The 67,685-nt window shown below is 41.2% G+C and overlaps 2 protein-coding genes across 3 annotated transcripts; both read right to left on the minus strand.

Annotated features, from left to right (window-relative positions):
* Window positions 1–27,485: 27,485 nt before the first annotated feature.
* On the minus strand, window positions 27,486–35,116 carry LOC308077596 (coiled-coil domain-containing protein 106-like; the record flags this gene model as incomplete). Its single annotated transcript, XM_080418342.1, has 5 exons — window positions 27,486–27,871; window positions 32,216–32,422; window positions 33,140–33,352; window positions 34,379–34,594; window positions 35,098–35,116. The coding sequence occupies 5 exons, from the start codon at window positions 35,114–35,116 to the stop codon at window positions 27,486–27,488; spliced, it is 1,041 nt and encodes a 346-aa protein (XP_080274468.1).
* A 6,880-nt stretch (window positions 35,117–41,996) lies between these two features.
* On the minus strand, window positions 41,997–54,196 carry anxa13 (annexin A13). 2 transcript variants are annotated; one of them, XM_080418110.1, is made up of 11 exons: window positions 54,047–54,196; window positions 50,468–50,543; window positions 49,803–49,897; window positions 47,329–47,496; window positions 45,875–45,908; window positions 44,702–44,781; window positions 43,753–43,821; window positions 43,433–43,534; window positions 43,235–43,310; window positions 42,668–42,780; window positions 41,997–42,153 (listed from the first exon to the last, which is right to left on the minus strand). In XM_080418110.1, the coding sequence occupies exons 1-11, from the start codon at window positions 54,059–54,061 to the stop codon at window positions 42,034–42,036; spliced, it is 948 nt and encodes a 315-aa protein (XP_080274236.1). In that variant the 5' UTR covers window positions 54,062–54,196; the 3' UTR covers window positions 41,997–42,033. The 2 variants fall into 2 exon arrangements, with proteins under 2 accessions (XP_080274236.1, XP_080274235.1); XM_080418109.1 differs by having other exon boundaries at window positions 47,329–47,499; window positions 54,047–54,195.
* Between the last annotated feature and the right edge of the window lie 13,489 nt (window positions 54,197–67,685).

The raw sequence follows: 67,685 nt of genomic DNA on the forward strand, positions 1-67,685 counted from the left end.
TAGCCTAGGTGTAGAATAGGGCTAAAGTGGTTAATGTATGTTTTATAATATAATAATTTATATCTGCAAAGTAACTAGTAACTAAAGTTTTCAAATACTTGTAGTGGAGTAAAAGTACAATATTTGGCTCTCAGATGTAGTGGAGTAGAAATATAAAGTATCGACAATTGGAAATGCTCCAGTAAAGTGAAAGTACCTCAAAATTGTACTTAAGTACAGTACTTGAGTAATGTACTTGTTACTTTACACCACTGATAAAACAAATATAATATACACTTGCTAAAAAAAACACTTCATATACTGTATGACCAGGCACAAGGGCACAAAGGATGGCTACAGTATCTCTTGATTATTTACATAAAAGCAGAATAACGCGATGGTATCAGCATCTGTGCATTTCAACGACAAAATGGCAGCAATCTTAAACAGCCAAAACAGATGAGCGCTGCTTTTGTTATGATCTATTAATCTCTAGTAAATAAAACTGCTATTGGCAAAAATAAACTACAGTATGTCTACAGTAAAATAATACTAGCAGGCTGAAGTTGATGTAATAATATTCATATTTACTGACCTTTGATGGTTAGTAGGACCGAAAAAAAAAGCAAACACAGAAAGGCTTCAGTACTCAGCCTAAAGCATGGCTTTGCACACATGCACACGCACGCACTTGCACACACACACACACACACACACACACACTTACTTGCATACTCACACACACCCCCCATGCTTATGAGCCACTCCCAGAACTTGCAAATAAGGCAAAACCAACATTGGCTTCCACTTTGTAAAAAAATAAAAGGCGGTAGCAATGAAAAGATGGGCAAAACTTTAAAGAAAGTATAAAACTAAATCCATTTCCACTGCCACTATAGTAGCATATCCAGTTTACAAAAAAAGTATCATCAATTGTCATCTTCATACTGTACAGTACCAGTGTGATATTGCGAGATAAATAAGCAACCAGGTCTATGAAAACAAGCCCAAAAGAAGCGACTATAGGCCACATGAACACTTTAAAGTTTAAACCTATATGCATCATCTATTTGAAAATACTTTTAGATGGGGGGTCCGTGGACAAATACATATTAATCTGGGGGTCCTTGACATGAATTATGTTTGAGAACCGCTGGTTTATAAACATTAGGCCTACATTAACCCTAAGCCCAAATAAGCAACTCCACTTTAGAAACAAGCCCCCCAAAAATGTGTTTACAAGCAGAAAAAAACAAGCCCAAAGTGGCTTATAATAAGCAGGACATGGCAACGCTGGCATACATACCCCTGCGGGAGATCGTCCGCATGCCTCAGTGTGAATTCTTCATTTCATCATCACAGGTGAAGCGAGGTCACAGGCAGCTTGGCTTCTTCAGCCATGAATTATTGATCAACAATAAGGAACACCCTTCTGTTGGAGCGTTGCAGACTATAGAGTTATAACTAAGGCTTAGGTTATACTGTATCAGTACAGTGTCGACAACGCCTATCAGACACACTATAGGATATCTAGTAGCACATAGAGTCCGATATGAGTCCCACACACTGTGATAAATAAGCCGGAGGATGACAGCATAACAACCAGGCACCACCGGCTGAGAGAGAGCGAGTCGGGTGTAAGTGTAACAAGCCATGACTTCACCGAGGTCCACTCCGAATCGTTTAGCGGTTTCCCCTTACAGTCAGTGGTGGAAAAAGTACACTCACATTGTTTTACTTAAGTAAAAGTATCAATACCGCAATGTAGACATTATACTCTGTTACAAGTAAAAGTCTGGAATTAAGAAATGTACTTGAGTAAAAGTACAAAAGTATTGGTATCAAAATGTACTTAAAGTACCAAAAATAGAAATAACTCATTATGCAGAATGTCCCATTTCAAAAATATAAAATGTATACAAATCTTTAGAAAATAGCAGATCTACAAGCTCACATTGCATGGTGAGCTTGTAGATCGGCCTCACACTGCGAGGCGTTGTCTGCCACTAACAACAGCTTCCGCAGACTTTCTTAAATGTTGTAGATAAAGTCGAATATGTATGTTGTGTCACTAAACTAATATCTATAACTACTACTGCATTGGTTCTAAAAGTGGGGTCCGGGGACCCCCAGGGGTCCTTGGGGGGTACAAGGGGGTCCCCAGATAAATGTGTTAATATAGTGTCACAATCATTTAAAAATGTGTGCAAATCTTTTAATATTATATATACCTGTGTATATATATAGATTTGTTTTATAGCCATTTGTTTTTTACTCAAATCCTTTCTTCTGGGGGTCCCTGGCACAACATATTTTTCAGATGAGGGTCCGCGGCCAAACACACATCCTCCTTGACTTGAAAAAGTTTGAGAAACACTGTTCTACTGTGCCTGCCTTCCTGATGGTTGACAATGGGAACTTGTATTTGCTGCGCAGTTCTTCTCAGAAGTGGAGTAATGGTTGGGCAGTGATGCATGCTGGGTAATGGAGGTGGAGTAATGGTGGGGCAGTGTGGAGTAAACAGTCAGGTCTGTACAAAACTGCTTCTCCAACTTTTCCGTGCGGCGGACCCCCATTTGAAACAGTTTTGTGCCAGGGACCCTAAGAAGAGAAGATTTGTGTAAAAAAAAATCAAAGATTTTCAAAAAATGTGAGCTTGTAGATCTGCTATTTTTGAATAGCCTGGGGGTCCCATATAAAGCAGTGGTTCTTAAACATCTTTTACATTTAAAGGACGCCCCATAACTCTCAGAGTAACAGACTCTGCAAGGCTCCATTTGGAACCCTCACAAAAGGAATATATATATAAAGCATCAGTTTGTTGATGTTGTTTTTCCAATGTGTTGATTGGCCTCAGAGTGATTTGCCCACAAACAGCTTGCTGTGTCACTGGAGCTGTTAACCCTTTAAGACCAGGAACGCATCTGTGGCATTTTAAGATTTCTTTGGGCTATTAAAAACTAGCTATTTTTGAATAGCCCAAATTATTAATAACTCAATTCCTTGCTTCTGGGGGTCCCTGGAACAAAATATTTTCAGATGGGGGTCAAATACATAATTTTGGGGGTCCTTGACATGAAAATAATTTGAGATCCACTGATATTATAGCAAGATACTTTTTTTTCTTAACTCTTTTTCTCAACTCTTAGGATTTAGAAGACATTTGTAGAATCCCCCCATGAAGCAAAGATTTGAGTTACAAATGATTGCTTTAAAAATATATATATTCAAAGATTTGCACACATTTTCCACCACTTTTCCAAAAAATAGCAGATCTACAAGCTCATAGCTCGGTGCCGCGCTATGAGCTTGTATATCTGATATTTTTAAATAGCCCAAAGAAATCTGAAAATGACACAGATGATGCATTCCCGGTCTGAATGGGTTAATTTGTGTTTCAGGCTAACAGATGGCACAACAGTTTGTGAGGACGACACTCAGAGGCATGTATCCATCACACAGAAACACTACCCTATGGGCTGACATTGTGAGGCTGCTGTCAACTTTATAGCAGCAAGGAAGGAGAACCTATTAGACTGATGTATATCATCTATTAGCGTTTCCAACTTATTCAACATTATGGAACTCGTGGCACTGTCGGTGAGTATTTTGTAAACTTTTTTCAGCCTCTTACCTCAACAGCTCTGGCAAATAAAATAAAATACATTAAAATATTCTCCCTGGGACCCAAACTTTTCCCTCATTGATGGAATGATTTTTTATTTTATTCATGAGATTCCTTTAAAAAATATATTTTTGAAGATATTTTGAAATAATAATTAAAACCTAACTAACACATTTAATTAGAAATGTAATTTAAAAACTACATTTGTTTGTTTAATTTAATTTAAATGTAGTTTAAGAAACAAAAACATAAAGGGATATTTACTTGTGACCCATACACATTGTTTATGATTTTACCGGCTGGCACTCCGCATCAAGGGTTGGATTGGTAAGTCCCTGTGACATACTAGCGTCATGTCCAGGGGATGTACTAGTACATCAAGCTGTCTCACGCTAAAGAAACAGGAGAGATAGGCCCTATGGGCCTCAGGGCTCGGCAATGCTTAATACATACACATTGCTTGGGAAACAGTGCTGTAGCAGAGACTCTCATCCACAGTTAATGTAGTGTGAAATCAGAGTAAGCAGATTAATCATGAACCCTAGTCAACAAACAACAAGATAAACACTAAACAGTCACAGAAGTAGTAACCCTAACCCTGTACAAAAATAACAATGTAGTGCGTCACAAAAATACCAGTAAACATTTGTTGTCGAGAAAGACAAATCTAAACAACAAAAAAACCTGTGAACAAGAAACTAAAATATATCTGCAGAGTAAAGTAGCATCTTTGGAAAAGGTGACAAGAAGCAATACCGGGAGGAGACACAAGTTACAGTTCACCAGGAGAGCCATCTGATTGGTCAGCACTCGACTTTCGCACCCAATACTGCTTTTAAATACCGTTTAGTGTAACCTGTCTCTGGACTTTATGGACTTTTGTGGCATTATATATTTAGCTTGTTGGCGTTTAGAGGCCATCTTTAGTTCACGTTCTTTACCAGTTAGCTGCCCGTTATCACAAACACATTATCCTCCATTTCCTCCTCAGCATTGGTTTAGTTTCACAGTGTAGACCCAATGACATGCAAGTATGTAGACTACTGAGCCTTGGCACAGCAGTACCGGTCCACAACCCCTGCCATCGCATACAGTATCTCTTAATCTCACATTACCTGCCAAAAACGGACATGTCCGTCTTTTAAAATACACCCGTTTACCGCCAAAGACGGACATGTCCGTCTTTTCAAAATAAAAGTAAAAAAAAAGAACCAGAGATATCGCTATCCAAAGATTTACTGCTCCATTCACTCCCTGGTTAACTTATTACTTAAAAATCCTTTATCTCGGCTCCTGTGTACTTTTTTTTTTTACCATGTATTTTTTGGTGAAACATGCTTTTTTTCAACTGGCTGCAATTATGGAACGGATTACCGCGATCGGATTATTTTTTTTCCACGATTCTACGAGACTCCTGTGTGTGTAATGAGAGGATGGTCATCACAGAAAATATTTTGTGACTACTTAAAATTAAAAAATGGTTAAAAAAGGTTAAAAAATCTTTTAAAATGCTGGCACTGGGTGGGAATAAAATACAAAAAACCCTGGCAAGGAATGTGTTAAGTGGAAGAAGAAAAACCGTGCAAAAAAAACTCCCCATCAAATGCCGGTTGTGGAAAAAGGGCCTCAATTCCTGCAAAGTATAAAAACTGCAGCTTTATTCAGGATCTCAGCCTCATGCACAGAGACTCATCAATCAGCTTATGAATGTGTTTTAGACTCTGATGTCTTTGTCCAAACACACTGAAAACACTGGCGAGTCATCAGGATTCCCCTATCCGCCCCTCGACGACCCCCCCCGCCCGGCCCCCAAAATGTTACCCCTGTCCCAGAGAGGGGATGTCGTCCGTTGCATGATCAATGCCTTACATTTAAAGTGGTGTTCCCTCAAGCATGCCCTGCAAGGCTTTGGGTTACCGCCACGGAGGCCGACCTCATTTCCTGGTCCGCTGCTTTAACAAATGGCTCCTGGAAGCTGAAGGGAGGACGCACTAGGTGGCCATAACAGGCTGTATGATTAGTGGGGGGGTAGGGGGTCCAGCTCACCTTGGGAGAGTGGACAGAGAGCTACTGTACTGTATAGCTGACCAGTTCGAGATCAGAGTGAAACTAAATGTTGGTATATGTCTACGAAACTTAAAACTTGTGTGCCAGTGTTGTGCACCTATCAGCAATTGCACGATGCATTATACTATGTTACACATTATTATGTGTTTTATGTTACATGTACATGACATGAAATATACTTGACTGATATTGTATACTTCGAGAAAGTTGGTTTAAGTTCTTTCAGTTATTAGTCGTTTCTGTTGTGTAAATCTCTTTAGTTTTTTTGTTTGTTTTGTAGTATTTTCCTCACCTTTGATAGTAGTTATTCAAATGTTAAAAGGGTACTGTAGGCACGATAAGCTATGGCTTCAGCCTACACCTTTTTGATCTATGTTTTCACTGATGAATGAAGGCATTGTATTAATTTGCTTTTGATGACCAAAATAAAACTACTACTACTATAACTACTACTACTACTACATTGTGTGGAACATAGCACGCAACGAAGAAAAGAAGAATATCAAGCCCTAAAAAGAGCACCCCCCTTCTTCCCCTTCATCCATAGAAGAAATAACTGACACTGTTCATCTGGAGTGAATGTGTAAGCAGTAGGTTGGATTTTGTGACAAGAAACCTACAATAGAAACAGTTCTGTTTCACTGCCAGCCTCTCTCTCATTCCACATATCAACCATTAGTCACAACACTGTGACAAATCTGATCTCTCTGACACACACTAGAATGCCGGGGCATTTTATAGTGATTTCAAAGTGGTGTTCCCTGAAGCATGTCCTGCAGGCTTGGGTTACCGGCCGCCACGGAAACTGTTGGTGATACCCCAGTTTTCCCCCAATCGGCTTCAAGGTGCCATTTTAACAAGTCGCTTCACGTTTTGGCCTTTAACTACTGAACCGTAGATCGTACAATCTAAATGTCCTCATCTCTCAAGTCATGTGATCAAGACGTGTCAAGATATTCCATTCCGATTGGCTACAATTGCCCCGCAAAACAAAGTTTGCAAGGTGGGCAGCCGTCCAACAAAGTTTGCGGGCAGGGCCTGTTTCGCAAAAAAAAGCTGCAAATCATTAACTGATCCCATCTACCCCAAATTGTAATCACACATTCAGGGGCCTCTAAACAACGTAGAGCCAAAAGCACCTTCACTTCAACACAAGGGCATGTCACAAATGCTACAAATGTGACAGTTTGTTACGGAAACGTGATCCTTCCTACCAAATTAGGCACAAATGTTCTCTTGAGTCATGTGACAATGACCATCAAACAGGTATTTTTCAGATACTTCATACCATTTGCCTGTAATATATCATGAATGCAATGTAATATATCCACATATATCATGAATGCAACATCCGATCATACCCGAATAGGAATTTCACGTTGCAGGGCTTTTACAGAGCGCACCTCCTTGCCTTGCCCCCAAATGTCAACTAGACCAATGAGCTTGATAGCGGACTTCAGGAGGTCTAGGAGAGATCACGCGACCCCATCTTCATAGATGGAGCTGCAGTGGAAAGGTTCACCGAGTTTAACCCTTTAAGACCTGGAACTGTGTCATTTTTTGATTTGAGCCAAAAAGCATTATTTTACACTTTGGCTATTCAAAAATAGCAGATATACAAGCTCATAGCGCGGCACCGAGTGCCGCGCTACAAGCTTGTAGATCTGCTATTTTTGAAAATTCTTGAAAATGTGTGCAAATCTTTGAATATGTATATTTTCAAAGCAAACATTTTTAACTCAAATCTTTGCTTCTGGGGGGTCCCTGGAACAACATATTTTGATGTGGGTCCGCGGCCAAATACATATCATTTTGGGGGTCCTTGACATGAAAAAGATTGAGCACCACTGATATAGAAATATACGTTTTTCAGAAAACTGTTGAGATTTATGTAGAATCGGCTTCAGGTCTCAATGGTTTAAGTTCCTCAGAGTACAAGTGGGACACACACACACACACCACGCATGTGAGGAAAAATAAATTGGGAGTAGCCCTTCGTATCCTCAGGCTGTATACTACAACAACAGCTCAGTTGAAAGCGTTCTGTCAGCATGTGTTTCTGCCTGGTACGGAAACTGCACTGCCTGAGAAAAGAAAAAACTACAGCGGCGGGTGGTGTCACTGTGGTCGGCAGAGCAAAAAAAGTACTCAAATGTTTTACTTAAGTAAAAGTATCAATACTGCAATGTAGAAATATACTCTGTTACAAGTAAAAGTCCAGAATTCAAAATTGACTTGAGTAAAAGTACAAAAGTATCGGTATCAAAATGTACTTAAAGTACCAAAAGTAGAAAGTACTCATTATGCACAATGTCCCTTTTCAATTTTTCAAATGTATAAAATGTAAAAAAATATTTTGAAAATAGAAGATCTACAAGCTCACAATGCATTGTGAGCTTGTAGATCGGCTATTTTCAAATGGCCGAAATGTATGTAGGGCTGAAGTGGTTAATGTATGTTTTATAATAATAATGAAAATCTACAAAGTAACTAGTAACTGAAGTTTTCAAATAATTATAGTGGAGTAAAAGTATAACATTTGCCTCTCAGATGTAATGGAGTAGAAGTAAAAGTACTGAAAATTGGATATACTCCAATAAAGTAAAAATACCTCACAATTGTACTCAAGTACAGTACTTGGGTAAATGTACTTAGTTACTTTACACCACTGCATAATGGGAGGCGAGCGTCCCTCGCTCCAGGAATACTACCATACATGGTCGTAGAGCTGGTGACTGTGTCAATATGCCGGCACTAAAAATAAATTCAAGAATCAATCAGTTTGACAAAACAACTATACTGAAGGTCGACCTTCATCTAAACATAGAAACTAAAAGAAACAGCATGTTATCTAATTGGTTAAGAGAGGATCGTTCTGTGTGTAGTCTGAGCTCCAGGCCAAACACATTGACAGAGGAAAGCGGATACACTGTATTGGCCTGAACTCAGACATGTGTATGTGAATGCTTTTGACCTCAGTTTGGTTGGGTTGTCTGTAGATATAGGGACACATTGGATACTACTAGTGACACAATGATCTGAAGGACAAGTGGCAAAGGTTGAATGAATGATGGGGCATTGATTGACACAGTAACTGTGTGTGTGTGTGTGTGTGTGTGTGTGTGTGTGTGTGTGTGTGTGTGTGTGTGTGTGTGTGTGTGAGAGAGAGAGAGAGAGAGATTGATCAATATTACCCCCCCTCACCTCTCGACATCCACATTATAGGGCTAATTCTGTTCTGAATGAGTTGACTTCCTAATCAACCTTGAAAACAAAGGAGCGACACACACATGCATTGATCAACACCAGGGAGTCTGATAGCACCATCATGCTCCTACACCACTAGACTATAGTCCACACAAAAGACCACCCTCGTCATCGCTGTGTATTTAGAACGATCGATGCACACAGGTCTTTGATAATAGACCAGTGGTTCTCAAACATTTTCGTGTCAAGGACCACCCAAAATGATGTGTTTTTGGCTGCCGACCGCCCATCTCAAACAATTTTTTTTGCCAGGGACCCCCAAAAGCAAAGATTTGAATTAAAAATCTTCGCTTTAAATACTATATTCAAAGTTTTGCGCACATTTTATAGATGTTTCAAAAATAGCAGATCTACAAGCGTGTGACGCACTAGAGCTTATATATCTGCTATTCTTGAATAGCCAAAGTATAAAATGTGGTTAAAAGGATTGTGACGCTCTAATACCGTAACTAATTGTGCTGGGGACCCCCTGGAACCCCCCCAGAACCATTGCTATAGACCAGGTGTCTTCAATGTTTTCAGGCCAAGGACCCCCTAGCTGAGCGAGAGATGAAGCAGGGACCCCCTCTATATTGTATACAATTGTGTTTCAGATTACTTTTTTTTGTTGTTCACTAGGTCTGCTCTTTTTTTCCTCTGTCTACACCTCTTTGCTAAAAATAGCCAATCTACAAGCTCACAACGCCTCGCGCTGCGAGGCGTTGTGAGCTTGTAGATCTGCTATTTTTGGCTAAAGTTCTGCTCAGAAAAGGTTAAGGGGGAAAAAAATCATATCACACAAAGATTTGGTGGACCCCCTGTAGTAACTCTGAGGACCCCCTAGGGGTCCCGGACCCCCTGTTGAAGACCCCTGCTTTGGACATCTACAGTAATTGCCACTCTGTCACTTCACTCTTATACATGCCATTTTGTACAAGTATAGTACTGCCAAAAAAGCAACTGGGACAAACAGTATAAGATTACTCCCATTGTTCCTTCCCTATACGCACCCCCTGGAAAAGTCCTATACCTTCGGGTCAAAGCAGAATGGCAGCACAATCAAGGCAAAAATCAGTGCTTACGTCAAAGAGTTGTATACGCCACGCTCTGATTCCACTGTGATGCACATCATTCATTGGACGGCTGCCCACCTTGCCTGAGACTGCAACCCCCCCCCCCCCCCCCACACCCACACACACACACACACACACACACACACACACACACACACACACACACACACACACACACACACACACCCCAACCCGTCTGCTCTGTCTGTCTGTGAAGGTTGATTGAATAAGGCTACTGATGATGAGGCCATTGTGTGGCCATAGAGGTAGTATACGTGGCGTGAATGCTTGACTGCTTGGTCCACTGGCCGCCGTCAATGACTGTCCGCCACCGCTGCTGCCATTGTGGCCGCGATGATGCAGCCACTGGGCCGTGACTGGCCCAGCTGTGTGGTGTAATGTAGCAGACTATCAGCTACTTAACCCATTGAGAACGGGAAATGCATCTGTGACATTTTTAGATTTATTTGGGCTATTCAAAAATAGCAGATCTACAAGCTCATAGCGCGGCACCGAGTGCCGCGTTACGAGCTTGTAGATCTGTTATTTTAAAAAAAGAAAGTCGTGAAAATGTGTGCAAATCTTTGAATATACATTTTTAACTAACATCTTTGCTTCTGGGGGTCCCTGGAAGAACATATTTTCAGATGGGGGTCCGTGGCCAAATACATATCATTTTGGGGGTCCTTGACATACGTTTTTTCAACAAAAATAAAACTGTTAGGATTTAGAAGACATTTGTAGAATCCCCCCGAAGCAAAGATTTAAGTTAAAAATGTTCGCTTTATTTAAACATATATATATATTCAAAGATTTGCTAAACTTTTCAGGATTTTTCCAAAAATAGCAGATCTACAAGCTCATAGTGCCGCGCTATGAGCTTGTAGATCTGCTATTTGTTGGATCTGGGATCTGCTATAGTTCCCGGTCTTAATGTGTTAAATGAGTACTGGGGATTTTATGGTTGATTAAAGTGTCAAAAAGGCATGGTGAGATGTCTCATATGACTGGCATCACGGCGCTCTTAGAATGATGATCCACATGATAGCCTCTATGCAAAGCATATCTATCATTTTTTACCGTCCCTAGCAGACCTTTAAAGGTATCATGACATTCATTTTCACTTTTTTTATTTTCAATGTTTTATTTGGGGTTTTATGACCTCAATTACACCCAAAAAAACTGAACTTAGAACATTCAGTGGATTTTCTGTGGTCTGGGGTTTTCTGAATAATTAGGCTGAAAAGTAATCTGAGCTTGGCCCTTCGACAGTGAGGTCACAGTCGATTAATCCCGCCCACTCTCCTCCTCGCCCCTCCCCTCCCCTATCCTTTCCTTTGGGGGGGGGCGGAGCAGAGGCGATGATTGACAGGCAAAATCCCTCACCAGCGACACCCGCAGGCAAAGATTTCTTTTTTCATTGCAGTTGAAAAGGCTTTAGAAATGTGAGAGAAAAACACCTGCCATGGATCACTGGAATGGAATTTTCACTTAAAACTTTTTGTACACTTTTGAAGGACCAGGACAAAGACTTTGAATGTGGTGTAAAAGTGAATGTCATTAAACCTTTAAAAATGGCCTTGTAGTGTACGTAGTGCTGAGGGCGAGAAATCAAATGACATAATTTGCATTCTCAAGCCACCTCACATTTGCCATGAGACGAGCGATTTCACTTTGCATGTTGTTGGTTATAATAACAAAGCCTGGGGGGGTGGAAGGAAGAGACATGTAAAGTGGTGTTTTGTATATTAACTTCAGAATAAATATGACATGAAAAACGTGTGATGAGGCACGCAAAGCTTGACAAGGAGCGCTATACAGAAAACTATTAAAAGCACAGCTTGTGTCGTGGCCTCGGCTTCCATGTTATGTTAATGAATACGATGTTAGGCTTTGTTTGATGTCATTCAGGACACTGCTACGTTGCATTTATGGCTGCCTTTGATGCACGGAAATTGCATTTTCATTTGCACTAGTATAACACATCTTAAGAGGCAAAGGGGTCATGATTATCATCGTGATGTTTGATCACAGTACCCTCGATCTCAGCTCTAAATAAATGTCACTTTAATGTGAAGAGGACATGACAAGCAACGTGTGGCGAATCCGTCCGTCCTATATGCATGTTGTTTCAACACGTGGATTTCGAGTCGTGTTTGTTAAACGGCACCAATTCAGTTCCAGCTGGTAAATCAGCTAATTCTGATTTGACATACTAGCTATAGCCACAGCCTGGCAATGTGCAGCACTGGAATTCATTCAAAGAACACATGGAATGTATTCTTCATTTTGCTCACATCATGCTAAGCTTTCTCAGAGCTATACTGTTGTAGGTTTGTTTGTTCAGTAAAGTTGACAGGTGCGGCTTGTGGATTCACACTTCCTGTCGAGCGAAATCAAACTCACCCAGACACCCATGTCATTTTTTAAATATACGTTTGCTTTGACGGTGCGTTCAACTAAAAGCATGTTAGGCAAATGAACCAGTGAGATGGAGGGGTTGGGGGGTTAAAACCTTATAAAAACTGTACATCCAAATGTGATGAGTCCATTACTTTTAGGGATATGCGGCCACTGAAAATGGCAGATATGTAATTTCGGAAAGAAAATTCAAAACCCCTCTTCACAGACTTCAGTACACGAGTACATGAGGGAGGAGAGGAGAGGAGAGGAGAGGAGAGGAGAGGAGAGGAGAGGAGAGGAGAGGAGAGGAGAGAGGAGAGATGGGGAGAGGATAGGAGAGGAGAGGAGAAGAGAGGAGAGGAGAGAGGAGAGATGGGGAGAGGAGAGGAAAGGAGAGGAGAGGAGAGGACATGCTTGAGAGCTCTGTGATGTGTGACTCACTGGGAAACCCGGCACTATGTAATTAACATCTGTTATCGTCACAATGATGAAGGTCAAAGTAAGAGAGAATACACAGAAAAGTTGATGCAGGTTCCCTCTAATAACACAGAGAGCTCACCACCAGGCCAAGAAACAAAATAACCACTTTTATTTTAACTATTTTTTTTTGTGCTGGAGGTTGTTCTGTTTTATTATATTATTATGTATTATTTTTTTATTTATTATTTTATTACTATTATTATTTTGTACTTTTTTATGTGACTTGTTAATTATAGTTTTTTTGTTAAAGATATATAAATATATAATATATACCAGAGAAACAAACGCACAGAGGAGTAGTGATGGTTTCAGATCATTAGTTAAAGGACAATTTCACCCATTTTCAACCTATCTTCATATAATTGGTCCTCACTAATTAATGCTCATTACAATAATGGTAACATTTTTGTCAACTCTGCCTGTGTCTCAGAGGGCTGTGTGTGGACAGTTCAGAAACCCGCCTCCCAGTGACATCAGCCGATGGGGAATCCAAGCAAACAGAAACTGCTAGGCTTTCTATTCCTGGAAAGTTAGCATGCTATGTAATGGAAGCAATTGTTCTCGTGTTAATTAAAAACACAATAAAACATTAGAAATCTTGCCTAAAAACCTGCCTATGGATGATGTCACTGGGAGGCGGGGTTTCTGGAGTGTCCACATGCAGCCCTGCTATGAGACACAGGCCGAGTAGGGAGGAAAAAAAAATCTATTATGAGCTATAGTGAGGACCAATTATATAAAGATTGAAAACGGGTGAAGTCGTCATTTAAGTCGCTCTGTGACGCGTCCACGTTATGATGACGCACGCCATGCATGGTAAAGCCTCAGCCTTCAGCTAAAAAAAACACTCTGTATGGAACACCGTTCCATACAGAGTGGGAGAGCTCAGTGGGCAGACAATGCAACAACGACTGTTATCACTGGACGCAGGTCCATTCCCCTTGGTTACGTTACGGCAAAAACCTCCCCCCACCATCTATCTGTGTTTCTTTGATAATATGACCACGATGATTGGCACTAAATGGCCAGCCGCCATTTTGTCCTCCCTCCCCTTTGCATGAATTTTCTGTGTCATTAACTTTCCAAGAGAGAGAAAGAGAGAGCAAGCTCACGTGGGCCCATGACTCATTCATTCAAATTGTGCAACCACTGCCCCTGCAGAAACACACATAATCGGAGAACCAAGAACCCAAGATCACGCTCCCGTCATGAATGTATACCGTGAAATGATCAGTTAAGCCATTACGATCGGGGAACGCATGTGTCATTTTCTTTGGCTATTCAAAAATAGCAGATCTACAAGCTCGTAGCGCTGCACTCGGTGCCGCGCTACGAGCTTGTATATCTGCTATTTTTTAACAGACAAAGTATAAAATAATGGTTAAAGTGGTTACACAGATGCGTTCCCGGTCTTAATGGGTTAATACTGTAATAATAAGTGCTACAGAGACGGCCTCGGAACCAGGCCAACAGAGTTAAATCCCAAGGATTTTTTGCGGCTTTGGATTTGCATCACATTCTGATTAAAAGCGAAAGATTCTTCAACACATTTTTCCTGCATACTGTCTTGTCTTGTCTTATTGCATTAGGTCCTCTAATCCCCCTGCAACTCCACCCCCTGCCTTCTGTTTTTTTTTACCCCTTCTATAACAAAGATGTGTGTCGTTTGTCGCACGTCACCCGCACGAGGAGCCAACGAGATGGATCCATGGATGGAAAGCCGTGGTTGCCAGATTGTGCGAGAGAAATAAGCAACCGGGTCTATGAAAACAAGTCCAAAAGAAGCGACTATATAATAGGCCACATGAGCACTTTATAAACCGATATGCATCGGCTATTTGAAAATAGACGATCTACAAGCATCGCGATGCAATGAGTTGTGAGCTTGTAGATCAGCTATTTTCCCCAAACTTAAATATTTTGAATATTCTTTGAACATTTTAACACCAATCTTGTATGGGGGTCACTGGCACAACATATTTTCATATTTACATATTCATTTGGGGGTCCTTGACGTGAACATGTTTGAGAACCACTGGTTTAAACAACATTAGGAAGCAAGCCCAAATAAGCAACTACACTATAGCAACAGGCCCAAAAACACTGCAACCCACAACTACCAATATTTGCCCAAAGTCGCTTATAATAAGCAGACATGGCAACACCATATGTCACATAAGCATCATCTTCTCACTCTTCTGTGTGACACATACTCTGCTAACAGTCTCATAATGTCCAATGACAAAGACAATTTAAGGAAACAACACTTATTCGCAGAAAGATCCCTATATGGGTGAATGCTTGGAATACAGAGATTGTCCTATAGCTACATCTCATAATTTTTGGAATGGGCCCCCATTGGACCCTATCACACCCGATCAAGTAGTTTCCACATTCAAGGTGCCCAAGGTCAACTCTGAACTTGGTAGATCTGCTTTTAACTTTTGTGGTCCTACCACATGGAATGACCTGCAGACTACATTGAAGTTAACCACTCTAGTACCCTCGAGTCGTTTTAGAACTCTGGTGACCAAACAGGTCACCACAATGTGTAATTGTTTTCAGAATTTTGTTTTAAGTTTCTCTTGGTTTCTATGTGTAACTTTTACATCTCACATGTATGCCTTTTATTTGTCCAATTCCTAGATGTAATTAATTTTTCAACAGTGATGTTGCTGAATTGCATTGAATTGTATTACTCGACAACACTGCAAATGAGTTTAACTACTAACCCTAACCCCGGCTGGGTCACCTGGGCGAGGGTGTATGTTGCGAGACCCGAAACACCCTATGACCCCAGGCTACAACACTGATGACACATCCCAGGTGCATCCATGTGATGTATTCTTTATAGCAAATGAGTTTAACTACACAGTGTAATTTCGAGAATAAAATAATCTTGAATGAATGAATACAATACTTAGAACAATTAGTACATATGGCTGCTTTTGAATGGATTATGTGTGCTATAGACTATAGTGATGAGACCCCATTATGTGCAGAATTCTACGCCCCTGGTCTACCCTACAATAACACACAGTTTCTGTTCCTCGCTTTGGTCTGTGTGTGTGTGATGAAAATTACAATGTTTCTCCAGCAAAGTGCTAATTACTATAGTACTGCAAGTAGGGATGGGACGATATGAAAATTACATGTCGCGATTATTGTGGCAAAAATATTTGGGAAATTATAGCGATAATCAAAATATGCTTACAACTTAACTCGTTAACTGCCAGAGTAATAGTGTAATAGTGTTACGCCACTGCCAGCGAAAACAAGCGATTTTATCAACCATTCCAAAATCATGGAATATTTTCTGTGAATGCTATCCGCACGGTGATCCCCTCATTACACACACACACAGGGGTCTCGTAGAATGGGGGGGGGGAATTATCCGATAGCGGTAATCCGTTCCATAGTTTTGGCAAGTTGAAAATAGCACGTTTTGCCAAAAATATATAGTTTAAAAAAAAATACACAGGAGCCGAGATAGAGCATTTTTAAGCAATAAATTAACCAGGGAGTGAATGGAGCAGCACATCTTTGGATGGCGCTATCTCTGGTTCTGTGTGAAAAAAATTACCCCTCCAAGGACCCCTGGGGGTCCCCGGAACCCCACTTTGAGAACCAACGACGTAGCATACACCACACATTGACAAATATTTGATATATGGCCTATTATCAAACCTGCAGCCATTTTATTTTTGCTCCATATGAAGCAGCGATGTCAGTGTGAGAACACCTAGGGGGGTAAAACAACCCTTCTGTGTCTCTGTGACCCTGAAAATAGAGGTCATTTGTAAGTCTACACGTTTCCCCCTCAGCGCAAAGATAATGGGGCCAAGAAGAAGGTGTTCCACAGAGATAAAGATCATTTCTACTATGGTTTACTGACCACTGTTGTAACGTTAAACCCAGTCATAGATGAATTCACAAATGCAGAACGTTTGAGACCCATTAAAACCAGGAAAGCATTTGTGACATTTTAGATTTTAGCTGTATATGTAGTGTGTGTGTCATGATTTTTCAAAAATAGCAGATCTACAAGCTCGTAGCGTGTCACTTTGTGCCGTGCTATGAGCTTGTAGATCTGCTATTTTTGAAAAATCTTGAAAATATGTGCAAATCTTTAAAAATATATATTTTAACCCATTAAGACCTGGAACGCATCTGTGTCACTTTTTGATTTGAGCTGAAAAGCATTATTTTACACTTTGGCTATTCAAAACTAGCAGATCTACAAGCTCGTAGCGCGGCACAGAGTGCCGCGCTACGAGCTTGTAGATCTGCTATTTTTGAAAAATCGTGATAATGTGTGCAAATCTTTGAATATATGTTTATTCAAAGCAAACATTTTAAACTGAAATCTGTGCTTCTGGGGGTCCCTGGAACAAAATATTTTGAGATGTGGGTCCGTGGCCAAATACATATAATTTTGGGGGTCCTTGACATGAAAATGTTTGAGCACCACTGATATAGCAAAACTATATCAGAAAACTAATGGGTTAAAGAAATAACAGTATTTCAAATATTAAATTGGCTATGTTGTTGTTTTTTAAGCAGGTGATGGCTAATATTATGGCATGTTCTATCGGCTCACATGCGGCAGCCATCGAAAGTAAAGCGTAGGCCTATACGTAATGAAAAACCATGACTTTTGTAACATGATGACTCATCTCACTGTCAGTGTTGCCATGTCTGCTTATTATAAGCGACTTTGGGCTTGTTTCTTTCTCTTAAGTTGCTTGTAAATATTGGTAGTTGGCGGGTTGTAGTTTTTTGGGGTTTGTTTTCAAAATGTATAGTTGTTTATTTGGGCTCGTTTCCTCCTAGACATTTTCATGTCAAGGAGGGCCCCCCAAATTGATATGTATTTGTCCGCAGACCCATCTGAAAATGTTTTGTGCCAGGGAACCAGATTTGAGTTAAAATGTTAGCAAACTATTCCAAATATTGCTTTTTTTCCCTCCAATATTGCAACTTTTGTTTGCTCACAACGTGTCGCAACGTTGTTATGACATCGCCTATTTTCAAACAGCCGATGTAATAGGCGTGCTCATGTGGGTCGCTTCTTTTGGGCTTGTTTTCACAGACCTGGTTGCTTATTTCGCTCGCAAAATCTGGCAACACTGTTTCACTGTCCACTCCCATCCCAGCCTCCAGCCTCACTATGTTGTATAAATGCAGTGTTTTGCCTTTGACCCGACTATATACAGAGAAGAAGGGCGTTGAGGAAGCGGGGGTGGGTTGTGGTGTGTTAGCATGTTGGGACTCCCGCAGAATACATTATGCCCCCTGGCCCCCGCCCCCTCTTCTTTTAAGCCTGGGAGACTATTACCCAGAAGCCCCTGTGAAGTTCTTATCAGTGGCAACCAGATGGAAAAACACGCCAGCTACGTCAAGACCTCAAGACTGGTTGACTGAGTGACATCGTGGCCAAAAGAGAGAGAGACTCTTTGCAGAGGTGATTTTCAGATTAGCATCTATTAAAAAAAAAACACAAGACATCTTGTTAATAATGCCTATAATTTGATTGACTAAATCACATTCTTATCTCTGGTCATATGGATTTGAGAGAGAGAATAATAAGAATAAATGTTATTTAGCAAGAGTGCATCACTCTGTGTCTGTGGAAGGTTTCAGTTTAGGCCTTAAGTGTCTGTTATTTTTTTTGTCTTTCCATTTCAATATACTGTACGTTTTTACTGTGTGCTTTTGCACACACCAGGCTGTCATGATCATGACATTTTACTTGACGATTAATTGTCGTACAAATAATTGCCAGTATCGATTTAATTGTGTGGCTTTTAGGCCTTGTAAACCAAAGTTGCACGGGGCAGATATGATTAAAAAGAAATACTGACAATGACCGATACCAAAAATCAAAAATAAATCATGTATAGGCTATTATGGCCAAAATACAACATAGTTTTATACTCAACCTATGTTACAAAATAGTGATGTGACGCGTTGTGAGCTTGTATATTTTTTTGAAAATGTTTCAAGAGTCAAGACGTATGAACCTTTCTCAACATGGAAACGATTGTGCAAAATAATTGCCATTATCTCATATAATTACGATTAGGTGATTGTATATTAATTGTGACAGGCCTAGGCCTCTTTGTTTACAGCCATGCCCCCCCCCCCCACAAAACAAACACACACACACACACACACACACACACACACACACACACACACACACACACACACACACACACACACACACACACACACACACACACACACACACACACACACACACACACACACACACACACACACACACACACACACACACACACACACACACAGACTGAACTGGCCACAGTAGCTCAGACTGTGCATCTAGGGATGTCTGGCAGAGGCCATGATGATGTGTCTGGCCCAGAACAACAATAAAACATGACAACAGAGACTATTACTGGATACAACAGTGTCCTCTAGTGACTTCTAGCTAACACAGAGAGCAGCAGACTGAAGAACATCCTGGTTGTTATCTACTGGTGTTGGGACCATTAAAGCGCAAAGCTTTCAGACACTTGGCAATAAAACTAACAAGAAAAAGGTAAATGGAGATGTTTTCAGTCCCTGTAGAACTGTGGATTATAGTTTGTCAGAATCATAATCATTTTTAGTATTATGCAAGGAATTTGTCTCAGTGAAGATGGTGCATTCCACTGAATAAGGACAGTATAGGAACATTTACAAATTATTTACACAAATTAAAAAAATAAGAGTAGCAAAGAATAGCAAAATAGTTTAGCACTGTTCAGTGATGAATATATATATATATGTTACAGGGAAATTGGTATTCCCGGGAAATTGAAAAAGGAGTGCTCGTTTTTAGGTGCGGGGCTTCGGCGTGAGGCGGGGCTTTTCGAGACAGGGTTTTTTACGCGAGGCGCTCCTCCTCGCGAGGAGGAGGAGGCGCAAGGCGGGGCTTTGATGCGAGGCGGCGAGAGGAGGAGGAGGAGGAGGCGTGGCTTTGATGCGAGGTGGACCTGGCTTTTGTTGTTCCCCCCCACATAGCAACCAGGAAGCTACGCTAGGGGAACGCTGAACACGCGTTCACACGCACACGTGATAATAGCTATTGTCCATGACGGAGGCGCGCCGACTCAGCAGAGCTTGAGGCCGAGGAGGCGCGCCCGAGCGCCTACAGGCGCGAGTGCCCACGCCGACCGGCCGATGGTCTGCTAGTCGAATCAGCGCCGTCCGAGTTGTAAACCGAATAGATCTTTTCATGGTTTACTATCCACGACACTATCGTACCAGTCGCAATCAAAGTGAATCGATAACAAAGGGGGAAGCGAGGGGCGAGGGGTGAAAACGAGCGCTCCTTTTTCAATTTCACTGGTTTTCCAATTTCCCTGTAACATATACACTCTCAACTGGCTCATCTAGTTCACTGTGAAATGGAATGACAAGGCAAGCCGTCAGCACCCCCCTCTACCCCTCCCCTCTACCCCTCCACTCTACCCCCACCCGTTCAGTGTTACCACGGGGGGATAATAGTCATTTGGACTGAGCTTGGTGCTTTCGAAATTGAAATGGCATCGCCTTGGCACTCTGACCTAGTTTTAGCTGTGAGCAGGGTTTATTTTAAGATTCCACATTTTAAAGTCTGCCAGCCAGGGGGGGGGGGGGGGCAAAATGAAAGGTGATGAAACAGAGCAGGGGGGATTGTGCTGAACACAATCAAAACTGTGCCATGTTTAGAAAATATCATGCAGAAAGCAATGAAATGAACAAAAAAAAATTACTGTAGCTGACCTAGAGCAAAAGTGTATACATTACAAAATCAATACGGAGAATACGTATTGGATTTTTAACCACTTTTTCCAACCTGGCGTCCCTATGTTGGGCATAAGTGAAAATGATCAAAACAATCGTTGATTTATTTATTTATTTTTTAGCTAAGCTCCTAACGCATCACATCATGAACGTATAAAATAGGGCTTACGTGGCTAAACTTGGGTAGAATAAACAGTATGTTATCCCATAGCCCTTAAAGGTTTCATGACGTTCAGTTTTACCAGACATTAAAAGTCTTTGTCATGGTCCTTCAAACGTGTATAGAAGGTTTTAACAAAAAAATCCACTCCATTGATCCATGGCAGGTGTTTTTCTCTCACATTTCTAAAGCCTGCAATGAAAAAAGAAATCTTTGCCTGCGGGTGAGGGATTTTGCCTGTCAATCATCGCCTCTGCTCCGCCCCCCCCCAAAGGAAAGGATAGGGGAGGGGAGGGGTGAGGAGGAGAGTGGGCGGGATTAATCGGCTGTGACCTCACTGTCGAAGGGCCAAGCTCAGATTTCTTTTCAGCCTAATTATTCAGAAAACCCCAGACCACAGAAAATCCACTGAATGTTCAAAGTTCAGATTTTTTTGGGTGTAATTGAGGTCATAAAACCCCCAAAAAAACATAACAAATTTAAAAAGTGAAAATGAATGTCATAGAACCTTTAAACTTATATTCTAATATTATATGTCATAGTAGGGGCAGGGTCTTGTTTCAAACAATAGGATACTAAGCTTATTCATTGTTACAGTCAAGTAGCATGGTCCATCCATACACGATATAATACCCATGAATAATGTGAATAACTGTGAGCCGCAACAATTAGTTGTGTTATTTAGGTCAAACGAAATTTTACCTCAGACAAAAGTCTGAGCTTGTTTGCTTAATTCTTTACAATGCTTGCAGTGGTTTATACAGGTCCAGTACAAAAACATAATGTGAGTCTAACAACAAAGCAGCGCTGAACCCAATTGAACTCAAATTATGCAACATGCACTCTCCCATCCCATGCACACATAAGAGGATGATTAGATATTGTTGCCATCTATTTTGTAAGAGCATCCAGATGCTCTTTTTGTTGTTGTCAGGATCAGATTCCCCCCAAAAAACCTCGATATAAGCGGCCATCATCAAGCACTTGATGGCTGGCTGCTGTGGCAACGATTTGTGGCACCTGCTTGCGGACAAAACGTCAAAACCACAGGAAAAGCAACCGCCACGGATACAAAATGGAGTCCGAGGCGAGTTCCGAGCTGAGCTGTGCCCGCCGACACCATTTGTGAGTCAGAGAGGAGAGGAGAGGAGGATGATGGTGGGAGGGGGACGGGGATGGGGGGGGGGTGCTTCAAGCTCGATTAGGCCCTCGTCCTGCTCTCTCCGTCTCCAGAGCTGAACTCATCATCGCCCCTGTCATTACCGCCACATTCACACAGCTGCCACTCCACAGTGTAAGCAGGTGGACACTCACACTACAGGCTCGCTGCAAGTTCTTTTTTGGCCCAGAATAGCCGGAAACGCACACATTGAATAGTAGTAGGCTATACAGCAGTGGTTCTCAACCTGTGGGTCGGGACCCCCCAGGGGGGTCCCCACATGATGTTGGGGGGGGGGGGGGGGGTCCCCAGAAGACAGTAAAGTGACAATGTAAGGACTTTTAAGATCTTTTTAAAACCTAGAAAATAGAAGAAAATACATGAAATAAGACCATTATTGCATCAAGAGTAATCAACAAACTATACTATAAAACTGGTCAAACATTGGCCAAATTGTCAAATAATATAAGAAAGAGGCAAGGCGTTGTGAGCTTGTAGATCGGCTATATCACAATATGTATCTGTGGAACCGAGTCAAACTAAATGTAATGCCTCAACTCCTACAATTCCAAGTGCTTGTCAGGGTGGGGGGGTCCCCAGTTCAAATATGATTATTTTTTGGGGTCCCCAGTTCAAATAAATATGATTTTTGGGGGTCCCCAGTTCAAATATGACTATTTTGGGGGGTCACAGACTGAAAAGGTTGAGAGAACCACTAGGCTACAGCACTGATGCCAGTTGTATATAGCTCATTTAATAAATGTTGCTATAATATCGTCTTCCACATCAGGAGGATTACACACAATGGAGAAAACCTTGTAGACACTGGTTATGGTGAGCAGCGTAGAAGTGACATGCATGATGCCTGAGGAGATGTCAAGAAGAGGGCGAGGGGACTGGCCACCTCCTGTTGTTCGATGGACCAGCATGCACCTGTCCCCTCTAGACCAGCATGCACCTGTCCCCTCTGGTCACACAGTGGACCAGCATGCACCTGTCCCTGGCCATCACACAGCAGCATGGCAGGAGGGACACCACAACTCAAAGCCTGCTCGCCTTCGCCCCCTGCTGGTGCTGATGACAATTGGCTCAGCCCACAAAGCAGCCCTGCAGCCATGCATCTGAAATCTGTGGGCCAGAATGTAAACTGGAAACTGAAATCAAATGGAAGATCTAACGAAACAAAACATTGACTGCCTGTTTTCCTTCCAAAGCAGCTCTCTAAAAAGGCTCATGAATGCAGGCTGGACAGGGTTTTAAAGGAGTAGTTCACCCAAAGAAAATCTTATTTTCTTATCAATTTAACACAACATGAAGCCTTGAATTCATGGATTTTTTTCTGGTTTTGTTGCATTAAGCCAATAATTTGATGACCGGCGGAGGAAACTCAATTGACCTGCATTTGAGTCTCCGGCGGTGAGGAACAGTTGTGCGTCAGTTATTACGTCAGTGGTATTATAGTCTCCTACGTTTCTTATGTGTAATTAAGGCCAAGAGGCTCTCATATACCTAAGCCGCCATCACCACATCTGGCTTTTGGGAGCGTAGATAGGGACAATGTCAAGTTGTTGTTGAAAGACAACGGAGAGGGACGAAAGAGGCAGATAAGAATATCAAGAGAGATGTAGAAGTACAAAGGCAAGTGACGCACGTCGCGCACCTTACGAAAGAGAGAGAGATGGGAGGGGGCTGTGAGCAGTGTTGCCATATTTTGCGAGAGAAATAAGCAACCTGGTTTATAAAAAACAAGCCCAAAAGAAGCAACCTAGACCAAGAGCCCTTTTAAACCTGTATGCATCGCCTATTTGAAAATAGCAGATCTACAAGCTCACAACGTGTCGCTGATATTTTCAAAAAAATCGTAGGGAAAAAAGGGACAAATGTGTGATGTTTTTGAAATATTTGAAATACACAAATCTTGTATGTTCGTCCCTGCCACAAAACATTTTCAGATGGGGGTCCGTTGACAAATAGTATATTCATTTGGGAGTCCTTGACATGAAAATGTTTGAGAACCACAGAATAATACAATAAAAAGAGTTGGAAACAAGCCCCAAAAACCGCAACCCACAACTACAGTAGGCTACCTATATTTACAAGCAACTTTACAGAAAAACGTACACTAAAAACATACAAAACGTACATTATAATTGACTTTACAAAGTGCTTATAATAAGCGGACATGGCAACACTGGCTGTGAGAGTGAGAGATAAGCAGCAGATACCTTAGAATTTGAATGGGAGTGACAGTGACAGAGTCCCATGAGAAGATAAAGCGGCCGGGGTGCAGAGCCCTCTGTAATGGCTTCACACAATGTCATTTGTCACTCTGTGTGAACAACAGACAAACAGCAGGGAACGCAATACCAACACTTAGCACCATGGCCCAGTACCAACACTTTGCACTGGCACTTACCTTGTCTGTCTCACCAAGCCTTCCCATCTGTCTACACAACAGCTGTATAGAGCATCGCAGTTCCCGCCCACTTCCTGGTTCCACTTCCTGGTTCCACTTCCTGGTTCCACTTCAAAAAACTCAATGCATTTTTCCCATTGACATTTCCAAAAATATTTATATCAATTAATTTAAGCCTAGAATCAAGCCATCCAGGGTCCTGGTGAATCATGACCATAAAACGTTTTTTTTCTGTGATTTTTTTTATTTTATATTTAATTATATGATATACTATATTTAATAAATATCCTTTGTTTTGCAGTTTTCAAAAAGTTTTTTTCACAGAATCAAACGTTTTATGGTCATGATTCACCAGGACCCTGGATGGCTTGATTCCAGGCTTAAATTAATTGATATAAATAATTTTGGAAATGTCAATGGGAAAAATGCATTGAGTATTTTGCAGTGGAACCCGGAAGGGGCGGGAACTGCGATGCTCTATAGCAGCACCACTCCCCTGGTCAGCAGACTGTCCAATAAGTTCATCAATTTCTAGTGAATGGAGATTTGGGGGATTTCTTGCGCACCTTTGTTGTGACATCATGGCAAGGTAACTACACAACCCTAACCTCTACAAAAGCGGTCTTGCCCTTTAAAACAAAACGTTTTTTTGTTAAAAGGTTGAATAACTATATTCTGATAGTAATCATTGCTATAGAGTGTTTTGTTCAGTAACAGGGGTCTACACTGTCTACACAGCACCCCTCCCAACTTTGTGTTTTGAGCATGAACTTCCTAGCAGTGCAGTGCATGCTGGGTAGACATGAAAACGTAAACAACACTTCTGTGAGTTTAGTTTTAAAACTCTATTCAATTGAATCACAGCAGTTAAATAAATAAAAAACATTTGGAACAGTTTAAATATTCTCAGAATACGAGTACAGTGAATTATTCAACAAAACCATTACCAACCAAAACATTACCAAACAATAATATTACAAATAAATACAATGCTATGTGTACATATATAAGGTGCCTAAACAACATAATTATAATAAAAACAGAATGAAACAATCCACCATTTTGAAACAAAGGACAAAAAATTCAGCTACTCTGTGACATAATTTGTAAACATCATTTAACATGTGAGCACTGCCACCTTGTGGGCACATATACTAACTACCTCTGTCCACCTTGCTCAAATAAATAAATTGTGTCATTTCCGGGACAAAAACAGCAGCTCCAATTAAATCTGTGAAATCTGCTAATAATAAAGATACCAAATAAATATTAATTCACATTCATGAGCACATTGGGATAAAGAAAAAAGGCAAACAAAGAAATATTACATAAAAATGAGATACCTGAAACCTTAGGGTCAGTTTAGGTGCCGGGTGGGGGGGGAGGCAAGTACAACAACTAGAGACATTGGGCCTCATTCACTAATACGTTGTGCGTATGAATGTCACTTTGCACCCAAAAAGACATGTGTTCGTGCCGCAGGCGTCGGATCTGTCCGTGTTACCTGTCCTGTCTGGGGGAATTGCTGGTGGCTTTGAGACAACACACTCTCACTAGTTGCTCTACGGCCTATGGTGATTTCTTGGGACAAATGTGACCCAAACGTCAAACGTTTGACCGGAAGGACGTACCATTCCGGTCATCTGGTGCCGTACCGGGGCACTTCCGAAATGGGAATGCAGAGGTGCCGTTCTCAAACCCAAGACGTAAAAGGGGTCAGCTAAAGACAGTTAAAACGACAGAGGTGCGCCGTCTAAAGCGGACTTGAGCCACGACAGGCACCGGCGACGGATGTCCCAAGAAGTCACCCGTTTGCCGTCTTGGGAGTGAGAATGCATTATATAAAATTTGAGAACATTAAAACAACATTAGGAAACAAGCTCACATAAGCAACTACACTTTAGAAACAAGCCCAACTACCAATATTTACAAGCGACTTAACAGAAAAAACAAGCCCAAAGTCGCTTATAATAAGCAGACATGGCAACACTGTCGGGTACAGAAAAATATGACTAATGTGAAAGCTGATTGTACCAAAATGTGAAACAATTTTTATCAAATATCTCTTAATTACTATGATGCTGATGTTCAATATTATTATTATCAACAATGCTAATGATACACCATGGAGTTAAATTATCATTTTTAAATATTGAATTAAAATTGTCACATTTTAATTGATTTTCTAAGTCTCTGGGGTCTATATGATTTTTGCCTATGCATGATCTGAGGCAGTTCTACGTGTGTTTGTAGAGTAAAGGTCCTTGCACCCCGGGAGAGTTTATTTCATGCGATTAATTAACATTAATTTAAAAGGGAATCGCCTACATGCCAACTGGCTTGGGAATCGATAGAATGCTGATTTGAACATTTAAATAATGAAAACTATCAAACTAGACAGTGTTGATCAAAGAACAATCAAGATTATCTTACAGCATTGCCTATTTCTCACATCAAATGTTTTCAGAAACATAATTTTGTTTATCTGTAAAATTAGATTGTAACACATCTGCCAGGGTGGGTAGTACAGCAGATCACTGCTGTAACTGCTTACAGCCAGTGTTGCCAAAAGAAAAAACAAGCTCAAAGTCGCTTATAATAAGCGGACATGGCAACACTGCATACAGCTGCGATAGTGTCTATAGCATAATGAATCTTAGCTCTGTGTGGAAGATTGATAGACAGGTTGATGTCATCATGAAAATGTTGGTTCAAAGTGGTTAAACCAAGCCCCCCCCCCCCCCCCTCCACATTTATAATTCTACTGCGCCATGCTTCTACCGTCTGAAACGCTAGTGCGCTCTGCTCTATTGGCTCCAACGTTGGAGCCAATCCCGAAAGAAGAGTGTACTTCCAGGGGCTTTATGCGCTTGTGAGCAACGTTCATTGAAATCAATAGGTGGGGTTGGGCCGTCCGTTCTTATAACTCTATGGGTTACAGGGCTTAAAAGGGTTACTACAACACCTTTTTCATTTTAGCTCGACGTTAAGCACAGATTCGTGTTTAGTGAATGAGTCCCACTGTGAATGGAAAGGCATAACTTTCTGTCCCCCCCAGTGTCCATTAAAAATGTGTCACATTAACCAAGTAAAATGCTTTCTCCACCGCCGCCGCCACCTAGCTGCTGCAGGTGAGAATGCAGCACCCTGGGCCTCTTCCCAGAGATGGGCAGCAGCTCTCCGTTGGATTTCATCTGGTCTATTTTCCTGGCCAGGTCCGCGTCGGTGTCAATGACCAGGGAGCACCTCTGAGCGTAGTTCACCAGAGTCTCGTCCCCCTGGCGGAACGTGCCCACCAAAGGGACCAGGTCCTTGCCGGCCAGGTGGAGCTCGGCGATAGACGCCGTGTTGGCGATGGTGTTGCGGTCGATGCCGTAGTGGCGGAAGGCCTCGCTCATGCTCTTCTTCTTGATGAAGGCCGAGAGGACTTGTTTGTAGCGATGGATGACGTACTGGACGCCGGTGGCTGAGTACAGATAGAAGGAAGGAAACGAAGGGTAAGAAAGACCGTAGACGCTTTTATAACCGCAATAGTAGCGCAAGGAAGAGCCGTCATTCATGCTGGCTTTGCTGACAGTGTAGCAGTGGTGGAAAAAAGTACTCAAATTCTTTACTTAAGTAAAAGTACCAATACTGCAATATAAAAATACTCTGTTACAAGTAAAAGTCCAGAATAAAAAATTTACTTGAGTAAAAGTACAAAAGTATTGGCATCAAAATGGTACTTAAAGTACCAAAAGTAAAAGTACTAAATATTTGAAAATAGCAGATCTACAAGCTCACAACGCGTCGCGATGCGACGCGTTGTGAGCTTGTAGATCGGCTATTTTCAAATAGCCAATGTATAAAATAGGTTTAAAGTGGTTAATGTATGTTTCATTATATCATAATTTATATCTGAAAAGTAACTAGTAACTCAAGTTTTCAAGTAATTGTAGTGGAGTAAAAGTACAATATTTGCCTGTGAGATGTAGTGAAGTAGAAGTAAAAGTATTGGAAATTGGAAATACTCAAGTTAAGTACAAATACCTCAAAATGTTACTTAATTACAGTACTTAAGTAAATGTACTTAGTTACTTTCCACCACTGCAGTGTAGGCTAATAGCTTGGACATTTGTTTTACGCAAAAAAACGGACTGAAAAGCAGTCACAGAAGGTCTGTTAGCTCGATCTCCGCTCTCTAGTAACACTTTACTTGAGGGGGCAAATTCATACAAAGTGATTAACGCTAAATTAAAAGCTAGGGTAAGCTATGTTGTTTAAAGAACTCACACAGGACAGAGAAGTGAAATTGGAAGTTATGACAAAGAAATGAGCCACAATTGGAACTGGAACAGCTGACAAATGGGCATTCTCTCCTGATTGGCTGAAATTGGCAACCCACATGAAATGTATTAAAGAGCTGGAGAGACAGGGAGACCCATGTTACTGAACAAACACATAGCAATGATTACTATCAGAATATAGTGCTTTAACCTTTTAACAAAAAACTTTTTGTTTTAACCAAAAAAATTCACTCACCCTTTCTTTAATGATGAATTAATGATGAACTCATACATAAAATATATAAATGATCATGAATTTATCATTAACTCATTATAAATTCCTGGAAGTCACTATGACTTAACCAAGTGAAATATATCATTTCCACTTCTATGCCTAGGATGAGTGCTCATAGGCGGCAAGGAGGGTGATGATTATTTCATCACTAATTAAGCATTAATTGAAGCGTGTACGAATTAGCCCCCCTCAAGTGAAGCACGCACACACACACACACACACACACACACACACACACACACACACACACACACACACACACACACACACACACACACACACACACACACACACACACACACACACACACACACACACACACACACACACACACACACACACACACACACACACACTTTGACGGGGTCGGATCGTGTTGTGAAAATAGCCACGTGTGCGATCAGAAATACTTGGGAGGACAAACTGACGAGAAGCAGGAAGCGGTTGGAGGCAGAAAGGTCTGTGACTCTACCTCCACTGTCAACTCAAACTTAGGTTACATGACATAATGACCCCTTATTCTATATCGGTGCATTCTATATAGAACAGCACAGTGGATAGATGGGACAACACCTCGCCTTGAACAGGCTGTGTAAAAGGAGCTGTGTAAAAGGAGCAGGATAACTGAAATGATTAAAAGGTGCAGTAAGTGATTTATTTTCTATGTTTATTTTAATAAATGTAAAAAATGCTGATACCAATCATTGCCATTGAGCAGAGGTCTTCAACAGGTCCGGGACCCCTAAGGGGTCCTCAGAGTTACTACAGGGGGTCTGCCAAATCTTTGTGTGATAGGGACTTTTTTTTTTACACTAACCACTTGAACCCTAGCGTCCCTATTCTGAGGGGAACATTAGCCGAAAATAGCAGATCTACAAGCTCACAGCGCTGTGAGCTTGTAGATCTGCTCTCTTCACTGAAGAAGAGGGAAAAAATAGCAGACCAAGTACAGAGCCACGTTTACAAAGTATTGCGGGTTTAAGAGGTTAAATGTCTGAAAACACACATTTAGCATGAATACAAGATATAGTGGGGGGCCCCTGCTTTATCTCTCGTTCAGCTAGGGCCTGTAAAAACGTTGAAGCCCCCTGCCCCCAGAGTGTTTGTTCAGTAACAGGGGCCTTCCTGTCTCTCCAGCTCTTTGGACTCTGCTGTCAGACATGTTATTTAAATGCTGTACAAGCGTGAACCTGGGACTCCTCGTCATTACATTTCCTGTCATTGTGATGTCATACTGAGATCAATTTGCATGAGGTAGACTGCATTTCTAGTTAAGCTAGCAGCTGCAGCCACAGTTTCTGGATGGGACTGAAGTAATGAAGTAATATGAAGTACATCCGGTCGTTGGAACTGAAAGTGTGCTGCTGTTGCTTTCAAATGGCCAAAAAGAGTGGCTGAAATTCACGCAAGTATGCCAATATGACCCGCATACAGCCTGCTGCCATATGGAGGTAGGTGTGAATCCAAGCAACCTTTAGTGAAACCCAACAACCTTTAGTGAAACCCAACAACCTTTAGTGAAACCCAACAACCTTTAGTGAAAGAAAATGTACAGTATGTCCCTGTACCAAATCGAAAAATTAAAATAAAAAGCATGAAAATAATCCCCCGCTGCCTTTAGCGAGGAATTCACTTTTTTATGCAGTCATTCTCATGCTTGACTCAATGCTATAAGGCCTCAGATCATTGAGGAAATCTGCCTTTTTCCCCCCCGATTTTGTTTTTGCTGCTCTACCCACATTGAAATGAAGTTGTGTCCCTCCACATGGGGATTTGTTGAATAATTGTATTGTCTTACTTATATGCTTTGACAATGCAAAGGGATTCATATGCTGTGACCAAACTATGCCCGTTATGCACATGTGTTCAACACAAGGTTTATGTCTGGGATTTATCAAACGAGAAATTTCAACCACATTGTCCGTCGTAAAACACGGCACTGAACAGTAAAGAACTTAGGTAGGTTAAAACAAAGCCATACAATGCAAACTAGAGGTGTGCATAGTTGAGCCGTGTGGCTATGTTTGAGCCTATGTTTGTTTTAGGCTTTTATACTATAGCACCCTTTGGTGGAGACACTTGTGGACAGTGACATACAGACAGAAAGCCTCATTACAAGAATGTTGCACAGCACTAGCACTTCACGCAGCTTAAAGGGATATTTCACTTACAAAAAAACTTTTGGTAATTGTATCGTCTAATCAGGCTTTTGTGAGCCCCCCAGACAATTTTTAAGTTGCTTGATTCAGTATTTAGATATTTGATATTCATTTTATCAGACACGCCCCCTTCCTATACAAACCCGTTATAACTTCAAATTCAATTTTTAACATGTTAGATTAATCAAAAACACCCGACCTTGGTTCTGCTGACTCACCCTGCCCTCCTAATACGTGAGGGGGCCGTGTTTTTTCGATAACTCTTTTCATTTATTTTTTATATTTTTTTTGGAAAATGAAAAAAAAATAATTCAATAAAAATATTAAATTAAATAAACGAAAAAAGTTATCGAAAAAACACGGCCCCCTCACGTATTAAGAGGGCAGGGTGAGTCAGCAGAACCAAGGACGGGTGTTTTTGATGAATCTAACATGTTAAAAATGGAGTTTGAAGTTATAATGGGTTTGTATAGGAAGGGGGCGTGTCTGATAAAATGAATATCAAATATCTAAATACTGAATCAAGCAACTTAAAAACGGTCTGGGGGGCTCACAAAAGCCTGAGTAGACGATAAAATGACCAAAAGTTTTTTGAAAGTGAAATATCCCTTTAACTACTGGAATTAGATTTATATTTTTTGGTCCATTTCCTTTATTCCTTTTTTTTCTTACTTTTAGACCATAGTAGTCGTTTCTGTAGTTTTGTTTCTTTTGCTGCTATTTTGCTTTATATATTTGTATGTATTTTTCTTTCTCTTCTTAATATAGCCATGCTCTCACATGCAATCCCTAATATGTTAATTGATCGATTGTTCCTGCAATGCTCCTTGTCCATTGTTTATGGACTGTGTTTGTCTGTCAGTCTCATACTTTCCCTGATGAAGACCACATGCTGGTCGAAACATGTTGGCTTTTGAACATTTTGTAGACATGTGCTCTGATCCTAGAAGCACAAATCTACGTTTTTAACTCAACTTTTATCTCCATTTGAGCACCTGGTTGATCTCTCTCTCTCTCTCTCTCTACTGTAATTAAAGCTTTTGACCCACTACCTGGATCATCATTGTGTGGTGTCTGTCGTTCCACTTTACCTCTCTTCCTGCTGTAGTCCTTCCCTTTCTTTGCTCTCCTCTTGTCCTTGTGGTGTCTCTTCCTCTTGTGTTCACTGGAGGCGGCGGACATCTCTGAGAAGCCGGACGCCTCGGAGTCACTGCCGTTGCTTACGGAGGAGCTGGAGGACGCTCTCTCTCTCTTACGAGACTTGGGCTCCGGGTGTGGAACCTTGGCGGCTTTAGGAGCTGTGTGTATGAAAAGAAACAAGAGAAAGATCATTAAACACATTAAAATTCTATATATTTTTTATTATAGTTATATATTTGGGCTGTTTGAAAACTTGATCTACAAGCTCACATTTTGAGCTTTTAGATCTGCTTCTTTTTATATATATTTAGCATATAGAGCTTAAGTGGTTAATGGCTCAAAGGTAAATGTAAGGCAAGGCAAGGTTTTATTTGTATAGGACATTTGAACAACAAGGCAATTCAATGTGCTTTACACAGCAATGTAATGTAATGTACTGTAACGTAATTTCCCTACTGTACCAGAGCACTAACACATGGATTAAAGCAAATTAAGTCCTAAAAATCTGCAAAGAATTGATTTGAAACAGCGTGAAAGGTGCCCCTATGTTTCATGAAATTCGGAAGTTGCAGTTTGAGGCTTTAACCTTTGCTTTTATGAAACTACTACTGAAGATTGGACGTGTATTCTATCGTATGTATTAGACCGTCGTGAGACAGGTTAGTTCTACCCTACTGATGATGTGTTGTTGCAATAGTAATCCCACTCAGTACGAGAGGAACCGCAGGTTCAGACATTTGGTGACGCGTTGTAAGCTTTTAGATGGCCTATTTTCGCTGTGTGACAGGATTTCATAGAAGATATGCTGACTTCTGTTGAATCCAAATGAACTGAAATCAGTCGTGGTGACAGAGAACTTTAATCCATGTACTAACCTTCAACCACGGGGGTGGGCTGTGCAAACGCGGGCATGGAGCGGTTGCTGGTGAGGTTCTCGATCTGACTGCGGAGGAACTTGCGGTCCTGCATCAGGTCGTCCACCTGCCTCTCCAGGGCGGCGATGCGCTCCTGCTTGCTCTCCAGCATGCACTGCAGCTTGGTGATGGTCAGGAGCACCCTGGGGGGCAGACCCTCTGAGGTAGAGGCAGCTGTGGGGAAGGACAGGGACACACAGGACAATATGAAAAGCTGTTAGTACATGAAGTCTGCATGAAGTCTGTTATTTTGTGGATGTTCAGGTGGGGTGGGAGCGGACAGTGTCAGGAGAGCTTTTGTTTTGTTTTATCAAGTTTGTTTTGTACATTATGCATGGATGTATTTGTTGCATTGTTTTGTCTATTGTACTTTCTGTATTTTTTGTCATAAGGACCCTCTCGAAAACGAGATGACACATCTCAAGGGGTTATCTTTCTAATAAAGGTACTTTTGACATATGGCTCATTTATTATTAGAATGACTGTGTCCTATGACAATTCAACTGTACGCTGTGTCATCCACGTATAAATTAGCCTTTACACTGTTGTTTCACAGGGGGATATTTTGTACATTTAGGCAACAATTCGTTATTGTGTTGCCAGATGTAAGGCTGTGCTCATGTGCGTGTGCTCGTGTGCGTGTGCGTGTGCGTGTGTGTGTGTGTGTGTGTGTGTGTGTTAGAGGTGCGCATAGGCACTGCCCTCACAATTCAATTCGATTACGATTCACCAGCTAACGATTCCATTTGATTACGATTAACCTTGTAATAATTCGACTCGATTCGACGATGCATCGCGATGCATCACACTTTTCTATTACTGCACAACATGGCAACTTTTTCATCAGTCAATACAAGCAGTCAGATATACTGAACAACATAAATCTGGCTGCTGCTCTGTGCAATTACTGTAGCAACATAAGATTTTTCAGATTTTTGAGATTTGTGTGTCCGCATCGCAATTAATCTATGAATCGATTATTTTTGATACCACTAGTGTGTGTGTGTGTGTGTGTATGTGTATGTGTATGTGTGTGTGCGCGCGCGCGCGTGCACGTATGTGTAATTGCCTTCATTGACCACTTAGCCCCTAGTCAACCGGTGTCCCCCTGGGCTCTATACTAATTCAACTAGTATTTCCCTCCCTTTGCCTCTTTTAGCCGATCTGATCGGCTAAAAGAGGTGCCATATGTGTTCTTACTGGACATGGCGCTGCTGGGCGTGTTGTCCTGCACCACGTCCGCCGTGTTCCCGCTCTGGAAGTTCTCCCACTTCATGATGCTGAGGTCGTCGTGCTCCTGCTTGAGCCAGGGCGGGGAGCTCACCCTCTCCTTCCTCCTCATGGAGCTGGAGTCTATCTCCACACAGGGGGAGTAGGCTGAGGGCTCCTGCTGCCACAACGACATCTCTCCAACACCTGGACACAATAATGGACACAGTTCAACCTATGTCTTAGGGCTGTGAATCGTCTGCTATCTCACGATTCCATTCCGATTCTTGGAGTCACGATTCCGATTTTTTCAAAACAAACGATTCTCGATTCAAAAAAGTTTTCTTCCAATGTCAATACACAAAAACACTGGGGGGAAAAAAGCCCTACTATATGTACAGGGGTCTTCAACAGGGGGTCCTCAGAGTTACTACAGGGGGGGGCACCAAATGTTTGTGTGATAGGAACTTTTTTTTTCGTTGAAGACCCCTGACCTACAGTATAACATTACCTACAGTAGCTCTGCTGGAGCCTTAATTATGCATATTAAAGCAAAATCTTTGGATCAGTGATTCTCAACCTTTTGCATTTCAAGGACCCCAGTGCTTCATTTGTAAATGATTAGGAGCTCATGAACTTGACTAAAAGTTGTGCCCCCACCAACCATTTTTCAAACAGAATAATAAAGCGTTTAAATTGTGGTGATTTACCAACGTAACTCGGTTTCATTTTACGATCCAAACGGTCCTTTTCCATTGCAGAAACGGACATTGAGGGGTAAATGAAGTGGAATTGATAATAAATAGCCAAAAAATAAAAACGTATTGTATTGTATGTGAATTATTTGAGGTGACGGAACGCCTTTTAGGGGCCCCGGAGCGCAGGAGGCAGGCCCCGGAGCAGAGCACAAATTAAGGCCTGAAGGACCCCCGATTTGATGTGGCCACGGACCGCCGGACCCCCATTTGATACCCTTTTGGGTTTTTTTACTACACCAACCCAGTTACTTGAGGGGGCAAATTCAGAACACGTAATTAACGCTTAAATTAATGATGAATTAATGATGAACCTCACCATTAACTAATGATGTACGGTAGTCATTATGACTTAACACATTAAGACCGGTGACGCATCTGTGTCATTTTAAGATTTCTTTGGCTATTCAAAAATAGCAGATAAACAAGCTCATAGCGCGGCACCGAGTGCCGCGGTACGAGCTTGTAGATCTGCTATTTTTGAAAAATCTTGAAAAAAAATGTTTTTTTTTCAAAAAACTATTAGGATTTAGAAAACATTTTTAAGAATCGCTTCAGTTATTAATGGGTTAACCAAGTGTAATATATCAGTAGATAAGGACGTTATTCCACACTTCTATGGCCGGGCAGGAGTAGAGAGGAGGGTGGGTCTCTGGTGGTCGTTAAGAGACCAGACCCTCCTCTCTACTCCTCCACTCATCCTGGCCATAGAAGTGGAACTGTGTGGAATAACATTCACTTGGTTATATGTTCACCTTTTAGTCCACTGGTTCTCAACCTTTATCAGGCTGTGACCACCCCAAAATAATCATATTTGAACTGGAAACCCCCCATCCTGATAAGCACTTGGAATTGTAGGAGTTGAGGCATTACATTTAGTTTGACTCGATTCCACAGATACATATTGTGAAAAATAGCTGATCTACAAGCGATTTAATTGCCTCTTTCTTATATTATTTGACAATTTGCCCAATATTTAACCAGTTTTCATAGAATAGTTTGTTGATTACTTTATCCCTGTTTTAGTTTATGGTGAGCAGCACTGAGAGGACCAGGAATGAATGATTTGCAGGAGTTCATCATTAATTCATCATTCATTAAGCAGAAACGCACAAAAAATTCAAATAGCACAGAATGAGTCTACCACGATGGAGCGATTTGGACAATGATGGGCGAAGAATGATATCACTCGTTAAAAAAAGATTCATGTTTAAAAATATGATATAGAAATGATATGAAAAAGCCCATTCGTTGATTTCAAAAGCACCCATTAGAATAGAAAAAAAGGCCCTAAATGTGGGGTACATAACTTAATATATCGCAAACATGACACCGGCACAAATTATACTTTTTTACAGCAGAAATCAGCACAAATCCAGCACTAAAGAACAACATTATTTTTGCCCATGCACTATGCCCATGTATTTAGATTAAACACTGCAAAGTAGTGACCAGTAGCTACATGAGTGAGTTGAGAAGACAGAAGAGTTGCAGTGGTGGAAGAAGTACTAGATATTTTACTTAAGTAAAAGTAGCAATACCACAATATAAAAATACTCTTGTTACATGTAAAAGGCCTGTGTTCAAAATGTTACTTGAGTTACTTGGAGTAGAAGTAAAAGTACTGAAAATTGAAAATACTCCAGTTAAGTAAAAAAAAATACCTCAAAATTGTACTTAAGTACAGTACTTGAATAAATGTACTTAGTTACTTTACACCACTGGTGAACAGTAGAAGCTACATGCGAGTTAAGGCGTTGGTTCTCAAAGGGGTCCTTGAGGGAGTTCCAGGGGGTCCCCAGCTAAATGATGGATACCAAATGGACCCGTTAGTGATTTCTACACTCTCTGAGTTAAATTAACATTGATTTTACAATATAATTTGGGGTCCCAGGGATAGAAATGCAGTTAAATGGGGGTCCATAGCCTAATGCATGTCAAACTGGGGGTCCTTGAAATGAAAATGGTTGAGAATCACTGCTAGAGCCATACAAATCTTCTCTTATATTGGGGGTCCCTGACATATCTTTTCAAATGGGGGTCCACGGGCTAATAAGTGTCAATTTGGGGGTCCTTGACATGAAAAAGTTTGAGAACCACTTAAGGAGACAGAGTTGTTGTTGTGATGAAAACCCTCTCCTCATCACAGCATCACTTGATGGTTTCCATGGTGACGCTGAGCTCGTGCTCATCACACACTGATGTGATGCAGACTATAGAGCAAGGTGCAGTGGAGCAATTAATTAACGCGCGGATTTTCTCATAGCCTTAAATAACATAACAAACCCAAACACTAAACTGACTGTTTGATAAGAAACACGAGTCAACACGACGCTGAACCATGAGGATATGCGACGTGCATTTAATAAAATAACCTTATTTAATCCCTTCTCGCAGCGGTAATAATAATGCCTGGCCAAGATGGCTGACAGTAAATCAGTAGCAACTGGCAGCAGAAATACACATTAAATGAATAAAAACGTACCTTAATTGTGTCCACGACCAGTCGGTGAAATGTATGCTGTTGTTCAGTCTTCAGTAGGAGGTAAACACTGCCTCATTTGTGGTAAAAATGGCTTTTCTTTCCACCTAAACATTCACCCTGAGAGGAAATGAAACGCTGCTGACAGACTAGTGACAACATGTATGTGTATTTCCCCCAAGACGCCGCCAGAGGCCGCTCGGACACCACCGGTGTGACGCGTTGTGTTGTTCTCTCTCTATTGGTTGGTCTCGGTGCAGAGGATGAAGGTAGGGCGGAACAAGTGAGTTTCCCAAACTGTGGGTCGGGAACACTTGCTGGAGGGGTCCCCACATGATTTTGGGGGGTGGTCCCCAGATGACAGTAAATTGACAATTTAAGGACTTTTAAATACCTTTTTAATTCCTAAGAAAAAAATAAAAAGAAATTTAAAAAAAAATAGCATTACTGCATCAAAAGTAATCAACAAACTATACTATAAAAACAGGTCAAACATTGGCCAAATTGTCAAATAATAAAAATGAGGCAACACTTTTGAAAATAGCAGATCTACAAGCTCACAACGCCTCGCATTGCGAGGCGTTGTGAGCTTGTAGATCGTCTATTTTCACAATATTTATCTGTGGAATCAGGGTGGGGTCCCCAGTTCAAATATGATTATTTTGGGGGGACGTGGCCTGAAAAGGTTGAGAACCACTGCCATAGAGCAGTGGTTCTCAACCTTTTCAGGCCGTGACCCCCAAAAAGAGTCATATTTGAACTGGGGACCCCCACCACGATAAGCACTTGGAATGTAGAAGTTGAGGCATTACATTTTTGGTCCCACAGATAATTGTGAAAATAGCCGATCTACAAGCTCACAACACCTCCACATTTTTTTTCCCCCTTTCTTATATTATTTATTTGGCCAATGTTTGACTAGTGTTTATAGTATAGTTTGTTGATTACTTTTGATGCAGTAATGGTCTTTTTTTATTTCATTTATTTATTTTTGGGGATAAAAAAAGTCCTTAAATTGTCACTTCACTCTCATCTGGGGACCCCCCCCCCCCCAAAAAAAAAAAAACATGTGGGGACCCTCCTTGGGGGTCCTAATCCACAGTTTGGGAACCACTGCCCTATGGTACTCTGACATCAATCAATCAATAATTAATTCATAGCTTGTCAGATCCAGCATAGTTTCCATACCCTGGCCGTATTTATTTCTCATTCACTTTGCAGTGCAATTCAAGAAGATAATTATTCAACAACAACAACAACAACAACAACAACAAACAAGAGACATATCTACATTTAACTTCATAGGATGCTTTATTTGCATTCAACACAGTTCTTTGGCTATACTGACTGAGGCAAATGTTGGTCCCAATGCTTTAATTCTAAAAAGGCCAAACTGACTGATATCCCAAGTTGCTGCTGCTATAATACTCTTAAATGGAGTTAATTTCAGTTGGCCAGCCTGTTACAAATGTTTACAATGGGGGGATATTTGTAGCATGTTAAAACACAGCTGCCATATTGGGGACACACACACACAAGGGGCTGTTAGTCACAGGAACAGATCTTTGTGCTAAATATATATAACTGCACTTTAAATATCAGCAGGCTGGTTCTCTGTACTGCTAACAAATATAAAATAATCAGTGGTGGAAAGTAACTAAGTACATTTACTTAAGTACTGTACTTAAGTACAATTTTGAGGATTTTTTACTTTACTGGAGTATTTCCAATTGTCAGTACTTTTACTTCTACTCCAGTACATCTCAAAGGCAATTATTGTACTTTATACTCCACTACAATTATTTGATAACTTTAGTAACTAGTTACTTTGCAGATATAAATGACTACATTATAAAACATACATTAACCACTTTAGCCCTATTTTAGGCTATTTGAAAATAGCCGATCTAATGCGACGCGTTGTGAGCTTGTAGATCTGCTATTTTCAAACATTTTAGTACCTTTACTTTTGGTACTTTTAGTACATTTTTATACCAATACTTTTGTACTTTTACTCAAGTAAATTTAAAGTTCCGGACTTTTAACGTGTAACAGAGTACTTTTACATTGCAGTGTTGATACTTTTACTTAAGTAAAACATTTGAGTACTTTTTCCACCACTGAAAATAATCCAAACAAAATGATATAGTCAATACTTTGTTAGTCTTTAAGTACAAAAATATAACATAGTGGACAAGTGAGGTGCATGTGGATTTGTCAAGGCATGTCTTTTGTCTTTGCAGGACAGGATGGTATATTCTAACATCAAGTCAATAACAAGAGATTCTTTAGATAAGTCACAAACACAACAATATGGTCTTCTTATGGAGAGGTGGTTGTGATTAAAATACAAAAAAAAAACTTCAAAACAACATTACATTTCCATCTTCCATAATACTATACCAAGTGGTATTCTGTCACATAACAGACTTTCAGCTTTCTCCACGTGCAATAAATACTTAGGCCAGTAGGAGCTACTTAGGCCAGTAGGAGCTATTGCATTTTATGTCACATTAAAGGTTAAAAATAAGTCAGTCACAGAGGTTGGAGCATGGAGGGTGGGAGATAGGCTACTGACCCTGAAAAATTCATTTCTAACACCAATTTTAGCTGACAGGATTTCCCCTGTCTCAAAACCATGTCCCTTTTCAATATACAGTACCCACATGTCTAGTCTTGGTTCAACATACAGTACATTAATGTTATGCTTTCCAGCAGATCATGGCCTTCCCTATACAGTAAACTTCACATACTGACATAATCTAGCCACAGCAGATTATGCTACTAATTTCTGAACTAAATAGTTGATCCCACCCCCTCAATTTAACTGGATCAGTGTGAGTACAGGAGGCTACCAAGAAAGGCGGTAAAATCAGAAAACTTGTTAACAAAATGGGTACATAACTTCAACAACAGCCAGCGGATGTGTATAAGCTGGTATGATGCCTGCGTGTCGCTTATGATCCTAAAACATTTTGTTAAAGCCATCCTGTTGCCCTTTAAACTGTGTGTCAGTATGTACTTGTTGTGTCTGCGTTAATGTCAGTCCTGAAAAATCTGTAGTACTTGGCAAACTAAAGTGGTTAAAAGTTATAGCTAAAAACTCAGTAAGAAATGGGGTAGCCCATTTTAATGCGCGACTGTGACCAACTACTGTAAACATACTGTACCCCATATACCTATAAAACAAGTCAAGCGCTGCTATAATACGCCTCATACATGATGTTACTGACAGACACAAGAGACTAATGCTGCGTTGCACACGGGCAGATACAAAGATACAGGCTGACATTCTTTTTTCAATGGAAGCCAGCGACATTTGTAGCCGTTACAAAAGATACAAAGCTACAAATTGAAGTTGAGTGGGGTTCAACTTCCAGATACACAACTACAACCGTAGCTCGACGAGATGCACGCTCGATGACGTCGACAACGACCGTGTTGAGCAACACGGATACAAAGCGACAGAGCGACAAATATGCTGTGTTTCTTTGTGTCTGCCCGTGTGAACGCAGCATCATGCCGCGTTCACACGGGCAGATAGCATGGGATCAATACCATCTTCGGGTTTCTGATCCTCAGTCACGTCATCAGGCGGCCGGAACACACGGCCGGAACCAAAGGTACCGGTATCACCTAAAATAATTCCCCGCGATCAAGGGCATCATAATTTTAGGGCCTACCCAATAAACCCTTGATGCGGCGTAGTTTAGCTTATAGGAATAGTTTGTTTGGTATATCCATCCTTTCTTCCAACCCTTAGCGACTGGCGAGACAAAACGCGATTTATACTCGATTTAGCATTTAAATGCTAACATCGGGAACCAAGACAAAGCGGCGCCCGAAAAACCGGAACCCACCACACCTGGAACCACAGGGTTTTCAGTAGGCGTGGCCTAGACTGGATCACACGGGCCATTCATTAATAAATGCCAGGCTTTCCTGGTAGTCTGGTTATAAAGGTTATAAAGATACAGGCTGCCATTATTTTTTCAATGGAAGCCAGCGACATGAAGATACAAAGACACAGCCGACGTTTGTAGCTGCTACAAAAATCTGAAACATGCTGCAAAGCTACAAAAAAGGTTGAGCTGAGAAAGGTTCAACTTTAGCTACAAATATGCTGTGTAAGCTTTGTATTCTTTGTATCTTTTGTATCTCTGCCAGTGTGAACGCTGCATAACTACAGTATGTTGGACTCGTATCTACGGCCTCAACCCTTCCCGCTCCAACCCAACAGTAAGTTGTCAACAAGTCGGACCGAGAGTAAGTCGTGTTAGTTTGCCCCGAGAGGGATGCAGCAGCACCTCTCTGTCCAAATGTAGGCCCTCCCTATGCTGTCTCACTCTCCTCCCTGTCACCCCCCCCCCCCCTCCTCCTCCTCCTCCTCCTCCTCCTCTTCCTGGCTCTCAGTGGCAGATGGCCAAGAGGAGACGCTTGAAGTCCCCGCCGCACTCGTCCCTGATGGCGTCTTTCAGAGACACGTCGTACTTGTCCAAGTACAGGTCTTTGATGGTCTCCAGATCGTACTGCCGATGGACAAAATGAAACGATAAACATTGATATGAGTCCTGGCATTATTTATCAAGCTTACACAGTATTGGATGCTTTAAATGAAATACCTTCTGTTTCTTTACCTAGAGATGTACCGATTCCGATACTCATAACTTGCATATCGGTCGATACCGGTTACGGATCCGATACCAGTGTGTAATTTAAAAACAATCTAGGCCAGTGGCTCTCACAGTGGGGTCCAGGGACCCTCAGGGGTCCTTGAGGGGGTTCCAAATGGACCCTTATATATCTGTAACTCTGAGAGTGTACAAATGGAACCAAATGGACCTGTAGGGTCCATTTGGTTCCATTTGTACACTCTCAGGATTATGAGGGTCCTTGAAATCAAAAGGTTTGAGAACCACTGGTCTTGGAATAAATGTAAATAATTAATAAATAAATGATAATCGTTAAAGTGCAGCTATAGTAAGCTTTTCCGATACTGGTATCGATATCGGAACGACTCTACTTTCCACCACGTTACCGTACCTCAGAGCGGCACACGATGATCCGGATCATGGTGTCCTCGTCGGTGCCCGCTCCGTCCATGGCATCGTGCAGACGTCTGGCGAAGTACAGCTGGGGGTTCTTGGCAACTCTCACTGTGGCAAAGAAAGAAAGAAGAAGAACAGGCTTTCGTGAGATTTCTTGCCAGTCAGCCTCTTCTCTCCCCAAAATAAATATATATTATACACAGCAAAGTCAATTTTTTTTTGTTTTTTTTTTTCAAAATTTGGAGTAGCCAATACCTCCTGTTTCTCCCCAATGTTGTATCCTACTGACTCACCTGCCAGTGAGGAGCCCCCACCGGGAGGACGTAGAGCCTCCGTCCTACTCCTCCCGCCCAACACTCCCCGCTGACAGGTGCCCCCCAGCCCGTAGGAGTACATGCAATGACCAATATCACCCTCCCCGCCCGGCCTCCCTTCCCCCAATTGTGTTGGCCAGATAAAGCCGGATTGCACCACGGTGGATTCAAACTCACAACCTGGCAGGGACTTAACCACTGCGCCACCCCCGAGCGCCCTATTCAGATACTTTATAATGAATACATACCAATTGCAATGTAGCATTTTTGCAGTGTCCCAGAAGTCTCACTCTCAAGGGCATCCAGGATTTCAGTTTGAGAGAGCTGCAAAAAAAAACAAAAAACATGGTTGAAATCCAAACATAATTTGCATATTAATCCAAAATGTAGCCATGTTGTCAACTCAAGAAGCAACATAGTTGCTATATGACTCTACAATTATGTACCTGCTCATAAATCTTGAAGGTGGCTTGGAGTTGCAGATAGTTCCTGTTGGCCAGAATGTAGCTGAAAGTATTCTCATCTGTTCCAAAACATCCTTCTCCAGCCTACAGTAAAAACAAATACCAGCAGTTTATGTTAAGCTTAGATTATTTAATTGGACAATGATGAAACACAAAGGCAAAGTAATGAACACAAATGAACAAGAGAACCTGCAGTAGGTGATAAACAAACATGTTGTGGTTGGAAGTGGTGTAACAGTATGAAGCTATAAATATTGACCAAACAACTCAGTCAGAGGGTTGTATTTTATGAATAATAGTACCTCAAATAGAGCGGTAGCGTCTGCTTCGGCCAGTTCCTCGTCCACATCGTAGGTTTCATCTCTGGTACCCTAGACACGTGAGAGAGTGGATGTGAGGCGATGTGAGGTCCCTCTGTCTGGCTTCAGGCAACAGTACCGGCCAAGCCATTTGACTAATGAAAGGGAGTCTGGAACGCAGCCCAGTTTGTGTGTGTGTGGGTGCGTGCGTGCATGTGTGTGAGTGTGAGTGTGAGTGTGAGTGTGAGTGTGAGTGTGAGTGTGAGAGTGAGAGTGAGTGTGAGTGTGAGTGTGAGTGTGAGTGTGTGTGTGTGTGTGTGTGTGTGTGTGTGTGTGTGTGGTGGAAAAAATACTAAAATGTTTTACTTAAGTAAAAGTATCAATACCGCAATGTAGAAATACTCTGTTACAAGCAAAAGTCCGGTAATAAAAATTACTTGAGTAAAAGTACGAAAGTATTGGCATCAAAATATACTTAAAGTGCCAAAAGTAAAATATTTAAATGTTTGAAAATAGCAGATCTACAAGCTCACAACGCGTTGCGATACGACACGTTGTAAGCTTGTAGATCGTCTATTTTCAAATAGCCTATGTATAAAATAGGGCTGAAGTGGTTAATGTATGTTTTATAATATAATGATTTATATCTGCAAAGCAGTGCATTTGACTAATGAAAGGGAGTCTGGAATGCTGCCAGTTTGTGTGTGTGCATGCGTCTATGTGTGTGTGTGTGTGTGTGTGTGTGTGTGTGTGTGTGTGTGTGTGTGTGTGTGTGTGTGTGTGTGTGTGTGTGTGTGTGTGTGTGTGCGTGTGCGTGTGCGTGTGCGTGTGCGTGTGCGTGTGTGGCGAGTCGAAGGCCAGGGAGTGCGTTCTTGATTTCAGTCCAAAGGCTGCATTGAGTTACATTGCATGACAGATTGCCGGGAATAGAACAACGGCCGAGGCCATTTACCTCTAAAAGGGCCATGAGCAGGTTTCTGACATCTCCACTCGTGTCTCCTTCGATGTCTTCCTCAAGGTCACGTCCATGCACTAAAAGCAAGACATAACAAAACATAATGTAAAAGAAAACTCCAGGAAACTAAAGATGTGTAATATGATACGGGATCTAGTAACAAATCTACACATGGAGCCTCCCAGCCTGGCTCCTGTCCCGTCATCAAAATACAGTAAGCTCAATGCTACACAGTTAAAATCCTCAGTGCTATTTTAACAGACTGTACACATTTCTACAATCTTGAAGTTAAAGCACCACTATGTAACCTTTTTTTTTAATGAATAACATGTAATTGTGTCCAATCTGTACGGTAGAGTATGTTAATACAATATAACTAATACTATTGGGGTGGTTGTATTTTGTCTCCCTGCTCTTCTATTGAGACATTTAGATCGTGTCAAAGGTCATGTCTCACCTAGATACATGATCTGACACAAATTTTTACCTGATGGTCAAGATTCCATTTATCCCCTGAGCAAGCAGGCAGACTCTATTAGCCCAATGGTAAAAATGACAGCACTTGCGCAGGAAACCGGGTTCAAATCCGGGGTAGAAGAGGAAAGTTACATAGTGCAGCTTTAAAAATTCTGTTTCTTAAATAATACATTCGGTAACACGGATGGTATTTCTGTGTGCTGTATATTTGGCATAGCCATACTTAACATACACAAACATTAGTAGATGTAGGCCTATATAAAGGTTACTGTGCAGTATTAGGCTACATGACATTAGTGGTTGAGCTTCTCCAAATAGGGATATTTATCAGTACAATCAACAGTCAACAATGGGATGACGGTGAGTAGGAAGTCGTCGTGGCTAAACAAACGGGACGTTTACATCACACGGCTATCAGACGGCCAGGTGGTGACAGGAACAATACAGGACCATGTGTATGTGGGCCAAAAGTGACTCACTGGGACTCCTCCCACTTTCCTCCAGGAGTCATAACAATACAAGGAAGTGAAATCGATGACATTGTGTAATAATGAGCATGTGAGCATTTCAGCAAACAGCCTTCAGAAGAGTTTCGTGCCAAATCAGATATTCCTCTTACGTTAAAGATTTTGAAGGATGAATGTTTTTTTCCCCTCTAAAACACAACTAATTTGCTTAATGTAATTTGCTTACCCTGAGAGTAGCACTCCTTGAACATGGCAATGTCCTGTTGTAAAAGGCAAAAACCAACAGTTATTATTTCATTCCTTTAAAAAAATATGTTCTAAACATCAATACATGAAAACAATGAGCAGTTGATTGAAACTTAGAACAAACATTTCTTTAAAAAATCGCCTGAAAAAATCATCTATCAGGAGACCACAAGGGGAGGTAAATGTAAATTCCCATAAAAAGGAGGGTGTCATTCACTGCCGCCGTTTTTCCTTATTCTCCTTTGTACGTAATAGGGTTTTGTATTTGTTGATAACATTTATTATTCTGTTAGTGTTTTATGCTATGTTGATACATTGAATAGAATACATATACAGTAGGACCACAATGGAAACAAGTCCCCAGGACTTTTTTTTTGTGTTATCCTTTTAGCCGTAACCCATTAAGACCTGGAACGCATCTGTGTCACTTTAGATTTCTTTGGCTACTCAAAAATATATATTTTTTTCAAGATTTTTCAAAAATAGCAGATCTACAAGCTCATAGCACGGCACTCGGTGCCGCGCTATGAGCTTGTAGATCTGCTATTTTTGAAAAATCTTGAAAAAAAAATTACATTTTTTTCCAAAAAAATTAGAATTTTTGTAAGAATCGCCTCAGGTCTTAAATTAAGGGAGAATTCCGGCCGACGTTTTTCTTACCTTTTATATGATGTTATATTGAGTGGTACAGTAGAAATAATGCATAACTCCATCCCGAGTAGACCGCAGCTAAAAACCCCAGCCTATGGGACTAGCACTAGGTGGCGTATTTCAATAGCTTTTTCTCTTTTTTTTGGTGAGATCTAACTTGTAGTTATGGACAGAAATTCCTCCACAATGTTCGGGTAAGTACCGTAATTTCCGCACTATAAGCCGCACCTGAATATAAGCCGCAGCAGCTAAATTGAATGATTTGTACATATATAAGCCGCACTGGACTATAAGCCGCGGGTGTAAAATCCATAGATTTAGGAGGTCCCCTAGTGGCCGTTAGCTGTAAAAATCCATAGATAAGCCGCACCGTTATATAAGCCGCAGGGTCGAAAAATTGGGAAAAAGTTGCGGCTTATAGTCCGAAATTTACGGTAGTGTAGTGTTTGCAAAAGTGACGTGGATGATGACGTCACGGGTGAAATCTCGCCTTGCGATACTTCCGGGAGGCGCTTCCAACATAAACGTTGAGAACGTTTTAGATCACTCACTGTACCACGTGCTGTTTAAGACGCGGTGCCGTGACTTTCAGTGATTCCCCCCCCCCCCTAAAACATGATCATCAGGAACACATAAAACACCATAAAAACACCACCAGGGGGCTTAATGAAGTTCTATCAACCTCATAGACACATGAAAGACAGAAAAAGCGCAAAACCATGGCACCACCTCTTTTACATTTCTGACTAATAAAGTATTCAATCGATCAGATTTGTTACTGACAGCGTTGGTGGCCGTGCACAGGATCTCCACCAGCACGTCTTCGTCGGTTCCCGCTCCCTTCATGGCCTTCCTCAGCTCCTTGACGGCGTAGACCACGGGCGGGTCCAACATGGCCAGGATGGCGTTCTCGAAGTTCCCGGACAGCTCACTCTTCAGCTTGTCCACCAGCTCCTGATGAACAGGCGAAGTGAGATAAGAGACAGAGAGGGGGAAAAAGAGACAAGGGCAGGCAGAAAGAAAGTGGACGAGAAAAGCCATGCGTGTGAAAAGCAGACACAGAGAGATCAAGAGAAAGGAAGGGGAGGTGTTGAGTTCAAGTACTGTCATTTATTAACCCCATTAAACCCTGGGGTCCCTATTTGGGGCATGGAATTCATTATACGTGAACATTGCAAGCAGATACACAATTGTAAACAAAAATCTACAAGTTCACAATTCATCGCAATGCGACACCGTCATGATTAGTACGAAGTAAAAAAAAGGCTTAAAGGGATAGTTCACCCCATGGAGACTTGAATTCATGGATATTTTTTTGTTTTTGGTCTCATTCCTAAACCAATAATTTGATGACCAGTGGACCGGTAGGCAGCGGTTCCGTTAAGAGCCACAAAGGAGATTCTTTGTCAGGGGTCAGCACCATGCCAGCTTGTGGTGGACATTTTCTCAAAATTAGATTTTTGCCACGGACATACAAAATAAGTGGTCAATAATGTTACCAGAAACCATAGGCAGAGAATGGGGAAAGCTAATAGTCTATTTGGATACAGGATAGGTGGGCAATAGGGACATATGGGCACCTTCATGTAAAATTGGCTATTTTGTCCAAAAGAAAATCCATGTGAACATGCACAGTACATCATTATCAGACTTAATTTTATCCTTCAACTTATTGTTTATGCCCCAAAATGACTGGATGTACAGGTTTTGTAGCAATTTATAGCAATTGTAGAAAAATTAGACCTTAATTGTCGAATGTTTAAGCATGTTCTAATCATATTTTTGCGAACGCAGCGGAAGGAGGCGCGCCAAAGGCGCGCCTCTGCGCAAGTGGAGCTTACTATGAAACCGTGCTTGGCTTGTGTGTGTGTCTGCGATTCTGTGTGTCTGTGTGCACTGCCTATGTGCAGCTGTGTGCAGCCAAGTAAATGTCCAATATAGACGTACCATACATCAAATGAAAGGTCTTTGAAAACTGAACACACCTGTCAAGGTTGCGTTTAAGCCCCCCCTAAGTCGGGGTCTACGAACAAATACTTCGGCCTCGGATTTTGGCTCCGCCCCCCCGGAAGTGGGTGAAACAGGCACTTCAAACACTTTGTTGAATTGTTCAAAAACATTCAAAAAAAATTTGGGGTGAATTTTTATTTTTCTAAGATGCTCCTTTTAACGCAGATTTTTTTGGTATTTAAAAAAAAAAAAAAGCCTTCGTTTTCGAGCTGCGTTCGCTTACCGCGTTCGCGCGTCTTACTTGTAATTTACTTACTTCAACGTTATGATGTAGGCTTAATAACAGCAATTAAGTGTAAACAATAATGCACAGCTAATGATGCAAACTAAAGTTACCTGTTTGCCCTCTCCACCCCCCCTCTCTTCTCTCTTTTCTGTCTATTTCTCTCTCTGTGTTCTCTCTCTCTCTCTCTCTCTCTCTCTCTCTCTCTCTCTCTCTCTCGATCGACCACAAAGAGCAAGCAAAGCAGTCGCGACTCCTGCTGACTACATTAAACGTTGTAACGCTTGCTTGCATTCACCCGATAATGAACTTGGGGTCAGCTAATTGTCCTAGTTTCATATCCATTTGACATTTAACTTTCCCACGACATTAAGACGGACTTCATTCTCTCCACTTCCTCCAGTGAGTACCAAAACGCTCGCCCCTCAGTAAACTATTCATAAACCTAGCCTTGTTCCTAAACGTAACCTCAGTAAAACTATGGCTAACCCTAAACTTATTTCTAATCTCAGTAAAACAAATACAGCAATACAAGAACCGCATAATACACATTCAGGAAATATTAGATTGTGAACATTTAGAGAAGACATATTTTTATTTACATTATAATTAAATAAATGTATATATTTTTCATAATTTCTTTCTCAAAATCAAAAAATTGCCACAGACATGGACAAGTCTCGCCACGGACACGTCTGTCCGCGTATGGACATGTTGGTGACCCCTGCTCTTTGTGTCTCGTACCGGAACCGCTGCCAGTCATCAAATTATTGTCTTAGGAATGTGACAAAAACTAAAAACAACTATCCCTATCCCTTTAAGAGGTTAAAAAGTTGAATACTAGTTTTAAAATGTTTCTTTTGGCAACGATCAAGACACAAGGATTAGTTACATCTTATTCTGTGTAAGCTTACGTCATCTGATGGTGTGAAAACGTAGTTAGTATATAAATTAGTTAGTATATAAATTAGTTAGTATATAAATTAGTTAGTATATAAATTAGGCATTACTGAAAGTCACTCACATCGTCATACTTGTCAACGTAGGCCTGCTTGATGATCTGACGTTGGTATGAGCTGCGATTGGCCAGGATCTCAATGATGGCCTTCTCATCAGTTCCTGAAAATGCAGCAAAATAATATTACAAATATTATACATTATTATCTATGCAGCAGTGTTGATTTCGTCGACTAACAAATCTGTTGACTACCTTTTTTCACTGACGAAGACAAAACTAAAACTAAACAAAAACTAAGCTATGATAAAACTAAGACTAAATATACTGACAATCTCGTCAACAAATAAAAGCTAGACTAAAATGTTTGGAAGGGACTAGTGGAGAAGATATCCAGTAGAACTAAGACAAGTCATCATGGGTGCGCACAGGTGTCACAGAACAAAAATAGTTGATCTACAAGCTCAAAACTCGTCGCAGCGCGACGAGTTTTGAGCTTGTAGATCGGCTATTTTCGGCATGCAGTGAAAAATACATTTTCAACTAAAACTAGACAAAAAGTAAAACATTTCAGGTGACTAAAATTAGACTAAAACTAAACAGAATTGTATTCAAAAGACTATGACTAAGACAAAAAAAAGACATAAGTTGCTGTCAAAATCAACATGCTATGCAGCATGCTTGTTTGTGTAATGGCAGTGTTTAAAGTGAAACACTGAACTATCTGAACTCACCCAGTCCTTTGCAGGCTTTCTTGATGGCCTTGACGTCAGCCATGACATCGAAGTCCTCGTAGGGGACAATGGTGGGCTATATGATGATAAAAAAAAAACACATCGTTATTACACAACTGCAACACTTCCAAGACATTACTGAAGTATCACACACTTTCATATAGCATCCATATACTTACCGACATACAAGCAGATACTTCCTGGTATTGATTGATTGAATATTTTATTAGGCAAAAAAATGTAAAACAGCACAGTTACATTTAAAATGCTTTGTCTAAAAGGTCAGTTCAAAAAGGTCCTTGCGGTCTTGTTTCCATTGAGGTCCTTGGTATTCAATTCATAGTCATATATAGTGGCACCAACAGTTCAAATATCAACACAAAAATACAGGGGAAAAAATAACACTATACTGTATGTACAAACAATGGGGGGGTGAGAGTCAAAGCAATAATAACACTATACTATATGTTCTACCTCCTTTTTTGTGAATTTTCAGGGCTGTTTTAAATGGTCCCAGCGAACTGCATTTTTTGAGGGATGGGGTCAGACTATTCCAAACCTGGGTGACAGTGCTGTAGAAGGAGAATTTGCCCATGTTTGTTTTATGGGTGGGTGGTACCAGATCGTTGTTAACGCTCCCTCTAGTTTTGTGACTGTGGGTGTCACTAACTTTTTGGAGGTATTTAGACAGATATATAGGGGGCATTTCAGGCAAATTAGCATTTACAATTTTGAAGACTAATCCCATTGAGTGGGAGAAAGGTGGGTCATGGGCCCCAGTCCGAGAAGTAGTCGAATCAGTTTGTTTTGGGAGGTTTGAAGCTTAGTCTTCAGTGACATTGGTATCTATGTATGCTATATCAAAGTGTGTCATGCAGGCATAGGCCTATTATACACCAATGGTTCCCAAACTGGGGGTCGTGATTTTGGGGTCCCCAGATGATTTGCTTAAACAGTAAACAAACCAACATACAAAATAAGACCAATACTACGTCAAAAGTAACCAACAAATTATATTATAGCAAATGACAAACATTGGCCAAATTGTCAAATATTACCTAAGAAATTGTGAAAATACGCCAAGGCGTTACTTGTGAGCTTGTAGATCGGCTATTTTCACAATATTTATCTGTGGAATCGAGTCAAACTAAATGTAATGCCTCAACAAGGACATTTTGGGGGCGGGGTCACAACCTGAAAAGTTTGGGAACCCCTTGTTATACACACTGTAAGATCCTCGCTGTTAAATTCTACATTTGTAACTCAGAGAGTGTACAAATGTAACCAAATGACCCCGCGGACCATCTGTAGCCATGCAGGCTACGGGCTTGGAGTAGTGTAGTGCAAGGTCGTGTTACAAAATTCATCAACGTGTAGATTAAGCCGGTTCAGGGGAGGATTATGCAATGAAGTTGGACTAACACTGGTGCACCGTGGGGGAGGGGCGGTGGATTCAGTAATAGAATGCACACACAGACTGTGGAATTTAGGGCCAGCTGTCTTTAGTGTCTTAACTAAACAAAGTTGGTGAGGTTTCACTGAGGCCTTGTGAATGAGCTCAGTGCTTCTCAAACATATTTTGAGATTTTTAGGAAATAGCAGATCTACAAGCTCACAGCTTGTCTTTACATAGCCAATGTAGTATAGTGATCAAACTTATCTGCCTCTACAAAGTGAGTGACACTCACAGCCACAACACTAGAGGGAGCGGCTATCACCTAAATATAGAACAAAAACATGGGAAAGTACTCATTCTACTGCTCTGACACTAAAATGTGGAATGACCTGACAGACACCATCCTTCCATTAAAGGATGTTGATTGTGAATCACTGGTTTCTTTCAATCAAAAATGCTGTATTAACTCATTTTTTGCTGTCCTCATTAAGGACCCCTGGGGGTCCCCGGGCCGCACTATTGAGAACAACTGAACTAAAAAAAGTTATGTGGGCTCGGGGTGCACTGACTGAGGCCTTGTGAATTATCTGAATGGGGACAGAACACCAACCCCCTTCATCCATACAGGCCCATGGGACCCCCCCCCTCCACCCTCTCTCTGCTCATTCATCACATCTAACGGAGCTCAGTGGTGTAAAGTAACTAAGTACATTTACTCAAGTGCTGTATAGTAAAATATTGAGGTATATTTCTACTTTACAGGAGTATTTCAAATTTCCGGTAGGCCTATTTTACTTAGGCCTACTCCTACTCCATACATCTCAGAGGCAAATATTGTACTTTTTACTCCACTACAATTACTTGAAAACTTTAGTTACTAGTTACTTTGTAGATTTGGATTATTATTACAAAACATACATTAACCACTTCAGCCCTATATTTACATTTCAGCCTTTTGAAAATAGCAGATCTACAAGCTCACAATAAGTTGCGATGCGATGCGACGCATTGTGAGCTTGTAGATCTGCTATTTTCAAAAGATTTTTCGACATTTTACACATTTTGAGAACTTGTTAAATAGGACATTCTGCATAATGAGTACTTTCTACTTTTCGTACTTTAACTACATTTTAATGCCAATACTTTTGTATTTTGCTCAAGTAAATTTGGAATTCCGGACTTTTACTTGTAATGGAGTAAGCTTTTACATTGCAGTATTGATACTTTTACTTAAGTAAAAAATGTGAGTACTTTTTTCCACCACTGCCCATGGGACACACCACCCTCTCTCTCTGCTCAGTGCCCATTCATCTACACACACACACACACACACACACACACACACACACACACACACACACACACACACACACACACACACACACACACACACACACACACACACACACACACACACACACACGCAGATCTAACGGAGCTAAGATGAATTCCGCAGAGGAGTGGCCCAGCATGGCCGTGTCCTCGCGTTATTACACCGTTACAAACGTTTAGTCACTGTGTCACATCATCTAATGAATGGCGACATGTTTAAAGAGATCATACAGCAGACTGTAAACTTGAAATAACTGTCGGATAGATAATAGTGGACCACTGTATATTTAAATATTATATACATATATTATGTAAATCACTGTAGGCTAGCTAATATAGTAGACTACTGTATATTTAATACATTTAAAGTGATCATACAGCAGGCCCTACTGTAAACTCCAAATCACTGTAGTGTAAACCTAGGCTAGCTGATACATTGTCACAATAGTCAAAGCGATTTGGGGTTAAATAAGGCTCGATACAAAGACGATCAGACCTACAGCAAATCGATCATTCGGTTCATTCCTATATTTAACCAACCCTATGGTCATCTGCATAACCGCTTTCTACCACTATTAATAAATCAAGGGCTGCTGAACTGTTTTATAAATAGATGCAAGATAAGAAGCAAAGAGGAGAATGTGATCCTCGGCCTGTCTGTCGACTTTTTTTTTACAGCAAACATGCGTTTAGTCTAGCCTTATAGGATCAGGACACAGATGTATTTTATAGAGTCTGATGTTCGTAGATACGAAAGTGAGACTCGATCAAATACACCTATATGATCGTCCTGATCCAAGGCTACGTTTAGTTGCGTAAAACTAAAAAGGTAGAATAATTTGTGAACCTACTTGACAGTTGCCCATGTTAGGATGTTGTTGCTGTAGGCAGTAGACAGACAGTAGACAGACAGTAGACAGACAGTAGAGGCTACAATGTAACAATGCAGAGGATCAGAGGTAGAGAGAAAGTCGCAACACTGTGTCACAGCGCGTACTGTTATAGCAGGGACAAGTGTGTGACGTCAGCACGCAGTAGTTGGAGCTGCGCTGACCGGTGCGTTTCTATGGGTTCAATCATTTACTAGTCTGGCATAGCCAGACAACTATTCCACAATCTCGGAATGCTACATAGACCGGAAACATTTAGACCCTATGTTATATAGACCGTATGACCAGAAACAATTGAAAATCGTCGGAGGCAACAGTCTACTCTGGCCACGCGAGACTAATCATTTACTGTCGATAAGGGCTAGCCCTGAAACGTGACTGTCATATCATGACAGTCATGGCGCAACTTGTTCATGGTCTTGGCATTTTTTCCATTACAACCCGTTACATCTAAATAAACGTTCACATTTCTAATATAAAGTATTTACCCCACGGCCATAAATGTAACCAGTTGAAACGCTTGGGTCTACGTACCTGCATCTGTGGTATTGTTCAATAAAAAGCCTTTTAATTTGATTGGTGGCCATTTCTTTAAAATGTCTTTCATATGCTTTCAACTACGCGAGCTTATCGGTTGGGAGGTGTATTGCACTCTGATAAATTATAACTCTACAAAAATATGTCCGCCAATTGGATTACATTTATTTTTATTGAACAATACGGAAGATACGGGTACTTAAACCCAAGCGTTTTAACTTGTTACATCCGTGGCCATGGGGTCAGTACTTTATATTTGAAATTTGAACGTTTATGTAGATGTACGGGTTGTAAATGGAGAAAGTGTCAAAACCAGGAACAAGTTGCGCCATGACGCTTGTTAACAGACGATTGTCATGTCAACCATGACTAGATAAGGGCATAACAGACAACAGACATGGGGGTTGGTCGTCTTGGGCTCATTTAGTTGAGATTTTAGCAGTGCTGGAAGAGATACTCACATTCTTTACTTAAGTAAAAGTATCAATAGCACAATATAGAAATACTCTGTTACATTGAATGAATTAAAAGTGTACTTTAGTGAAAGTGAACGTACAAAAGTATTGGCATCAAAATGTACTTACCAAATACCAAAATTAAAGGTACTCATTATTGTGGAAGGTTCCATTTCACAAGTTGTCCAATGTATAAAATGTAAAAAGAAAAAACATCTTTTGAAAATAGCAGATCTACAAGGTCTACAGGTCTTGTAGATTGGCTATTTTAGGCCTACAGTATGTACTGTATGGCAGAAGCTGTTGTTTGTTTTGTATTAATAATCAAAATCTAAAATAACTTGTAACTGAAGTTAATTGTAATTAAGTACAGTTCTTGAGTACATGTACTTAGTTACTTTACACCACTGGATTTTAGTTTAATGTTTGTTGAGCTTCATACACATTCATGTATGGAGTGTATATTTGAGTTTGTCTGAATACAATCTGTCTCAGCTACCTCATAGGCAGATCTTCTAGATGAGTGATTTTACAGTAGTAATTACTAACGTTATGCAGCCTACTCTATAATCAGAGGTTTTTGGTTTGTTAGTTTTTTCCTCCTTTTTTTCCTTGTATCATAACTGTGCAGGCACTGGAGGGGGGAGGGTTGCCCCACTACAACAAGACAAGACCCAGCTTGACATCATTATAATCAAAACAAATTGGACCATATCTTTCTGCATTAATTGTTCCAATTAGAACATGATGATGTGATTGATGTCACACCCAGACCCAACCATGCACTTACATGGAATGAGTCACCCATACGCTTACCTGCATGGTAATTCATTCAAATGTATATTATTATTACAACTAGTAATTCAAAGTATTCCTATTAACCAATAGCCTTGTTTCCTCCACCAAATGCTAAGGACATATAGCTAATAATGATGAGTCATGAATGTAGGCCAGTGGCCTACATTCTGCATCACACAGAAACTGTTTTGGCAACTTTTATCCCAGTTAAATTAGTCACCTATCATCATTATCATCAGTCCTCCATGTGACTGTGACTGTGTGTGTGTGTGTGTGTGTGTGTGTGTGTGTGTGTGTGTGTGTGTGTGTGTGTGGGGGGGGGGGCATACCATCTGATGTATGCTGGTGAGTGTACACTGTCAATCAGTTGACAAACACCCACATAATGGTGGAGAGATAACTTGTCACAGTTCAAAATCATCATATTGGAACTGGGGCCCCCCCACCATGACAAGCACTTGGAATTGTAGGAGTTGAGGCATTACGTTTGGTTTGACTAACTTCAGATAAACATTGTGAAAATAGCAGATCTACAAGCTGACAACGTGAGGCGTTGTGAGCTTGTAGATCGACTGTTTTTACAATGTTTGCCTCTTTCTTATAGGCCAATGTTTGACCAGTTTTTCTATTGTAGTTTGTTGATTACTTTTGATGCAGAAATGGTCTTATTTCTTTTCCTTCTTGTTTAGCTATTAAAAGTTCTTAAAAGTCCTCAAATTGTCACTTCACTGTCATCTGAGGACCCCTCCAAAATCTGGGGGTCCCGACCCACAGGTTGAGAACCATTGACATAAAGCAAAGTAGAAAAAAACAATGCAGTGCAGTGTGACTGTCTGAAGTTATTTTTAGCCACTTAGTGTCCCTATTCTTGGGTGAACATGGTTATTTTCAGCAAAGATATTTAGTGTAGAGGGGAAAAAGGTTGGGGCGCAGTAAAGACCCCTGGGGGACTCCAATTAAGTATATAAGGTTTGAGACGGTTAATGGCAGATCTACAAGCTCACAACACTTCGCGATGGGACGCATTGTGAGCTTGTAGATCTGCTATTTATTCATTATTATTATTATTATTATTATTTAGACATAACTTGTGAAACGGGACATCCTGCACAATGAGTACTTTTACTTTTGGTACTTTAACTATATTTAGATGCCAATACTTTTGTACTTTTAGGGTACTTTTTTACATTTTGAATACCGAACTTGAAGCCTACTTGCAACAGATTATTCCTACAATAAGATAAAATACTTTTGCTTAAGTAAAACATGTGAGTACTTTTTCCAACACTGCTTAAACCCATAGTGTCCCTATATCCTGGGGTGAACTACAGACCTACAGTGAAAATAGATCTATCTGGTATAGATCGGCTATTTTAGCAAATATATTCAAAGGGTTTTTTAAAAAAAAGAATAGGGGCCCTAGTTTAGACCCCTGGGGGACTCCAGTCAATTAGGCATATAAGGTTTAAGTGGTTAATGGCATCATAAGCAGGCCTAATGTGGGGCCAGCTGATACGAGTGGTCTTCATTTCACACACTGATGAAAGAGGAGGGTCTTGGTCTGGATCTGGGAACCAGAGCACACAAAGAGAGCATTCATAAAGCCAGCCAGTCTCAACTCTCTCTCTCCATGGTGACTTAACTCTCTCTCCATGGTGACTTGGGACCCCCGACCCGACCATGTTTGGAGTGCCGTAGGACACCTGTAGTTAACAACCACAATCACAGGTTTAGGTTTCAGCTGTTATGACCGACCCCACTGTTGACCAAACAGTGGGCCGGGACCCATGTCTGGGTCGTGGAGCAATTTTTATGGGTCGCAAGTAAATATGACCTATTTTTTGTTTCCTACATTTAAATATATATTTATATATTAATTCAAAAGATAAAAAAAAGTTTAAACAGCAAAAAATCAACCTTTTCCACCATTTTTTTTAAAGTTGGCGATTTCAATAAATAAAATAAAAACATTTCCATACATAAATAAAGAAACCGTTTAAGAGGTAGTATACAAGCTCACAACGTGGCGTGAAGCCACGCATTGTGAGCTTGTAGATCTGCTGTTTTCACTAGTTTGGGTCATGGGCAAACGTCTAATCTCTGTTTTGGGTCTTGAGCTAAAAGGTTTGTGAACCACTGAAGGATCCTAAAGACCATGCAGGCTATTATCCTTGATCTGAGAAACCTCATTAATTATTGTACCTTTTTCAATTATAATAGGGAACCTAACCAAAATTCTCAAAAACATTTTCCAAAAAAATGCGAGATTTTTGTTTTGTTTTGTTCTAATAAGAACCATGTCCATGTGATTACCACCTATTGTACAAAAATAAGTTTGTGGCAAAACTTCAAAATAACATGAAATCTTTAAGACAAAATGACAAGTACAACCAACCTCTTCTACCCCGGATTTGATTTGCAACTGCTGACATTCTTACCATTGAGCTAATAGAGCCTGCCTGCTTGCTCAGGGGATAAATTGAATCTTGACCATCAGGTTAAACTTCGTGTCAGATCCTGATGTGTCTAGGTGAGACATGACCTTTGACCCAATCTAAATGTCTCAATAGAAGAGCAGGGAGACAAAATAAATCACCCCAATTATATAAGTTATATTGTATTAACATACTCTACCATGCAGATTGGACAAAATTACATTGTATTCATTAAAAAAATAGTTACATAGTGCTGCTTTAATATCTGTATAACTAATAAATTAGGCTCAGCACTCCATATTTATGTGTCAAACGTTTACCAACAGCATGCTAAACATAGATGAATGCTGCCGCCTAGTGGTCATAGGCGAGGTTACTGCCATTTCATCTCTGTTTAATAAAAAATAAAATAAAATAAAAAACCTGGATCACAGCAATATCTCATATCATATGTTGCCTATCATTTCAGTTAAGAAAACAAAAAAACATGCAAGTAGGCTACCACTAAAAATGAGGGAGCATGAAGCACACCTGTTGCTTTGTGAGGCTATTTTAATTTTCTTGGTAGAGCAGTTGTTTGCTATGTATTCTATTAACTTTTGCACTTCCCCCATTGCAAATTCAGTCTTCCTATCTTATTTTATTTTATTATATGTATGTGTATTCTACTATTACCTATTGTATTGATACTGTTCCACAGTCTTGCAGATCATGACACACCAATATTTCACTGCTTGTAGTTGTTGTTCCGATACCGATATACCAATATCGGAAAATCTGGCGATACTGCTTAAAATGCTGGTATCAGTATCAGTATCGGCAAGAACTTTGAGAGTGTACAAATGGAACCAAATGGACCCTTATAAGGGTCCATTTGGTTCCATGAGTACACTTTCACGTTTGCCCCCTGTTACTTTTGCCCCCAGTCTCCCCTAGTGTATATCTATTTGTCTTCTTAAATGTCATCATGATTTGAGTGCGTGGGGATCTAATTTTAAATAAGCCTTTGTGCTTTTATGATCGATCCAGTCTAGAGGACCTTTGTATTGTGAATTGTACTTCCACGTACTGTTTCCATGTCTTTCTAAATAAAGTATTCAATCAATCAATCAATGAGTGAGTGACAAATGTAGCTTTTCATTCTTCATCTTCCCCATGCACTGTTAATCTGAGGGTAGTGCATGTTTACCAAAGTCACAAAGCAACAGGTCAGGTCCCTAATTTTTTAAAAACATGTATGTTTTTGTTTTCTTAAATGATAGGCTACATTTACTGAGTTATGTGTTGCTGTGATACACTTATAAACAGGATCCCGCTCGCTCCGGGTCAAATCTCAGAACGGTTGGACTCACAAATTTGGCGAGTACCGCCAGAATAATATCTATAATATCTTTCCCTCCATCCATTCTTCTTTATTTTTGGATATCCTTCACAGTGCCTTAACTGATATCCATTTAACTGTCCCCCCCCCCTCCCCACCCCACACACTTTTTTCACTGTTTGTATTTTTCTCTTGACTAGATTTTAACTTATTGCTTTGTATAACTTGTGTTTTTAACTTGAATGTAAAGGACTTTGAACTGCATTCATGTCTGAAAGGTGCTCTATAAATAAAGATTATTATTATTATTATTATTATTATTACTATTATTATTATTATTATATTAAGCTACTCATCTGAGGACCCCCCCCACCCCCACCACTTATAAGTGAACCACTTATATGAGGGGTTGAGTTGACCTGTTGTTCACACCCATTAACAGGGCCTGAGAGGTGATAAAAAATGCAACATTATGATAAGACATTTTCTCAAATTAAAATGTATTACACATCATTTGAAATCTTACATTCTGTACTTTCATAATCTGTAACAAGGCTGAACAATGACCATGGCCCTTTGGACACGTTCCGTATTTTGTGTCGACTCTCACATCATTGTTTTCCCACTGCACGGCTTAAAACCAATCATCTAAGCTTTAACATGTTAACCGACAGAAACAAAACAATTCATTTAAGTTGCAAACAGAAAAAATAGAGCAAATACAGATCTTGTAGAGTGAAAACAGCAATTTTTTTATTTTATTTAACCTTTATTTAACCAGTAAAATCACATTGAGACCATTGTCTCTTTTACGAGTGTGCACTGGCCAAGAGAAGAGGCAAATAAATGTTACACAGCTCTGCCAGTAACAACAATACAGGACATAACAAAGACAAACATGACATCCGTAATACCAAAAACCTACTACCAAGGGAGGCTCAGAGAGAGTCTAAATAGCACCAAATGCAGACTATTAAAAGGCTAATAACAACAATACATCATAAAACTACTAAACTAATATAAAACTAAGATCACAGCATTTGCTACTCGTCAAAGCAGGAGCAATGGCTGGAGAGTGTGCCCATGGCAATCCTCTTAAAAGTCACTAGGGGGATCAGAGAAGCCAATTTTAATCTGGTCTGTAGATCAGATTATGATGACCATAGATGATGGGTGAAGGGAAATCTTGTATTCGGTCCTGAAGGAGATGGGGAGCCAGTGAAGTGAACGGAGGATGGGTGTGATATGATCATATTTCCTAGCAGCTCTGTTTTGGATGTACTGGAGCCTCTGGAGGCTCTTGCTAGGGATCCCTGATGAGTAGAGCATTGCAGTAGTCCAGCCTGGAGGAAACAAAGGCGTGGACGAGTTTCTGAGCATCTGGCAGGGTGAATGTGGAGCGGAGTATGGAGATATTCCTGAGGTGGAAAAGGAGGTCTTACACAGATGTTTAATGTGTCGAAGTTGAGGTGTGGGTCCATTTTCACACCCAGGTTGGTGACTGTGAATGAGAGGGGCAGATTTTGACCAGAGAACGAGAGGCTGGTTATGGGGCATGATTGGATCTGGTGGGGGGTGCCAATTCGGATGGCTTCAGTTTTGGAGCTGTTTAGCTGAAGGAGGTTGAGGTTCATCCACGCCTTTAACTCCTTCAGGCAGGTGGTCATCGTGGATGATGGAGATGGTGGTGCCGGCAGGTCTGCAGGGGGGGGGGGGGGGGGGATGGTGGTGGCTGGTTTGCGGAGGGGTGGGTCAATCTTGAGGTAAAGTTGAGTGACGTCAGCATAGCAGTGGAAGGAGATACCATGCTGGCTGATGACGTGGCCGAGGGGGAGCATGTAGAGGCCGAGTACGGATCCCTGGGGGACACCACAGATTCTGTCGGAGAGGTAGGACTGAAACCAGTTGAGAGCAGAGTCAGAGAGACCAATGGAGTGAAGGCGGTTGAGGAGGATGTTGTGGTGAACAGTATCGAATGCTGCAGTCAGATCCAGCAGGATGAGGAGTGAAGGGGAACCTACATCAGCTGCCATCAGTAGGTCATTAGTGACCCTGACGAGGGCTGTTTTCATACTATGAGCTGCATGGAAACCATTTTTCAGCGATGCTGTTAATGTGTAGATGGTCCTGGAGTTGTGCAGCCACCACTTTTTCCAAAACTTTGGAGAGAAAAGGGAGGTTAGAAATGGGCCTGTAGTTGGCAAGGTTATCTGAGTCTAATGAGGGTTTTTTGAGCAGGCGTGTAATGATGGCAGTCTTCCGTGGAATGAGGCAAGACTGGAGTGAGAGGTTTATAACTTTGGTAATCAGGGGGCTTATGGCACAGATGTTTTGCTTTAGTAGGCTGTGGGGAAGGGGTCCAGGGCACAAGAGGAGGGTTTCATCTTTTTGATGATGTCCTCAACCTCTCACTGTGTGATGGAGGAGAAACAGCGGACAGGCTGAGAAATCCCAGGCGGTGGGGGGGGGGGGGGGGGGGGTGGGCAGGGGAAACTGGAGATGTGGAGGGACTGGAGAGCTGGGAGCGGATGGTGTCTACTTTTGTGGTGAAGAAGGTGATGAAGTTATTGCACTGATCCTCTGTGAATTCTGAGTGAGTGGAAGATTGTGGTTTGAGAAACTGATTAATGGTGGAAATAAGCTGCTTGGAATTGCTATTGTTAATTAAGTTGGAGTAGAACTGTGCTCGTGCATCTCTAAGGGCTTTAGAGTAGGCCTTCTGGTGGTCCTTGTAGGCCAGTTTGTGCGAGGTGAGTCCTGTGGCTTTGAGATGCCACTCTAGGACGCGCCCAGCTGTCTTCATTCTTCGCTCACAGGTGTACCAGGGGGCTGTGTGTGAAAAAGTGACACTTTTTGTTTTTATTGGGGCGTGGAGATCCAAGAGACTGGTCAGGGACTTATTGTAAAAATCCACTGCTTCACTTACTGATGGAAAGTTTGCAGAGGAGAGATGTTGGAGGTCCAGTGTTATTGTGTCTTGGTTGATGTTTTCTGAAGGAGATTTGGCGCTTGGGTTTGGCATGGGGGGTGGAAATGGCAGCTCCATTTGGATGAGTTTGTGGTCAGACACACCTACTTCATGTACTTGGAGATTGCTGATGGGTACAGAATGGTAATGACTAGGTCCAAGGATATGCCCCTTGTCATGTGTGGGGACGTTGATGTGTTGGGTGAGGATTAAGCAGTCCAGTAATTGCAGCAGGTCAGAATCAGGCTGGCGGGAGGGGTTGTCAACGTGAATATTGATATCATCAAGTATAATCAGATCATCTTAAAGGTCCTGTAGAGACTTAGGTAAGAAAAGTTTTCTGTTAATAAACTTGCCACATCCCCGTGAAATCTCTGGATTATTATTTTTTTTACAAATTCTCATAGCGCCTTGTAGAATGTCCAAAAAGGCATATTCCAGTAGAGAATCCAACATTTCCACTTTCGATTGTTTTAGTGCCAAGGCAACGAGGTCGAGATAGACAATGAATAGGAAAGGAAATTTGATTTTAACAGTTTAATACAATTGGATATTCTACAGGTGTTTAATAAGGGCTATTTGTCCACTGTGCATACACAAAAGGTCTATTGTACATTGTATGTATTTCCAGACGTCCTGTCAGGATGTAACATGTGGTACAGATGTCTTCTTATCATGATATATTTGGTAGCGGTGAGGAAGCCAGAGGGACATGGACCTCTCTCAGAACAGTTCATGGTATTTGTACCATAACTCCCTCTTTTCCAGTAGAATGTGTTGAAGATATGGTCTGGGTTTAGTGCAAACCGGAGTGAAGAGACCAGGTCTAAACAATAGCGGTTCTGTGAACCTCCCTGTGTCAGTGGAAGCAGGGAGTAAAATGGCTTTTTGCAGGCGTCCTCTTGCTTCTCATGAGAGCACATCTGCATGCGTTGCCCACACATACCTCTCTCAAAACTCCATTGTGTATGGGTCTTATCTCTTGTTAAGGCCCATAGACTCATGTATTTACATTTTGCTGTAGCTATTTCAACAGCAGGTAATGCAGAAAACCCCTTGACATGGGGCTCCCTACCTACAAACATACTGCTGGTGTTTAATATGTGTTCACACACACTCCACTTAACATTGTCCATGACCTTCATCAGGTGTCTGAATAAACATAAGTCAGACACATGATTCCACTTCATGAGTTAAAACATTTTAAAGGCATTTGTCAAATCTTTGTGTCCTGAGGTCGTAGTGAAAACATCCTGCAATCTCTGAAACAGTCAATGTGTGTCCATGCCGTACCAGGCACCCTGTTGAAGTGTCGTTGAGCAAGGCATTGCACCTGTCATTGATCGTTTACTTTGAAGTTGCTCTCGATGATCACGTCATAAAAAAGATGATAGTTAAATGTAATGATCCAACTTCAGTGTGTCCAACTCAAGAACATTGGTACAGTTTTACATCAACCCAAGATGTTCAGCGAGGAATGGGTCGGTTTGAAAGAGAAACAATATCATCCTTGAACTTGCAGCAGTTCCTTTGCTCATCACTGTGTCGATGACAAAACGTGCCTTTTCATGTTTCACTTGCTCGACGTGGGCCTTATCATACTCTTCTTTGATAATCACGTTCTTCTCTAAAAGTTTGTCCAGGAGACTGTTGAGGACAGGATCTGAAATGCTGTTGATGAATCTGCTCCGCACGTCACACAGTCTGACTTCTGCTGGAAGAGTCGGTGTGCGTTGAACGTGTTGCTTTCTAGCAGGAGCTATCCCAGGAGCTGTTACACAGCGTTTCCATGCACAGTCAGAGGTGTTACTGTGTCTTAGAAGCAATGTAACACGCTTAAACCTGCCCTTTAAAATCACATCAAATGTTTCGATGTAATTGTGATAGGATGTTTCATCAACTTCAAATGTTGCGATATCAGGTTGAATTATGATGGAATCATCTTGAGGGGAAGTGGAGAGGGTGTATTCTTGCTTTGGGATTAGTTTACAGGGAGGGTTTCCAATGTAAATCTCTTCTCCAACTAGCATCCTCCGTCTCTTCTGCACTTCATCCAGTACAACATTCCCAGGTAGCAGCAACACTTTCAGGGTCGATGTGGTGTCATCATCATCATTACCATCAATAGGTGGTGGATAAAACAGTGACACCAATGCCTGGACAGGACTGGGCTGGACAGGACTGGGCTGGACAGGAATGGGCTGGACATGACTGGGCCCGAACAATTTCTCGATGATGACACCAAATAAAGATAATCCAGTTACATCTATGATAACATGAGTTTCTGTGATCATATGGGGTTTGATCAGCTCAAAGCCATCATCCGTCACATGGACAACAGACAAGGATTTGCCTCCACCCATGGAGAGGATCTCACAATGTGGAAATTGTAACCGACACACAGACCCCTGAGTACCTTTTATGTCAAACAGTGGTCCTGCAGGCCTCTTCATGCCAAGCTGGGATAGAAGCCCTCGATCCCAGGGGACTGTCCTGTAAGTCATATATCCCTCTGTCTCCATCTTAAACACCAGGCCGGTCACGTTGCATTGGAACAGTCCTGCTTGGGTGCAGTGGATCCTGTAGCTTTCCTGGTTTTCTACAACAATGATATCAGGAGTAATTTTCTGTGTTTCCAGTAGTGTAACATCATTTACGCTGTGGGACCGCTTGGCTCTGAAACTTGTTTTGTTCTCTAAACATGGAATTTGGCTCAGTGAGGGTAAGCTGTGAGAACGAGGCAGAGAGATGGATTCTTCTATCCCCAAACCACTGAAGCATCTACTTAGATCAGATTCATCTGGGAGCTCCAGAGAGGCATGAAGAGAGGACGGTGACTCTGTAACATGATGTTCTTCAATCTCAGCATGCAAAGGAATAGTTCCCTAAAAACAGAGAAAATAAAATAAATTCATGGACATTAAATAAACATAAATAGAGAGTAACGAAATAAGACTGTTGTACAGCTCTTAAGAATGTAAATATCACTCAATGCTGACTGATTGTTGTGATTCCTGACTCTTTGCCAATGTTTTAACATGCCATGCCTCAAGGGCAATAGATGGCACTCAGGCTACACAAAACCACAGAGATAAGCAGTACCGCCGCTAGGCACATGCGCACCACGCAGGGCACCACGGTGCCGAGGGGGCACCAATATAAGCCAAGCCGATCATCATTATAACTAAATGATGAATTATTTTATTTAAATGTAAGATTAATGTAAGTACGGGGGTGCACACGCTTTGTGCAATTTAAAAATCTATATTCATTTTTACAGACAGCAGCTGAAGTCCTTGTCATGTCTGTCTGTCTATCAGTCCCTCCTGGTACACACAACACCACTGACCACTTTCTTAACACGATGAGGAAGGCTTGACGCCAAAACGCGACATTTTCAACAGGCGATAGCAACAAAATGGCCGATCGCAGTAAAAAACGTTTTATCAGATGCATAGTACAGTACCTAGCAGTGAATGTGTTAAATGCTCTGTTTTCCTCAGTTAAATGTTGAAACGTAAGAATTAGGGGTGTGCCGATACACACGTCGTGCGATAAAAGTCTGTCCCCCTTTCGTCCATACATGGGCATAGACACAGGCTGACACGTCATGTGAAGTCTGGGTCTGGCAGAACCAGGTCTCCTGGTCTTGTTTTTAAACAAATGGGTTCCCAGATTGTCAAAACTATAATAACCTTGTCACCAGGAGAAAGGGGAGATGTTGAGGTCTGATCCATGGACTTCATCTCCATCTGACCAGACTGTTTCATCTCTACAGAAGAACAAAAAACAAACATTCATTACACATTATGAGTATAGAAGACATGAAGTCTGATACATTGTTTCATGACTGTACATAAATATCACTGTAAACTCAATTAACCATATTCACACAGCGGCCATTTTGTTCTTATGTCATACTTGGAGGTGGCCCCTCCCCCTCCAGCATGAAGTAAGGGTTAAATGCACACAGTTTGAACATTAACATTAACATTAATCACATCAACCAAATTAATTAAATGGTCGAATGCCTAAGCTTAACCTTGGACGAACTACGAGTCGCATCAAGGAAGACATCGTGTCAGGACCCAGTATTCAGGGTTTGGTAGGACAAGGGACTGGACCAGCTTGCCAAATTATATAGTGAAGGTATAATGGAGTCGTTTGAGAGGCTAAAGAATAAGTATTCATTGCAACAGTCTCATTTCTACAAATTCGTGATTATGTAACAAAGAATATGCAAGCCCCTAGGATATCCTTCCTAGAAGAGCTTCTTACACAACCTTTGCCAAAAAGAGCTATTTCCTATATGTATGAAACCTTTGATGGAAGAGACAGATTAAACTATTCCACTGATCATATCCGAAGACAATGGGAAATGGATTTGGAATGTCAGATAGGAGATAATATTTGGACAACAATAATAGGAAATACACACTATTTTGAGTTGCAATAATGATCGAGAAAGACAATTCAAAATATTACACAGACTCCATTATACACCTTTATTAAGAAGTAAGCTTGGTCTTACTTCTCCTAAATGTAATAAGTGCAATACAGGGGTTGGTACGTATGCTCATGTGTTCTGGAAATGTACAAAGACTAGAAGTCCGGCCCGAACGTCTAGCCCCCACGCAGCGCCCACTTGGCAGCGCCCACTTGGCAGCGCAGATCACTGGCTTAGCGTCATGAGGGCCAGTGGGGCAATGGCCCGGTTAGTGAAGCCCCTGCGTGCCACGTATAGTTGGCCAAACTCCTGAGCAAAAAAAAAAAGAAGAAAAACTCAGGGGGGGTAAAAAAAACATCGTTTGGGGGTACAAAATCTTGGGATAAAAAAAAATATATATATATCCAGGGTCCGCGGACCCCCTGGGAGTCTTGGGACCCCCGCAAAACATCGCGGACCCCCGTGAAACATCGCGGACCCCTTCGGCTGTTTTCTTTTTTTTTTCATGAACGCGGTTGCTTGTTTCTGGCGCACATCTGGCAACACGGACCTGTCTGCTTGTCCGTCCCCCCCAACGTGGCAACCCAGATGCCGACTCGGTGTAGTAGTTTCCTCCGAGGTGAAAAGACTGGTGATGCG

This window comes from Gymnoscopelus braueri (assembly GCF_963280865.1).
Source record: "Gymnoscopelus braueri genome assembly, chromosome: 21".
Classification (NCBI taxonomy): Eukaryota; Metazoa; Chordata; class Actinopteri; order Myctophiformes; family Myctophidae; genus Gymnoscopelus; species Gymnoscopelus braueri.

Bases quoted from the DNA above. Each gene is read 5' to 3' on its own strand.
- anxa13 (XM_080418109.1), bottom strand. The intron at 44,782-45,874 runs GTAAGCAAATTA...TCTTGCTTTTAG, and splicing joins CAAGGAGTGCTACTCTCAGG to TGCATGGACGTGACCTTGAG. The intron at 43,311-43,432 runs GTACATAATTGT...TTTTTTTTGCAG, and splicing joins CCTTCAAGATTTATGAGCAG to CTCTCTCAAACTGAAATCCT.